This window comes from Sphaeramia orbicularis, chromosome 9 (assembly GCF_902148855.1).
Source record: "Sphaeramia orbicularis chromosome 9, fSphaOr1.1, whole genome shotgun sequence".
Classification (NCBI taxonomy): Eukaryota; Metazoa; Chordata; class Actinopteri; order Kurtiformes; family Apogonidae; genus Sphaeramia; species Sphaeramia orbicularis.
In genome coordinates this window covers 34,573,874-34,634,821 of record NC_043965.1, presented here as the reverse complement: position 1 = coordinate 34,634,821, position 60,948 = coordinate 34,573,874, and the positions used below count along the sequence as shown (strand labels likewise).

Genomic DNA, 60,948 nt, shown 5'->3' with positions numbered 1-60,948 from the left:
TTTTCTCCCTGATGTACTGCTTTCCCATTTTTTCTAAAGCTTTCAACACTGTAAATCTAATAATAAAGCAATGACAGTACTGAGGCTACAGCTTTAATATCAATATGACAGAATTAAGACCTAGAAGGAAGCAGGATCTTGTCCTGCTGTGTCCTGCGTCATTCAAGTATGCACTGATTTTTGGTATGCCCTTTCCTTAGTGGGTTATGTACTGAGATAAAGAATCACAGAGGCTGGGAGGAATCCTTGTATTTTCCTCTTTATTATTTATTCTGCAGCAGGCACACAGAAAGCATGCAGGGCAGAAGCAGGAACACGCTCTGTTCACGGAGGAGGGGGTAATCACACTGATTTGGCTGTATAACAAGACAATGCTTACAAGTGGATGATGACAGGCAGCACTTAAAATGATGCTACCTCTGGAGTCATTACTGCATGTTCTAACTAACTCTACAGGCTACAGTGGATATTTTTATGATGGGCAGCAGGACATCTATGAATAATGATCGATTGATGTAAAAGAGACAAAAAAATCAATTTTACTGTCAGAGTGGACATTTAATTGCAGAGTCGGGAGGTCATGAATATACTTACATATTATACTGTGGTCTGTGGTATGTTGGCTGAATTCCACTCACATAGCTCTTTGAGGTGTTGAATGACTGCTTCTCTCTGCTAGGAGCACCATCCTTGTCCCAGTGGCGTTCCACCTTAAAAAGACGAATATATGTGCCTAACTGGCTCCCTGACATTGACACACCGTGACTCACGCTGCCGTGCTATTTCAGTATGGCTGCTGGCAAGCCCAGTCTTTCTCCCCTCCCTGCTTTGGTCATTTGTTTGCCTCCCCTGCAAGGCTGTTTACTTGTAATTTGGACATCTGTCAAGGTGGTTTGTTTGCTACCCTGTGGTGTGATTAGGCTACCTGTGCCAAATCTAGGAAGATAAATGAGGTTATGACAAGTCTTGGCTGTAAAGACATAGCTGGAATTTGAGTTCTTCTCATGTACCAAGTTCAGGAGGATAATTAAGACAGCATTAGGTGACTAAAGGGGGGATGTGAAAGAGAAGCAAGACGTGCAGCAGATTCAGGTCAGTGGTCACAAACGCACAAATGCTTATTCACACTCTCTTTCCTGCAGTCTTTTATGGTGGTCTTGTGCGGTGCCCCAGTACTGTCTTTTGTGTTCTGCCTTGTCCTGTCGTACAGTCTGTTCAGCACAGCGGTCCACACCAGAAACTCCTCTTACACCTGGGGGAGGATGTGGGGCAATTAACCACCTGCTGGTAATGCTGCCGTACCGCATTGCCTCACACACCCTGACGTTTGCACGATCACTCATGATCACATTCATATTCATATTTGTAAAGGTGGAGTCATTCATGCACACTGAATGACGCCCAGGTACAAAACTGCCAAACACACAGAACACAACAAAAGAGGAAGAATAGGTGCGGATTCCTGATTTGCTTTCTGATCATGTTTCAACCTCTGCGTTACTAATTTGTTCATCTCCTTAATGAACATTATTGGCAGGATAGCATTAACCCAGCACTTAAGTTTTCTAATGGCTACCGTCATGCTCCATGCTCACATTGCATACTGTACACTCTCACACAATCCATACTGAATAATTTCATCGCTCTAACTAACCTTGTTGAAAATGTCCTTATTTAAATTTTTAGACCATCACCCAGATTGAGGTTTTGTTGCCGTAAATAAATTATGCAAACTGAAACCACTAATCTGGAAATGTTCACCTGTCAATGAAGTAGATTACATTTTTTTTGCAGTTTGAGTAAATTATTCACAGCTGATAAGAAAATGTGTAGCGATTGCCAAATATAATTGAAGACATGATTTCTGCAACACATTTAATCATGTAATAAAAGCATTATTTATAACAGGGGCACTGCAGCAGCACACTGCAGTCTGCAGCGCTGCCACTACCTTGGCAGGACGTCACAAATCAACATATGCCTCATTGTGTCTGTCTGTTCTACAGCAACAATGAGACTGTTTTTATGGGTGTGTCTGGAGGGTGTGTCAGTAAAAGGGTGTGAGGGGAATGTAAGGGAAATTTGTAGGCTCTGGGTTATACGATGAGGTAACATATTTGCTTGTTGATTATAAAATGAACAACAGCCAGAGGACTTGTATTAAGAACATAATTGCATCCAAGTACCTTAAAAGCAGAGATTAAACCTGTGATAAAAACGCTAGTTCACACAATGTGGACTTGGTTGTAACTGATTAATACTCTGGCAGATGTGTTGAAAATGGGTGGCAATAGTTCACACAAGCTTTTCTCCAGTAGAAATACAGAAACATTTGTAAAAAAAAAAAAAAAAAAAAAAAAAAAAAACTTTGGTAAGACAGGAAACAATTAACTCTAAGAAATGTTTTGAAGGACAGTTCTATTGAATATTTCTGTGAAAACCTCACACAACATCGTTTACTTTCTTTGATGGGTATTGAATAATACAATTTAAAAGAAGGGAGGAAAAAAAGTCCATGTTTGTAACTTTTCTTATTTAGAATCTTGCTTTTTATTTTCACAATCCCATCCACTTGAAATAAGTCGTAGAGGATGTAAGGGTGGAGTTGAAGAATGTCAGACAAAATACCTGGAAAGTAATTAAAACTACAACGCTGCTTTGAAAAGGTTACATGGGAAGCAGAAGTAATAATTTGCCTCAGCATCAATTACTTGATACAAACAACTTTCCCTGAGAACAGAAACATAGTTGTACTTCCTGTGCGTGGTGTTGAGCGGTAATGAAGCTGTCGAACAACTCGACACATGGCAGGTAATCATTAATCTCTGTCATCAGTTACAGGTATGTGAATAGGAAAGAGAGACACCGAAACAGAAAGAGACATAAAACTCCTTTTTGATTTTTTACTTTTCTTTAGATTTATACTGTTGCAAATAAAAATGGGCACAATCCACAAAAAGGAGCTTCCGGTAGAAGTTTATATTTGAATGTGAAGGACTGTGAATGTTGACAGCACTGGGAGTGGCCAGCAGATGCACTATGGACAGAGAGGGTGGGGACATAGTTACAGCACCTGAGTTTCACCTGAGAACAAAATAAGCTGGATCCACCAGTACTGAAACACTGCCAGGGCTGCAAGGACACACGTTTACTTTGGATTATATTTTCACTTTAAGGTAAAGTTCAACTACTACTATTTTCTCTTAATGTCTTTGTCTGGGTGAACCCAGGTTAATTTCCTTGGTTGTGTATTTTTTATTTTTTATTTTTAAACCTCAGCTTCATTTTCCCATGCCTAATTATTACACTTTCTTTATTTTAAGAGGAAAAAAAAAAAGCGCAATGAAGGTTCCTTTATTTCACCCTTTAAGATAAACAGCTGTGGTGTACAGGAATGGATACCAATCTTACAGCAGAATAATTTTCACTCTGGTTAAATTGAATTAGTGCCACTAAATAAAAATCAAGTCAAACGTAAAGTCAACAGTCACTGAAACTACATTCTCAGTATAATTTTTTTCACTTTTTCTCGCATTTGCTCTCAGGGTTTTAATGGATTTTAGATTTACGAGTGTGAAGCTAAAGGTGGTTCTGCTGTCTCTGCTTTCACTTCAGCTGAACACAGGTGAGTTTTTTTGGTTTTTTTTTTTTATCTTTTTCTTCATCAATAGGGGTTATTTTCATTTTTTAAAAGCAGATTTTCAGTAAAGTTTAAAGAGATCCTGGTGAGCACAAATTATTTGATCACTTAACTCAGTTTTTACTTTTATGAGGGGATTTTATTTTCTTGGCCGCCTGATTTGAATGCATAAGCCTTACTGAGTTCCTCGCTGACAGCCTGATTGTAAAACCACTGCTCAATTACATTGCAGAGGGTCAGTGAGCCATGTACATAATGGGGCTGACTCACAGGCACCCTACATAACACTCATAGCTTTATTCATACCTACTGCTGCTGGTGAGGGTCAAACTGCTGTGTGCATTTGTAAAGTAAGACCCTAAGCGCTTTTATTGTCCTCAGTGGAGAAATTAGTCTTGGGCTTCCATCCAAGCTGCCTTACTTTATATAAGAACAACATAAAAAAAGGGTAAAATTAAATAAAATGCATGCACCAGGGTGAAGCACACAGCTTATATAGATTATGTGCTATAGCTATATTATCCTCATGCTCTTATCATGTTCAACTAAACCCCACAAGAAGTTTAATCCTAGTGTTGCACCACCTCATTAAACATAGGATTTTACTACTTGGTGTTAAGAGGTTTGATTGATCCTGAAAGTTGCAACAGGACTTTCTAGTGGTAAACTGAGAGGAAAGTGTTATTTGAGCCTCTGTGCGGCCGATGAGGAAGTGCACACAATTTGAATATTTGCAACTCTTTGTATCAAGCTTACTGACGGCGAGTAGCTACCTCTCCATATGGAAAACATGTCTTGCCAACAACACAGTACTTCTCCCCATGGGGGGTTCGCAGTGTAAATATTTGGCTTACTAATGTGAGTTTTTTTCAGACTCTGACATACTTTGTTTTTCAGCAGCGCAACTGAAGCGCTGAGGTGTTATATTGAAGTAACAGATGAATGGTGTTAAAGAGGAGTCGGTTTGATATTAAGGTGCTTTAAATTGTTTTATGTGTCGTCTGTGGCAGTAATTACAACATCTCTGGGACTTAAGTTGAAAATGAGCCAATTCTCTAACCTGGCACATGTACAAAAATGTCTGTTAATATGTACTGTCCCTGTGATGTTAAAGTATAAATAAAAATGATATAGTCGATTCATAAACAGGGAAATAATGTGTACAAAGGTTGAAGTTAACAAATGATATTAATGATAAACACAGCTAGGATATTTTTGAAATGTATTGCTGTACAATAATCATCAGTAAGGAGTTCCAACAGTAAACAACGAAGCATCAGCTGTGATGAAACCGTGAGTCAGTGAGGGCGTGTGTCAGTGCGAATGCAACTCCACTTTTAACTGCCACTCGTTAAGAACATTCTTCATATTTGTTCATATTTGCAGCTTTGATCATTTACCAATATATCTCTGACAATTAATGAGCCTCTGGGAGTTTTAAATTAATATGTATCTCATTTTTTTGCCAATATCAACACTTTTACTTTCATTCTAGCTCTAAACCCCTAAATCCTCAGATTGACTTAAGAGGCTAATTAGTCTCAGATCAGCAGTCCTGCTCCACTCTGAAACTGTTTATGAGCACAGGCCCAGAGCTTGAATGCCATTAAGTGGGGAAAAATAGTTATGCATTTGAGAGAGCTAGTTATTCTGTTTTTTTTATATGTTTTCTTTTGGCCAAAGTGATTATTAAAACTGTGGGCTGGAAAAAAAATCATGTTGTGAGACAAATAAATCTACCTTGTCTATTTCACTGCTGATTAGATGTGACAGAGGCGATGCAGATTACATCCACGGGGCCTCAGACCATCCAAAAGGCCCAGGGGGAGACAGTGAATCTGGGATGTACCTATAGCCCCGGCTCCCAAGACACAGGAGAGCTGGACATCGAATGGTCCAACGTCAGCCCTGACATGACACAGAAAGACAAACTGGTAGGTTTGCATGTGGAGACAGGGAGGGGATATTATGTGAAAAACCTGAATGGGAGCTTGAAGGAATTATTTAAACATACACTGGTGAGCATTTCAAACATGCGTCAATAGGGGTTACCTTTTAGCTCGGAGCAAAGTGTGCAGTACGGTGGAAAAACCTGCTTTGAAGTGGTTTCGTCACTCATCACAATCTTGCATCTCAGCTCTTATCATATTCAGGGGGCCAGACTCACAGCTATAGTGACCCCAGCCTCTCAAAAAGGTTGAAGTTCATAACAAACCCCACGCAAGGAGACGCCTCCATCTCTATCTCTGATGTAAGACCCTCAGACACAGCAACCTACCAGTGTAAAGTCAAGAAATCACCTGGTGTGGACATGAGAAAAGTCACCCTAGTGGTAATGGGTGAGGATGAATTCCTTTTTTACCGGTTTTACCTGTTCATTTTGTCTGCTGCCTGTTATTCACTGTTAAATGTTCTCACTGACATGGAATGTGAACGATCTTTTTGTTGCTTGAGTAATACTACTTCAAAATATCTTATAAGGATTAACCAAACAATAAAGCATACCTTTGGAACATTTTTGAACCAGTTGTTTTTTTAGTCACATATTTATTTTTATTCACCAGTTCCACCATCAAGGCCGAAGTGTTGGGTGGAAGGCAGCGAGGAGAAAGGGGGCACTGTCTCCCTTCGCTGCAAATCCTCTCAAGGATCCACTCCTTTGAGTTATTCATGGACAAGAGAGAGTGGAGGAGCAATGCCACCCACTGCAACCCAAGGTAAGGAGGGAACTTTTAGACAGGGCATTTCTATGAGAGGACATGCAGACATTTATATAATACCATTTTTGTGAGTGTTTTATTTTTTCATTAAGACCCACAGACTGGGGAGCTTTTGATAAGGAACCACACAGACAGCTATGTTGGAACGTATGGATGCGTGGTTAAAAATGCTGTAGGCAAAGAGCAGTGCACATATGCGCTGCATGCGTATAACCGTAAGTCATCACTTCTAATTGAACTCTAAACACCTTTATATCTTGGAGGAATGTTATTTTTTACTGCATGGCTTGCGTTTTTCATCTGCTGCAATCTGTAATGAAAGCAATAAACACATTTGTAAGCTTCTTGTTAAACCCAGTATTAACAGCTCTGAGGAGGCACTGCTGTTGTTTGATCTCCGAACACTGTGTACTGTCTTTCAGCTACCAATAAAGTGGGTGTCATTGTCGGGGCAGTGATAGGTGCTCTCCTGCTGCTGCTGCTGCTCCTGCTTCTCATCTGGCTGCTGATCTGCTGCTGCCACAAGCGACGCTATGAAAAGGAGGTCGCAAATGAAATAAGGTGCACTAACAGAACTGACAAGTATTTTTTATATAAATATATTTGAAGTAAGGCTGTAATGGCGTCAGTATACCACAGTCTGATAACATGACAGAATACATTATTATCATTAATAGTAGTATCAGCTGTAGTGGTAGTATTATAAGCATTATCAGTAGTAGTATCATTATTATATTTGTAGTAATAGTAGTAGTTGTAATGTTCTAAAGCAGGGGTGTCAAACTCATTTTAGTTCAGGGGCCACATACAGACCAAAATGATCTGAGGTGGGCCGGACCAATAAAATAATTACAATGAAAAAGTCAAATTACATTATGAAAATGTTTACATCTACAAACCTTCCTTTAAAAATGTGAATAACATAAACAACTTGAAATGTCTTAATATAAATAATTACTTTTTTTCCTTTCTTTCTTTTTTTTTTTTTTTTTTAACTATATTTTTCCACGGCTTCTCATTGACACATGTAGGCCACATTAGAACTTACAGGTCACAGAGGATCTACAAATACATAAAACATTTAATAATGGGCAGAATATTATTGGAATTCCTCTCTCATTCTTCTCTTAAAACATTTCAAGTTTGTCTTATTTGTTGATGTAATTGACATTTTTTGTGAAAGGATAGTTTGTAAACGTAAACATTTTCATGTAATTTTGCTTTTTTACACTAAATAAAGGAGAAAAGTATGGAGTTATGATAATAGTACTTTACTGGTTCAACCCACTTTAGATCATTTTGGTCTGAATGTGGCCCCTGAACTAAAATGAGTGTTAAAATCTCCTGTGTAATTTTTTTTGCATTTCACAAATCAGTCCCAGAGGCAGGATTGGACTCTTTTGCATACCGGGTTTTGCCTGTGAGCCGTATGTTTGACACATGTGATCTAAAGGAATGAAATCAGTGGAAAAACTAATAAGAAATCTGAAAAGAAATTAGGAAGAAAAAAGAATCATAATCTTAAATAAAACTAATATGTCTTAACCACATTTATTCATTATTTATTTATTTACTTATTTATTTAACTCCACATTTACCCTTTCCTAAATGATCTCCATTTATTTTTGTATTATACTCTGCGTTTTACTTTTTTTCAGTGAACATAGATTGTCTTCCTATATTCAGAGTAAATTCAAAGGTTATTGCATAAGAACAAAGAAATCTAGAGTGAGAATGACTTTTTCAGAGGCAAAATATATCATTAACTGAACATGAAAACAAGTATCTACAACCTCTGTCATTTGCTAAACTGTATGGACTTTATTAATGAATCAATGGTGTAGAAGATGACAGTGTTTTTATGTCAAGACAAAATTATGTCCTGTTGCTAAAAAGCTGAGAGACTGCAGTTTATCTCCATTATTTTTCTATATTGATAGGATTAGTGGTCAAAAGATATCCATAGACAGTTTTGATCACCAGCAGCTGTTTAGGTCTTTGAAGCTAAAGAAATAACTTCCTTTCCATATAATGAGAGGAAAAGGGTGCACAAACAGATTTTTATTTTTGTTTTTCAGTAATAAATAACTGTTAGTTTTTCTTCTTCGGTGCATCACTGCAGCTCTAACATGAAGTCGCCTAAACAGATCCCATTAAGTCCTGTGTGAACTGTTTCTCAGGGAGGATGTCACAGCTCCAGAGAGTCGACCTGCCAGCAGAAACTCCAGCCTCCGTTCAGTGATGGGATACCGCACCCACCCGGGGGTGTCATACACGTCTGTGAACGACCAGCTGCCAAGCATTAATGAATCTGGCCACGGTGTCATCTACACAGGAGGGAGTTTGAGGACCTCACAGAGATCCAACGGAGACCAAAAACCACCTCATCTCAGATATGACCCTAAATATGGGTACCCAGTGTAACAACAAGCACCTGACAGACTTCTCATTTCCAAACTCATCACAGGAAAGAAACAAACTTTTTCTCAGTAAAAAACTTGAGTGCAATATTTAAATGAAAAATTGTTCTGTGGTGCAATATAATATATTTAACCAGAGCATAACTGTACAAAAATGCGTGATAATAGTTGATTTCTGGGGAATCTGAACCTGTTGCAGCCCAGACTGACATAACTGACTGGCTTTCTTGATTCACTGCAACACATCTCTGCTACTATAAACAAGTGTATTTATGGAAAAGTAATAGTTTTTATATTGTTATCACACTGATAATATCAGCATCTGTATGTAAACTGTGTACATCATATATTCATATTTCTTTTTTCTGTGATGTATTTGTAGCTTGCTTCTTACATTTTATAAACATTTACAAATAAAATTTGTTGTAAACATGTACAATAAAATATCTTACCTATAATGTAAAAGTTTAATCACACTGATGTGTATTAATTTTTTTTTTTTCTAAAGCACTTTACAACAACCAAAGTGCTGTACAATAGAAGAATAAAGATAAAAGCATCACAAATAAATAGATAATAACAACAATACAGTGCATTTTCCTATTAAAACAAACCACAGTACTAAGTGTCAAAGGCCATTCTGAACAGATAGGTTTGAAGTTTCGCTCTTAAAGTTAATGCATTATTGTTAGTTAGATGATGCCCAGGCCGACAGAACATTATGAAATAATATTCAGAACACAGCTTGCCCCTCTGAGGATGCAGGATATTATCCTTGTGAAGTTTTTGAGTACTTGACATCATAATAAAAGCAGGTATTTAGTATTTCATGCAGTAGTAGGTATGATTAAAATGCTAAATAGAAACAGATAATGGCCGATGTTTTGGATGCGGCTGAGAAAGTCCTTATGTTTGAGGGTTTGAAGGGTGCATTAAAAATGAAATTAGGTGCAGATAATAGTGCATTACCATGGTCAGACAAACAATCTATATGTTTTGATAGCTCACAGATGGAAGCCCAGCTATACTCAGGCGTGAAGCTGAATCAATATAAATTCAAACTTAGCAGCTTATGAGTCAGAATATTGAAAGACAGAGAAGTCAATTTTGTCTCTGATCCTCTTATGTCCATTTGCCTTCTGGAAAATGTTTCATTTACAGAACAAAGCATCGTAAAATTACCTTGGCTCTGTTGTTGTTGTCTGTCCAAGTTTTGCAAAGCCACCAGTAAACCCATTATTAGTGCGGTGGCTAAAAGCGGAGGCTCTAACCCACAGCTGCCACTCTCAGTCGGCAGAGTCAGCACTGTGCCCACGGCCCCACCTCCCTCCATAAGAGCCTGAGTGGGGCACATCCCATCTTCAAAGGGTGTGTGCTGAATTAATAAGAGCTGCCAGAGGTGATGAGAGTTTGGTGGACACTCAATAATAAATTCTACTCAAAGTCCCCTTGAGGGCAGGATCCACCCAGCGTTAATCTGAAAAGGCTGGGCTTTTGTTTAGAAACACTGCAAGTTCTCTAAAGATTCAGAAATAATTCACACTGGCTCTTTCTTTTAGTTTTGTTTTGCTTGAGAGTTTAATCAGCAGTACTGTTGTTTGAGTACTGCCATATATTCACATGTGTATTTCACTATCCCCAGGAAGACATTCTTTGACCTAATGTCATCTGTAACCCCTAACCTTAACCTGAACCCCTGATTTTAACCCAAACTAATATTAACCCATGAAGACCAAGTGCTACTTTTATGTCAGTTTCCAAATGATTTTTTCTCTGTATTTAACCTTTCTTAGGTGACTGATCAACATTTATTACAATATCATCGTTTGTATTTGCATTTTTCACTGAAAATCATGTATTTAATTTCCTATATTTTATTTAGATATTCATAAAAATTCAGAGTAGATGCAATGTTATTATATCAAAACAGAGAAAACAGAATAAAAGGTGACTTTTTCATCAAACATATCAATAACTGAATGCAAGAACAAGTGTCTCCATCCACTGTCATTGATCCAACTCCATGGGTTTTACTGGTGAATCAATGTTGTAGAAGATGATGGTGTTTCCACATTCACTATGGAGCCTCTGAACGTCCAAATGGGTCATATCTGATGGCCATGAAAAGACAACAAATTGCATTTTACACCAATTATTTACATGTATGGACAGGGTTAGTGGATCAACAGGTATTAAACATTTTATATTAGTAGATGTCGGAGGTTGCCAGTGGTTGTCTGGGTCTTCATGGGTTAACCATAAAACCAAGTCTTAATCTTCAGACAGTGAGACTCTCATAGATCATAGTGTGTGTTGAGGTCATAGTGTCCACCAGGATAGAAGCGCCTAACCTTATAACCTAACTTCATCTAAAGAATAAATACAAAAGAGAGACATGACAATTCAATTACAGTGTATTACAGTCTGACACAGAAACAGGTAGTCATCCTCATGACATGGTGCAAGGTCACCACCACCGTAGTAGGAGACAACTACACACTGAGACCTCTGTAAACCTACAGCCTTTTTATACGCTTTTTTATGTCTGTAATCTTAGCATAGTGATTGAGCATGATCTTAAAATAAAATATACTTTATTGATCCCCCAAATACTTTGCATTTAAGTTCTATTAATTCAGTTCAATCATAATTCATGATTATCTTAAGACACTTCAGATCAAGAACTTGAAAAGACTAGATGGAGAAAGAAGAAAACCCAACAAATCTTGCAGGAGGAAGCCAGGAAATCCAGGGAACAAGACTTTACATATATAATATAATATAATATAATATAATATAATATAATATAATATAATATAATATAATATAATATAATATTGTAGCGAGCCACACTGATTGGTTTGTGCCGAGTCATGTGACTCATGTGGTTTGCAGTGTTACTGTGTCATGTGATGGTGTGCTACGTTGCATGTTGAAAATATGCGTTTAAAGTTAGTTCATGTTTTGTGTTGTACAGTTATGGGACTTATGTTGTGCCAATGGGGGGAGAGCAGCTGAGTTGAGTGTGTGGAGGCAATGTTTTAGTTTGACACCATGACTGAAAGGTCTGTGCTGTGGCAATAGAGTATGTGCTGTATGACAACATGTTGAACAAAATGTCATTATCACTATGTTTTCATTGCCATACAATGGGTTGGGGCCAGGGAAGTGCAATCCAGGCTCCCTCTCCTGTGACTTAATCCTGCTTAAGCATCATAATGTAGTTTATATATATATATATAATATAATACAATATGCATATAATATAATACACTATACAGGGTGGGGAAGCAAAATTTACAATGAACATTTAGTTGTTTTTTTTCTCAGCAGGCACAACGTCAATTGTTTTGAGACCAAACATATATTGATGTCATAATCATACCTAACACTATTATCCATACCTTTTCAGAAACTTTTGCCCATATGAGTAATCAGGAAAGCAAACGTCAAAGAGTGTGTGATTTGCTGAATGCACTCGTCACACCAAAGGAGATTTCAAAAATAGTTGGAGTGTCCATAAAGACTGTTTATAATGTAAAGAAGAGAATGACTATGAGCAAAACTATTACCAGAAAGTCGTGAAGATACTATTAAATAAGAATGGGAGAAGTTGTCACCTGAATATTTGAGGAACACTTGCGCAAGTTTCAGGAAGCGTGTGAAGGCAGTTACTGAGAAAGAAGGAGGACACATAGAATAAAAACATTTTCTATTATGTCAATTTTCTTGTGGCAAATAAATTCTCATGACTTTCAATAAACTAATTGGTCATACACTGTCTTTCAATCCCTGCCTCAAAATATTGTAAATTTTGCTTCCCCACCCTGTACATATAATTATAAATGCATACACTATGTGGACAAAAATATTGGGACATGATATCTACAACTGGCAGGACTTCATATTCCCATTGGTTTGATATCACAATGAAAATGTTCATATCAGCGGCTGTTAACAATTATCAAAAATAATATCAAGTTTAAAGGTAGATTTTTCCTCGTAAGTGAGACACTTGTGGTTTATTTTCAGAAGGTGACAAATATTTCAGAAATCTAAAGGTAGATTATTTAACACGATCATAATGATAAAAAAAAAAAAAATGTTGAAATTAAATGTTAGTAAAATGAAGTAAAAAAAACAACAACATTTAAAGCATTTTGTAAGCATATTAGACAAAAATGTAAATAAAATTAAAGGGAAAATAAATTAAAAAACATTCCTGCAATATTTATCTTGATGTAAAAGTACATTTTGACATTTATTATTGTTTTGTAGTGCAGCCCTCTGTGAGCAATAAAGCACCCAAATTTAGTTTGTCCCTATACATTTGTCAATTTGGTAATTATCCTTTTCCCATCTAACCCTTAGCTTAACCTACTTCTAACTCTAAAACCAGGCCTTAACCCTCAAAAGGACCTTACTTATCCCCATAGTCCTCATGGATTAGAGTGTCGTCACATCCCCACCAGCACAAGAGAACAAGGAACAAACGCATAGAATTTCAGGGTTAGTGATGTGTGAACACTTCCAGTTTGCTTTACACTTAGACAAACTGAAAAATGTGAATGCTCATGCATGATTACATACATATATATGTAGTGTGTCTTATTTACTTAATTCAGAACTCTAAAGAAATGCATCCGTGACGGGGACCTGCTGTTTTATGTGCACACACAAGTCTGTCCTTTAATCCAAGCATGAAATGAGGAAATAGGCACAATAATTATTACAGAGAGCATCCTAACACACTCTGGTTCCATTCATAAACTTGTTATAGGGTCAAGTGAATGCAAAGACTCCAAATGTCCTTTAAAATGAAATAGTTGAATATTTAATAATGCTTTGCCCTATTAATGTTCCACAGTCTGGCTTTGGAATGTGTTATGAAATCATCCATTCATTCGATAATAACTATGAATAAGATATTGTGCTATTCTAGGAAACATGTGGATGAGGACCTTGGAAAACCATTTTAATTGCTTTAGCGTATTTGCGGTGAATGCACACTTGTAAATATAAAGCAAGCAAACAAGAAGCCTAATTAAAATAAAGACTGTATTTGAGTCAACAACTTTTTAAAAGTCTATTTACAAAGTTTGTGTCCTCCACAGCACAAACTATAGTGATAAGGTATTGCATTAGCACGGCTGTGGAAGGTGATTCAAAGGTGATTTGCTTTTCTTATCAGGTAATGGGTGTGTTGGTGGCTTTGTGTTTGCAAATCTGTGGCCGAGCTGCAGGAATAACCATTTGCATGCTGAGTCCAGTAGAGTGTGGTCTGTGGACTGGCTGACCTGTCATGGTGCATTGCTCCACATACAGTAAAACCAGCCGGATATTCATGAGTACATACCCTCCCCACCCAGTGTCAATGCAAATATATCACCACAACTACCTGTGGTTATAACCGATGTAAATCATGCCTAACGCTTCTATATAAATTCTTGTCAAGGAACATTGAGATCCGGGCAGTTCACCTTGCTGTGTTCATCCTGCAGACATCTTCAGGCAAGGATTAATGCTGGGATAAACAAAACTAAAGAAGGGATTCTTCAATTGCAGCCAAAGGTATTGAGTTAGACATCATATTGTGATGAGCAAAGAGAATGTTAGAGGAAAGTTTGAGTAGGATTCAGGGTGATAAAAAAAATTCTACTTGTACCCAAAGGATCTTTCCCTCTGAGGTAAAAATGGAATATGTATTCTATTTTGCTTAATCTCACCTTTGTGCCTTGGCTTTACTCTATATATGCCCAGCTATTCTGGACATTTCACATGTATTTTTAACCAGAAAAGTAGGTTTTAATTGAGCCTATTTGGATGTGTTTTATGAATTTCAAAAGCTAAATGTGCGAATCTTTTCCCCAGGCTCTGTGACTGATTCCATTCTGTGCGGGGAATGAAAACTCGTCTGGTTTTGGAGAGTGTGTGCATAATTCTTGCCTTCTTGTCATCTCTTTGAACACAGTAAAAACAAAGCGCTTCAAAACCTACCGCAGACTGCTGAGTGAGTGGTACATAGAAGTCTATTCTCATAAAGAGTTACACTAGGGTTGGGGTACAGATAAACATAATGTTGGGGACAAGTAAATTGACCATCTGGATAATGACTGGTCTGTTTGCCATTACAACTGTGTTCTTTAATCTCTACATCTTCTTGATGAGTTTGTTTAAATACAAACAGACAAAGCAGTGGAGTCCCAGTGAAACCATCATAGCAGCTCTGTCAGTGGCTAATGTGGTGCATCAGCTTATTTGTTACTTCTGGATGACTCTGGATGAGATCGACCGTAACTGCAACATTGTGGAGATGCCGTACAGTATCATCTTACTGTTGATATTCAGCCTCAAGTTCACTATTGTGTGGGACACCAGCTTTCTCACCTTTTACTACAGCATCAAGCTGGTGAACACAACCAATCAGTGCTTCACACAGATCCAGGCTGTCATCATCAAACATGTCACTGTGGTTGTTTGTCTCATCCCCCTGTGTGCCCTGGGAACCTGTGTACCGATGCTTGTGGTGTTTGTGCCTGAGAACCAAACCGAGAACAATCAAGACTGTGGGATGATGACTCCTGACAGCTACACTGGTCGCATTTATGAGGCCATGCTTCTGCTCTTCTCCGATGTGCTGCCAGGGGTGTTCATGGTGAAATGCTGCGTCTCAATCTCTGTCCACCTGGCCATCCATCTCCGCAACATGAAGGCCAGTACCAACGGCGCCCACGGCCCGAAGATGGGTTCCCAACTGAGGGTCATCCAGATGGCGTTGTCCCTTGTTGGCACCTTCCTCTGCTTCCTTGTGGTTGACCTATATGTAAACTACCAGATCGTGGTGCACCATGAGAATGCTGTCGTGCTCGCATTTTTATTCATCTCCATTTTCACCACTGGAACCCCTGTAGTCCTGATCTATGGTAAAAAGTCTCTCTGGAAAGCTCTCTTACATGAATACAACATCTTCCTCGATGTATATCCTTGTTTGTCATGTCTGAAGGTGTCTGAGGAAAAGGACAAACCAAGCACTCCAGCAAAATTAAAAAACTGAAAGGTCATTTTCTTTTGCACTGTGTGACTTCGTGCTAAAATTGGTAGTTGTCTGAACTTATCAAAATAAGTAATTGTTATCCTCTATGCCAGCAAATTCAGTAACAATTTCTGTCCCGCTGTAGCAAATTGGACGACCATCTCTTGCATCCGTAGATCATTTTTACTGTGCTGTAAAGGCGAGGAGAAAATCTGCAGAGCACAGAGGTCAGGCTGCCAGATGACCATTCAAATAATAAGCTCATCAGAGCATACCTATGGGTATAAATATTTAATCTGGACAAATAATAGTCAGCACTGTAAAACAGATCCACCTTCATGGTTGCTTGGACATGATGTAACTCTGTACCCATCTAAAAATGTTAAAAAATACATGTGAATGTGGTGAGAGTACACAGAGCATATTAATAAAACAAGAAAGTGCACACAACCTGATTTTTTTTTTTGTGTGTGTGTGTGTTTTAACACAGAGGTATTAAGAGTTTCTCCTACAGTAAGTCAGCTTTTGCAGATGGTTTTTTCTGTACTTGAAGCGTAGAGGGAAGGTGGGGACAACAGTGAGCCAAATCCAACTCCTGCATCTGTCAGCAGTCAAAACATAAACTCGAAAAAGAAAAGAACTCATAATCGCTGTTTTCTCTTTTGTATCCCTTTGTTGGATATCAATATAGGTGTGTGTCCCTGCACTCGACAGCTCCCTGGTGGGATTGTGTGTGACTGTGTGTGGGTGTGAAGCTGGGCGTTCCTCAAAAGTGCACTCATGCCCGGCAGTAGCCTGAGTAAATAGAGCTTTAAAAAAGTGCAGCAGACCTCTTTGCAATGCTCCACTAGTTCACACCCTCTGGCACCACCTAGTGAGGTTCAAAGCATAGATACAATAGTGCAGCTAATCCCACTCCACACAGACTCGGGATGCCTCCAGCAGCTAAATGGACAGAGTAAAAACGGGCATATTTTCCTTTGATGCATGGGGGTGTTAAGTCATGTGATGGCCTCAGCCTCAATCCCTGCTGTCTTTCTCTATCTTTTGGAAGGAAGTTTGGCTTTAGCACAACGGGCAAGAAGAGCTCAGCACTGGCCCAACAATAACTCAGTAGGAGGCAGTATTACCTATGCAAATAGTTTGGGAAATTATACTCAGGAGTTAGCCACCATATGTGTAGTTCTGTGCTGGAACTCAAGTCCCTCCAACTGTTTTTCATTAAATGCTTTTTCCTTCCTTCAAGGTAATGGAAAATGTGTGTATGTGTGCATAGCAATTCTCAGTTTAACACAGATGCGTCAGTGCTTTGTACTGAAGGGAAGTATGGCTGTAATGTAAATGACAGGCATGAGACGCTCGGGTGATTGATGTTTTGTCATATACAATGAATCAGTGTATATAGGGAAAGAAAATCAGTTGAAGGGAGCTGGGCTTCAGCATGATGGGTAAAAACAAAAACATCAGCTCAATATGATAAAAGCACAGCCTAGTAATGCCTCACAATGAAGCCATATGTAGGTAATTATGTTTAAGAGTCTGCAGCCATATGTGTAGTTCTCTGCAGGAGTTAAAACCCTTCTTTTTCAGTAAGTTTTATTTCTTAACTGCATGTATCGCATTTCTGACACACAGATGCATCATTGCCTAATACTGACATGACTGATGTCTGTCATGAAAAAAAAGAAGGAATGACATTCTTAATGATCCATGTCCTCATATTCTATACAATAAACCAATGTTTCAATCACTTATATTTAACAGTTGAAGTTTCTGCCAAAATTAAAATCCTTCAATCTACTTTTCTGTGAGTGCTGTTTTATTTGCCTGTCACATACTGTTCAGGTGACATTTCAAAAACACACAAAATTCACTTTAAACAAAAGAAGCCTGAAATTTACTTTTAATTAAGTCAAAAATGAAATTAAAACAAAACTATTCCAACAAAATGTATACGCTTCTGTACGTGCGCTGAACAGTTTTGTACAATGAGGCTTTTGAAATGTTCAATGCTTTCCCTTTTTAATAAAAATCTTACAAACAAAAAAGATTAAATAACCCCATTCTCTGCTTCATGACGCATTAACTGAGGATTAATGACCTATTTATTACTGTCAGATAGTTTCTTCTGAAATAGATCCAAACTTGAACTAGAAAATACTGTGAAAGTATAAAATTAACACTATGTAAGGACTGTGTCAGTATTATTCTAACTTTGAAACACATGTGCTATTGCTATACCCTGACTGTAACATACTAACAACTGTTTATGAGTAATGCCCTCATATTCTATACAGCAAAACAATGTAAACATGGAGATTGTTTCCATGGAGACTTTGTAGAGCATCCAGCCCAACATGCAAAGCTGCTGTCTGTGCATGGATAAACATCACTTTAAATAGTCGTTTGCTCCTGAGACTTGCAGAGAGAGTGAGTGATACTCTGTACATCACTATCTGACAGGAAGGAACAGGCCATTAGAAATCCAGATTAGAAAGACAAGCAGCCATCACACAACTCCTATAAACACCTCATAAAGCCCTCCCTGCAGACATCCTCCCCTGATAATACCTCTTTAGCTCGTGCATCGGTGAGCTAAAGAGGTGTCATTTTCTGACACCCTCAGTAATTGTATTTGAAATACATAAATCCTTGGCATCATGCCACTTAGATGATTTGAGACTGAATGTGTAATTTTTCACACTATCAGCAACACCCCAGTGACCATCAATGTTAAGCGGCGAGTTTACAGCGAGGGTGCATAAAGTTATCAGGATGTCGGAAGGATCACAGGGAAAAGATGAAGAGGATGCCTTTCTAAAATAGAATCAACCATATCTTTATTTCTGTTCAGTCAACAAGTCTCTGTTTATAAAAAAAGATCATATAAATGTCTCTTGAGGCATTCACTGATCCTTGTTAGGAAACGAAACTTTGAAAAATAAGTTATAAAACATTTCACAAAGTAAAAATAAAACTTCACTAACAACTCAAGTAAAAATCTAATTTATTATTTTCAAAAGAGTTAACATGCATAGATCTCCAAGAGCACATAAATGTATTGCTTCCTTAAAAGGAACAGAATAAAGTAAAGCAGCGTATTGGTAATCAAGTAAAAAAAAAAAAAAAAAGAAAATTGTACACACTGGCTCTGCAAAATAAAGCAGCAGCAACAATGGATGTGTGTAGGTCTTTCAACCACGTCTTTATTTCTGTTCAGTCAACAGTCTCAGTTTGTTTATATAAAAAAGATCATAAAATATCTCTTGAGGCATTGTTTGTAAAACTTTCTTTGATCCTTATTAGGAAATATACTCTAGAAAAAAGTTAATCCCTTGTCAAACAGTTAAAAATCTAAAAATAAAACTATACTGACAACTCAATAATTCAAAAGAGCTTACATGCATAGATCTAGCGCTCCGAAGGCACATCAATTTATTGCTTCCTTAAAACCAACTTTAACAGTGTACAATAAAGCAGTGTGTGGAAAATGGAGTGAAATAAACCTGCTTACAAGTACAAAAAAAACTTCTGTACATACTGGGCGTGCAAAAGAGTGAATCAATATTTCAATTATTAATATATTTCAATAGTAAGCGATAAAAGGATCTTCTTTGTACCATTCAGCATTTAGGGTTTCAGAACTGAAGAACTACCACTTACATCAACATGATGCAGTCTGGAAGCATCAAATACAGTATTTAGTTCATCTAAGTATCAAAAACACAAAATATTTAACCTCCATCACATTCATTAATGTCATCCAGTGTCTTGGAAATGTGGTTTGCAACATGGGTTTGATCATATATCACTATGAGAAACAAAAGATCTACCTTTCACACTGATACTTACATTCTGTACATTGTATTCCCTGCTCTTGATCGAAGTTTAAAGTAACTAATGCAGCTATTTCCTGTGTAAATATGGAATGCCAGTAAGCCTCGGGAAAGATACGTCATCCAGTGTCACTCCAACACATAAAAATAACATATTACATTGCAGCATTGGTCATTCCTTTTTCCCTGCGAGTGATAGATAAAATGCACCACTTCACCATACGCCACACTTTCCTTTTATGAAAAATGCATTCACTATCATTAAATAAAAACAAATCCAAAGCATAAGAGACCGTACAAACTCATTTTTACATCATAGTACCCACTTACAACAATAACACACATTTTCTTCCTTGAGGCTTAAGAAAAACAAAAGTCAAACTCTGAAAACAATGGAGCGCTTGGAATTAAGAATGACTTGCATCAGAAAGAGTTTTTCCATGTAGATGGTCCTGCATCTGTACCACGATATGAAGCTGCGCTTTCATCACAGCCAACTCAGAAAATGAGTAAAACTGTAAGGCCATTTGTGCAACTGTCGTAAGCATTACTACGGGTTCTGCTCATATGAGGGGAACATTGACTTGCGTGTTTTCGGAGGTGGTGGGGGTGGTTTACTGTCGTTTTTCACTGGTAGTGGAGGACTGAACTGTGGAGAGAGAGATGAGTTCATTTTAGGACTTAAAAAAAATAAAAACAGAATATTTTAACGTTTACATGGCATTAAATATGCATTAGTGAGGGGGTGCTCTTTTCTCTATGCAGATGTACCTCTGAAGGAAACCCGGGGTTGTCAATCTCATGTGGGTGCTTCTTCGGAGGCATGGGTGGGGGGGTCCCTGGGGTGTCAATGGTATTGGCATCATTGTCACTTAGAAGCGATGAATAACCTACCACAGGAGAGAGGAAATAAAAGCTTTGCAAACCACATGTGTTTATGACTGTGTGCGACCTGATTAGGACTACAGACCAGAATGTGCTTAGACGAGCTCAGTACGTATGATATTTTCTCCTTTTCTGTTAGCGAGGCATATTTTTTTTTCTTAAAGATAAAATAAAATGATGACATGCAGTTCAGTGTTTGTCAGAGTGGTGGTTTTTTTTTTGCTACATACTGGAGCTGCGTGGTGTGTGCGGTGTGTGTGGAGAGGCAGGCAGGGGGCTGAGGGGGTTAGATAGGCTGAGCTGAGATGAAGCCCCCTGAAACAACGACAGAGTAAGACGCCGGTCGCCTAATTGTAAACTCTTGGGTCTCTGCTGCTTCTCTGGAGGGTTCTGAAATAAAAAACAGAAGACAAAGACGCACGCTTCCATTTAAAACACTCAAGCATAACAGTCATCCCCAAACCCCAAATGAATCGCAGGAGCATAATATCAGGATGAAATGATCTCAAAGACTCACAAAAGCATGAAAAGTATGGAAATGAAAGTAGCAGAATGTAGATTTAAAACCTTACCTCGTCTGAATCTGACTGTCTCTCAAGTAGGACCTGGGATTTGCTAACACTCCACTCCTTTCTGTTCTTTCTGGCAATCCTGTTGTCTTCCTCTGAGCGGGACAAAACAGAGGCCCTGCGATCGCTGGGACGGGACAACAAGGAACTGCTTGTGAATATCAGAAGCAGAAAAGAGAAGAGATGCAGACAAATACACAATGAGAAAGACAAACAGTGCTTTTTGCTTGAGCGCAGACTTTGATTTGAGCAGGAAAATAAACAAAATCACTGAGTGACAAAAACAGTCCCTGTAGTGATGGCAACACAGGAGCATCATCTACGATAGGAAGAGACGAGGGGAAAAGTAAACAAACGGAGGTGGGAGAGGATGCAGACACTGACTCTTGGGAGGAAATGCAGGAGGGTCCGTCTGAGGATACAGAGCCGCTGGAGAGTCCGGAGGAGGCGTTGGACAGGGTAGAGACAGTGGACATGCGGCGCAGGGTAGAGGACAGGATATAGGGCATCACCACGGAGCCAACACGACTCTTCTTCCTCTCAGTGAGAGAGCAGGGCTGGGACACACAAATGGGATTAAGCATCATCTGGGAATCTTGGCAGAGGAGGAACACAATGACAGGCAAAACAGGGGTTGCTATGGGCTGGCTAAAGGAAGATTTATAGTCCTGCACTAATATAATGTACACTCCCCTTTGAATGAGAAGCATTTGATAGGAAGGCAAGAGGGCCAATAGCTTAAGTTGGCACCTTCTTACATTAAATTGAGTTTGCAGTTGGCAACGCACCAAGGTTATGACGCCATAATGCTTCTCCACTTTCTCGCGAAGGTCTTGGAAGCAAGTAACCAGACGGTTGTGCAAGGGCTTTAGCTGCTCTGTCGTCTTCTCCCCATGGATGCGAATCCCATCTGCCAGAAGTGGGATCTAAAGGCAAAGACGAGTACTTAAGTAGTACAAAATGTGTTTGGCTTTGGGCGCTGTGTCATTGACAATGATGATGCAAGGATTTACCTGCAGGGCGATGAGGTGTTTAAGAACTTCGATGCGCTCGTGATCCTCTGGGTGCTGTTGAATGTATGTGTCTGTAAAGAATGCCTACACGGGATAAAAAATTGGGTAGCATTTTAAACAGCAGTTGATGCTTAAAATATAGCTCTGAGCCACAATGAGCAGGTTTTCACAGTATGACAAAGAGGCCACAGCATCTCCAATATGAATGCAATTTTGTGGCTCATAATAGGCTTAAAATGAGCCACAAATCAAGTGAATGAGCAATTTAATAATAAGGGTTGCACTTGTATGATTTGAATATTTGATCTTTCCTCAGTTGATTACTAGTACAGAATTAGATATTGTCCATGAGTCATAGTTGCACAAGGTAGAAAAGATCTAGGTGTTTCAGACAAAGAATAAAAAGAGAAAAGAGACCGGACATGATGCAAGTTATCTTTTTACTTCCTTTTACATTGAAATTGCATGGTAATTATGCAATTGTACCCACTCACTCAGTGTGAGTCCACAAAATCCCCTGCTCCTGTTACTATGAGATCCTACGGACAATGTTTCATATTCGGCCGTATGTTATTTGAATATAATTGGGCTGAAAAATTACTCAAAGTATTATCAAAATTGCAATAAGACCATGTATAATATCCAAATCTCAGGGGCTGCAATATTCTGATAAAGGTAAAATGTGATGCTACACAGGTCTATGAATGCTTTTCTCCAGATTTAAGGGAACATGATTTTTTTTCCCTGCTACAAATAACAGAAAAAAATATCATTAAATTGCAATAAGTGTAAAAATAATAAGTGTTCAGGCCTAAGAGTATCACTTTTAGGGCTACAACCAACATTCATTTTAACTGTTGATTATTTTCTCAGTGGATCAGTTGCTTGGGTAAAAAAAGTTGAAAACTGTTGATCAGTGTTTTCCAAAGATGAAACAACCCACAGATGTTCAGTTTACTGTCACGGAGGAAGAAACTGCACAACGTTCAGATTCAAGAGACTGGAATCAGAGAATTTTCACTTTAATACTTGTCAAGTTACTAAATAAATTGCTAAGTTGCAGCTCTCATCTGTTCTCAGAGGTCACTTCTAATCATGTCCAGATAACCTGATTATATAATGACTTGTATTTATTTATTGGTGCATCCTGTGAGTAAGGGAAAGGCTCAAACCTTCTCATAGTTGGAGAAGCCGCCCATGACAGCAGGGTCAACGATGCCACTGAGCATCATGGACAGCGGGTTGATGGACAGACTGCGATCACAGGCTTGCTGCTGCACCAGATTACTCAGCTTTTCATTGGCCATCTCCATGGTTTCTATGGCATTTTCCAAGGGACTAATTTCCTCCTGCCATCAGCAGAATGACATGAGTAATATTAACAATCATGTGAATGCAAGTAATACTTAAAAACACAAGTGTTTCTTTGAGCAGTGCAGACGGTGTGCATCATACCACTGAGACAGATTTGACTTCGAACCACTTGAGAATCCCTGGGAAGCGATAGGCTGTAATGTACGTTGTTCTCTCGATCCACATGGTCTGAAGGGCAACATAAATATCCATAAAATATGAATAGTTGACATTTTAATGTCTTTATTAATCTTCAGAGTGAGGTATGAGTACACAAAGGGTTGTTTATATATAAATTGGGAATTTATGGATGTGCGATTACGCATTCAAGTCTGGTGATTTAAAAGTAAATTTGAAAGGTGCTCACAGCAAATTCATTGTCAGGGTCCTTTTCACCTTTCCTGAAGGGCCTTGAATACTGGAACTGGTCCACTTCATTGGTTCTGTAATAGCTGCAAAAGTACAGGGAAGGACAGCAGTGAGTTAGCAATTTGACCAGAGAATTATAAATCGAATGGTATTCACAAGAAAATAAATCAGCCATTAAGTGTTCTCCTCCGCACTTTAATATCTGCTCTGGAACCCCCTTGTCTTTAAACTGTTGCGGCACAGTAAGAACCGGCTTGACAGTAAAACATTGGATGTCTGAAAAGTTCAGCTAAGGATAAGTGTAAAAATACTATAGAAAAGAAAGCAAAGATTTGATTACTGACATTTTATGTTTAAAAAATCTGCAATCACAAAAAATCCTAAAAAAACAGAATTTGTGACTGATTCCTGAAGGATACACTGTCCAGGGGAGTTGCTGATGTTGTCTCCAGGGGGCGCTGTGCTCGTCATGCGGACTGCATTGGGGAACTGAGAGAGCAGCTTTAAGCTGAAATCTTCCAGCCACTCATACTCTTTGCCTCGGTAGATAAACATCTTGTTCTGTAGCAGAAAATTTTAGTGCTTCATACAACAAATACAACTCAATGATCAGGCTCTGTGATGGAGAGGAATTAGTTTATTTACCATAATAAATGTCACCTGGCTGTACTCAGAGTAACTCATCAAAAGCCTGTAACCTTTATCAGTATTTTTGCACATTGGCCAAGAAATGTTTCAAAAAGTTAGCATTGCATAAGCACTTGTGCATGAAGATTTTACTAAGTGTCTGTTTATTGAAATATGCTATAATTTTCTTACCCTGAGGAAAGAAGGGAATCCAAGGCCATAATAACCCACAGCAAAGTACTCAGGCTGTGGCCGCATTGCATGCATTATGTTTTCATAGAACTGGGCTTGCTGTTTCTGTAATAGAGGACAATATGTTGGTGACGACATTTATGGTATTTGTTTGGCATTTATGTTTGTCAATTATTGGTTACAAAATGAAATAATTCATAACACAATGAATTCCAATTATAAAAACAACAACTTTGTCGGCCTCATATTTTGTGATATAATTAAAGTCACATTAGTTGGCTTCCTGGACAGACTATAATAGATTCTTTATGATACATTAAAACTCCCTGAAAATGAGGTGAGTAAACGGGTAAAAACATCTCATCTCCATTTGCTCCTGCTTTTTTTTCAAGCAACTGCACACAGCAGATAGCAGATAATCATCAGAGTAATTTCAAAGGTATTTAATGAGGCAAAAAATAAGACCACCTCAGTTTATGAGGCTGATTTTTTATTTAGTAATTAAATATATTCCAGGAGATATCATATTGTGTGGGAAGGAATTACAATGCACACATTCTCTTACCAGCAGCTGGCTGAGCTCCATGAAGTCAAACATGTGGCTCTCATGCATCTTGGCCAGCTGCTTGCCCAGCTCAATGGCTTTCTCCCACATCTGAAAAGACATGTGCGCCACTAAGTTAAAAGAGGACATAAAACATAAACATGAAAACCCAGGAGCACCAACTAGACGCTGCCATCTGTCTAATGCAGTGAGAGATCTGAATAGACACTACAAAGGCTCCTGTGGCTGGACTGTGAGCTTAAGTAACTTCCTCACGAGTTTCATAATGGTAACTTAAAAGGCTGATTTCACACACTGGTTTGTGTTATTTATGCAGTCGGCAAAGACAAGCACAAATAGTGAGCTCTGGACATCACTTCACATGCAGTCAGTATATTATGCTAATGTTAATGCTCACCTTGCCCTTGTCCAAATAACAAATGATCTCCTGGAAAAGCCTCTCCTTCAGCTCCTGTTGGGTCCATCTATGCTGTCTGTCTCGAGGAATCAGATGAGGAGCGCAGGGTTTGTCAGACCACTGGGGAAGCAAATGTCCATAAATCAACATTGAGGTAAACATTTAGAAGCCCAGTAATATTAGCAAAGGTTAAAGAGCTTGAATGTTTTGTCGTCTGATCTCATTTAAGCTTAAAAACAGACTTCATCTAAGTGTCAGAGACCTCCAGTAGTTCTGCATGTAGCAGCAGCGTGTAGGCTGCCTCAGTGTAGTTCTCACAGTCTAGGTGCAAATCCCGCAGCTTGTACAAGTACCTGGTTACAGAAGAACAACAGTTAGAAGCATTTAACACTTAGGTCCTAGAACCAGACATTGTGTTATCTGTCTCACCGGATGTAAATGTCCTCCCTTTTCTTTTCTTTGTAGAAATTCTGTAACGCACAAAGTCTTGATCACAAATACATTTTTCTAAGCAGCTGCTTCATGTAGAAGTGCAGAGATAGGACTGGGCAGTATACTGACTTAATCTGATCAACTGTGTTTATGAATGTGATGATGATAATGATGATGCAAAATTGACCTTAGTGCTTCCCCTGGAGCCTGCCTATTACTCAATTAAAATTCCACAGGCAACCAGTTTATTTAATATTCTTTATATGCTATGCCAGTTTCTCCAATTGTTGCCAAACAGTGATGCTTTATTTTATTTATCATATTTATTCTTAGCAAATAATGCAAATTGACAGCCTAATAGGTGATAATCTTTTCTCGTTTGTTCATTTACACATAAGAAATTTATTTAGAATCATGTCTTGAGTTAATATTGACAGAAAAAAAGATTTAAAAATGTATTTCTTAATCTCCCATAACATAATTTTGCATAGCCATATCACCCAGCCCTACACTGAGAGTTAACCCTTTGCAAAATAAGAGTCACTGAGCATACCAGCACATTGACGGTGCAGCTCATGCGGTGCTCAGGACTTTCATCATGTGTGATGGTGCGGTAAGCAAGGAGATTCTCCAGCAGACTGCTCAGCAGCAGAGCCAGCTCTTCTCCTGACTGTGACAGGTATCTGTGGCGTCTGCAGTGCTCCAGCAACCTGTGCATACAAACATCCTTAAAACAGACTGCTCTTCAGCTGTAAAGAACTGCTTTTGGTCCTTTCTCTCATGAAGGTCTGTCTTTCCCTCTGATGAGCACATTAAAACCTGATTTCTCAATTGTTAAGGCTCTTTGATGGTGTCTCTGAGGGTTTTCTATTGATTTGAGTGTTCTTACAATTCTAAGAGACCCTCCATCTGGATCCTTGAGGACTTTTTTAAAAACTACAATCTAAAAAGGTCTTTGTATTTCAGAACCAATCCTATGTGAATTCCCTGTTACACAGAATTGAAGGATTTTTGATTGGTATGTTGTACTATTAGAAACAACTTTAAAGAAGTATTCTCTGTTTGATCTGCTCCTCCGCCTTACGTTTTCTCCAGAAGGACTTTGTACTGCTGATCCCCTTGGCCGCCTTCTACCTCTTGATCCAATTTTGTTATCAGTTCGTTCTCAAACTGTAGAGATAAGAGGGGAATTAAAACATACAATCATGCACATCACAAATGTCACATTTAGCCAGGCGTTACTTCATCTGAAACAAACACCAAAATCGTGAACTTCTGAGGAGTTTTTCATGTACCGTTTCAAACGTGCGTGCTGGGCTGAAGTTGTGTTCACACTGCATCATATCAAAGAAGATGGGGATAGTGGCTTTCCTTAGTTCTGGCTCAGGGACCAGCGTGACTTCTAGAATAGGTCCAACCATGGCTGGGATGAACTTCATTTTGTGAGGGCCTAAGGGACAGCAAAACATTATCACACAGAAAAATCGTAGTATGATTTGAGAAGGCAATAAGCTGCATCTTCTTCCTCAAAGAGCAAACAGCAGACAAATCTAATAATGTGGTAAACAAAAACAACAACACACTGTGAAACTGGACAATAAAAAATATTTTCTTGTTATTCCTCTGCTTTACTGGCAGGCACCGAATAAACAATCCCAGAAAAGTTTATTATACTCACAGATGGTGAAAAATACTGACCAAGATTGTACCACATATCTCTGATCTTAAAGCCTGCAGTATTCCTCATGTCACCATATCTGTAAAAAATTAGAATCAAAGTGCTATTAAATTAACTTTTCTGCATTTAAAGAATCTTTTTCATTAATTAAACAAAAAAGATCTTACTTGTTCAGGATCTTATTCCGTTTCTCTTGGGAGAAGGATTCCAGTTGGAGTGCCTTATGAGTGAGGAACGCCACGGTCAAATGAAAGTAGTTATTCCACAGCTGCAAGCAGAGCAGGTTTTCAAATATTAATATCACAATTAGCTTCTCATAACTTTCAATTTTGATCTTCTGTTTCACCAAAAAAAAAAACAGTAACCCCTATGAAGACAAGAGAGGACAAGGACACACCTGCAGTTCAAAATGTGTTTGATCCAGGAAGTACATGTTGAGGACGTCAGAATACTGGTTGATGGCTCTAAGGAAAACCTGCATTTGGACCAGGTTCATGATCATCCAGTCTGCAGGGAACACATTCCCCATGAGGTCCTTAAACATGATGAATGTCTCCATGAGGAAGTCCTGTGGGCGTAAAGAGGGAAGAGGCTTTAATGTCTTTACATGCACAAAAAAGAAACACCCACGTCTAAGTCAAACACAAGAAAATCACTGCAGCGCTGCTACATATCTGGCACACATAATATTCCTCACATCTTAATGGAGGCCCAGTAACATCCTCATTATGCCAGTCCAATCCATTGCAAGAAATGTCTATAATCAATATTCTCTTAAGGAGCAGTAAGTGGCCTGGCTGGTTTAAAGCCTGTTATTGATGAGATGTTTCAGGACAAGACGTAGCCAACAGAGGAAGAACACTTACAATGATATCCTGTCTCGTCTTGAAGGTGCTGATGTAGTGGGCGTAATGCATGTCATCCATCTGCTTCAGGATGGCTGTCATGCAAGCTAGATAGTGACCCTGCCGCAGAGAAGTACAGTATTGTTTACACTCTTTCACAGCGACGCAAAAATCACTGCATTCACAGCACTTATTATTTTTTGTATATTAGCATGTGTTTGTTTAAATAAGTCAGTACATTGTCTTGTTTATGTCCGTGGTGCCTCTTGTCTGATATTTGGTCTTTGGTTTATATTTTTGGTGTCTTATAGGTCCATGTAAGGGCTGGGCATATTCTTATGCATGACACAATAATAAAAATTCATTCGCAAATATTCTTTGCAATATATGCTGTGTTTTTGTTCACAAATTGTTGTTATGCTCTGTTTAACAATTGTTGATGTCAGTGTTATTAATATTGCAATAAACACTGGTGATGCAGTTGTCAGTGACATATTTCAGCGCAATTATCACAGTATGACTTACAATCAGAGGGGAAGATCTGTCCATGTTGATGACAGTGCGATTAACCCTGCGGAGAAGCCGCTCCATTATCAGCTGAACATGCCCTCTGGTTGGACCCTGCAAAGACACAGCAGCCTCAGGTTCAATTACCAACAGGGGAATAGTAAACAGAACACTGCTTGTGTTAAAACCATTCATTCACTGACATTTAAAAAGGCAAATTTTACTTTTCTGTGCCCACTTCATTTGTTTATCTGACAGTGGGGTGATATTGGTACAATCTGTATTTTGTTATTCAAAACTGCAGAGATTTTGGACTTTACAACATGCCCTGAATTCATCTCCATTCTGGTCTTTGTGAAACTCCAACAAACAGGCGCAGTGTATCGGAGTATGAGTATTTCTTAATACAGCATTACCCTGGTACAAACATTTATCTCCCTGTGTGGTGAACAACCTTCAGAGATTTACCTGCCAAATGAAATATATACCCACATGTGGCACTTCACATTTATTTCTGCTGTGTGATAAGCTGTTACGGCTATCCACTTCAGGTTAAAATGTCCAAAGCGTATTACTATTATTGCAATAATGTATATTATTAAATGTATTATTGTCCAGCCCATATCAGTCCTATCAGAAGTTATGGTGACATTCATAAGTTGAAACTGCTAATACTTTTTATACAACATCAGAAAGAAAATATGTAATTTGTTTGTTTTCTACCAACACAAATGCTAACTCCTATGCAAAATCTGCGGGTTGAGACAGCTGTGTTATTTAACTTTTGATAGTTTATTTTGAACTTGGCTATGTAAAAATACCATGACTTGGAATGACACAGAAAAGAACCTAAAAGGGAGATGAAAAACAATTCACAATTTTGATCTTTGATTTACAACACCTAAAAACTTGAAAGAAGCTGAGATGAAAACTCCTCTCCACATGACAAAATGTTTTTTACACATCCACCATCCTTCCCAGCAACTTTCTGCCAATTCAGAGATGTTGAGTTCCTTCACTGTTAATTGTGTTTCCTTGCAGCATGATAAATGCATTGATTATGTAATGCAGCAAAACACAACATGGATAGCATTAGATTCACAACGTGACATAATTGGATTTGTGACTTATTTATAGGAATGTGCTATATATACACAAGGAAGGTGAACTGAACCTCTGTTGTGGCCGTCATAACATTGAAAAATCACATTTCATTTAATTTCATTGTGGAAACAGTTTCCTAATTACTTGGATGAATCATTCTTAGTTTTCATGGGGCAATTTCATCAGTAGAAACAAGGCCAATTAAAGCCGCTCACAGAGACTCCTGTGGATTGTGTCTGGAAACTGTTGCTGCTGTCACATAATTTTTCAACACACCTCTGTTGTGCTCGGCTGGTGACAGAAACCCAGTGCTGAAGGAAATACATAGATCTTCTACTTGAGTAAAAGTAGGAATACAGTCACAAAAATACGAAAGTCCTGCATTCAAAACCTAAAAATTCAAACATATTAGCATGAAATATACTAAATAACTGAAATGTAAGAGTGCAGAATTGCTAGAATACAACCCTCCATATAGTATGATACATTTTTATGTTCATCTATAATGGTAAGGCTCATTTTAAATACTTAATATGATGTTAAGTTCCTTAATCTATGATAATGCACCATAACTTAGCTTTATTTCATATCAATAATATGCATTTGCAAATTACCTATTGAGTAAAGTAACTTGTAACACATTTAGAGCGGTAATAAAAGTATTATATATACTCAGGAAACAACCACAAACTCCAAAACACTCTCTTTAAAAATATTAAAATGTATTTACTGTCACTGCATGGTCAAGTTAGAGTAGCAAAAACTATATTCAACGCATTTCGCCATCAAGCTGCAGGATGCTGGAGGAATTATTAGGATTACCCACTCTCTCTCCTCGCTCCTTATTTGCAACGACTCCAAGCAGAGGATTGTTATTGATGGAAGACTAATACAAAAAGGGTGGTTGGCCCATTTGCTCAGTTTGACTTCCTGACAAGGGCTTGATGCCAAAAAGCAGTGAAGGCATTTTAGAATTTTTTTTAAAAGAGAGTGCCTTAGAGATCATTGCCTTCTGAGTACATAGCATTTGCTCAAATCCAAAGAGCACCTCTAATAAAATAACCTTTTTTGACCCCAAGAAGTGCTCCGTTTCCAACATTTTTTCACTTAAATATTAGATTTGACTGTAAAATGCAGAGGAGTTGATATAAAAAGTCAAATAAAATACTCCAGTACATCAAAATTGTACTTATGTAAATGCCATTGTGGTTTCATTGGTTTTACTTGGATGCTATAATTTGTGATTTGTTGACCCATCTTCAAATTCTTCTATTAATAAGATCTCTGGCTTTGATTGACAGGTCTGTATGACAGCTTGCTTGCTTGCTTGCTGAACTGGACTTTCAGATCTTCTTTGTATTTCATAAAACACATTCTCCCTGACAGACAGTTCGGCTGTAGCTGCGGTTAATGGGTGATAATAATAATAAGACTGTAAAATTACACTGTCATGCAGTGTTTGATGAAGTTTACAGTTTTACCAAGTCTCTAACCTAGCATTTAGCATTAGCTCACCTATGACCCATTATGCTTCGGCAGCTCTGTCCCTCTTCTGCAAATGTGGCCACATCTGGCTTTAAAAAAGGCCACATGGCAACAACCAAATCGCACATTACTGGCTTCAAAACAGCATTACAGAAAACGATGAATTATACAATCCTCTAATTATACTCAGTCTATGCTCAAACGCAGGTGGAATAAACTCAAATGACTCTATATTTCTGGAATCTAGATGAACCCATTTTAATTCATGATGTATCTGTAATTCCTCACCACATCTTTTAGGTCCAGACTGTCCAACACTGTGCTAAGCAACTGGACACAGGCCTCATGGTCGGGTTTACTGGAGTGGTCGTCCAGCTGTCCACTCAGCTGGTCAGTGACAAGCGGCAGAAGCACATCCCGACAATCTATGGCAGCAAGAGAAAGAAAAACAGCATGTAGCCCATTGTATCACTGAGCACTTTCTGATAATGGAGCTGACCTGAGCAAGTTTCATGTAGGTGTGATGCAGAATGGAGTTTTTTTTTCCCTCTTCATCTTGTGTGTAATGTCATTATGTGGTTTTCTAGCCTCGAGGACTCATACCTACCTGGCTGCCTGAAAAGGTCACTCTCCACCATTTTACACATACATCCCAGCTTCTGGCGCACCAGCTGTGAGTCAGGAATGCTCTCAATGAATTTTGCAAGGAGAACACTGGAAAATGAAAGAAAAGAACCATGCAGTGGTTTTGACAACATGAATACTTTTCACATTTCACATCTAATCATTAGTGTAAAGGAGGAGTAATGAGCAGCACACTTAATTTTACAGCTGCAAGAATTGAGAATAACGTCTCCTTCACTCAGAAGTAAATATCATCATTTGCACAGAGTCAGGCAATTATCATTTCTTGCTGTGCAAACTCTCTGGAGAGTTACCTGAGCTCCACGGGATCAAACACAGTCTGGATGTCATTAATGATGCTGGGGAGGTATTTCAATATAGCACCCTGAGAAAGAAAAAGAACAGGTCTCATCAGGCTGACACATGACGATGTTTCTCTGTAAGACTTTGGTAAAACAATCTTCTAGCAGAGCATGTTTTCACCTAAGTGAGACTTCCAACAGTGAAGTCACAATTTATGATGATTTGAATGATGTGAAATAATGTCTGTAATTTTCTTCTTTTTTTTTTTTAATAGTACTTCCGAAGTAATTTACATACAACATTTAAAAATGCCAAAACTAAAAGCTACATTTTTTACTGAATCAAACAAATAGCCTTTTACTTTGCTCTGCAATTTAATGTTTTTTTCATATTCCAGCTCTGGCAAAACCAATATTCTGCCTACTTCATTCACTAAAAGCATTCACTATGTTCTTTCAAACTTACTTTTATCTTCACTCCTTCATCCAGTGGTCGGTCCATGAGAGTGTTGAAAGAGAGAAAAAGGCTACGGATGGAGTTGAAGAAAGCATCCCCATCTTCACTCTTTCCATAGAATCTGTGAATGAATGTCAGACAGTTTCAAAAAACAAGAACCCATAATAACTATAGAAATGGAATCTTTGGTGGCAGCACTTTTGTTACCTCAGATAGAGGACCCGGGACTGAACAATAAACCTGAACAGGTACTTGAGGGCTTTGAGAGCTGCATAGAGCCTCTCAGTCAGGACCGGTTCATCTGCATGGCCCACATAGTAGTTAAGAACCCTGGTTAGCTTCCTGAAAAGTGAATGAGTCAGTCATGAAGGTCTGCCCATAATGTGGGTGGGGGTGGAAAGGAAGAGCAAAAGATGTACTAAAAATAAAAGGCATGAAGAGGTGTAAGTGATCAAAGTGGAAAATACTGAAGGGAGACTCACATGTAAGCCAAGGTGGCACTGAAATGCTTGTTGATGTAGGTTTCCAAGACAGGGTTAAAGTGCTGGAATTTGATGTCGCCAATAAGTGTGATTATAAATACCTGGAAGACAGACAAGAAACCTGGGAAATCAGGACTAGCTGAGGTGCACATTACACAAACATATTTTATATAATGAAATACCTGAGACTGGCAATTTTTATTTTGAGGTTAAAGGTAGTCTGAGTCACAGGAAGCCGTCTGTCGGAGTAAGCCTTGGGCAACTATTTCAGTCAGCATTCACCTCCTCTTCAACTATCAGCATCTTATCCGTTTTCAAAGCCTCAATGTGTGATAGCTACATACTGAGAATGTGAAGATTTGACAAATATTTGGGTTATGCAATAAGACAAGCCTGTTTTGTTTTTTTCTGACATTTTCTTTGGCAGGGATTTAGCCATTTTAATATGAAGGCTTGTCTTCTTATGCAAAATCCCACCAAAATAAGCTTCCTTTGACACTTTCTGCAAATGCACAGTCATTGAACAAGGTAAATTGTGACTAGTTTAAAGCAGTGGTCACCAGCTTAAAGAGTATGGACCATAAAGATATTTGATATTAAAAAAAAAAAAAAACTGTTACAGACTTGATCAGGCATACTGTGAAGTAAAACTATCTGGGTCCTCCAAGTATGCAGGATGCTGTTCACATATACTTACAAAGAGGAAATGGAAAAAAGAGAACTGTACTAGAATTCATTCCTAAGTGGAAGTCATGGCCATTAACTAAAAATTAACTCCAGTGATACTATGCATTCTGCTGTACAGTCGGTTTTTTACCCCTTGACTAAGGGGTATTGTAATTGTTTTGTCGTCTGTCTGTCCATCTGTCTGTCTGTCCATTCAACGACATAATCACATTATCTGAATAATGCATTGAGATATCTGCACCAAATTTATACTGTGGATGCATCTTGGCATGGAGCAGAAGCCTATTGAAAATCAGTCACCTTGACCTACTTTTTATAATATCCGAGTACTTTGAAATATAAATATGTATGTAATACGTTTTACACAAAGACAATCTAATCTAAACTATAGGGCAGTAACTTTAAACAGAATCTTTTTTTATTAAAAGTGCACAGCATGTTACGTTATTCTTCCTGAGTTCACCTCAGACCCTGCACTTTAACCGGTAATCTCTCACCCCAGCTTTTTATTATTTGTCATCATTAACCTTGTGTATTTTTTAAACCTTTTAGCCATTTCCATTCAAGGTAATGCGCACTGACTGATGAACAAAAAATGGAAAAAAAAAAAAAAAAAAAAAAAAAAAGACTGAAGGGTCTCAGATCTCTAAATGTGCCTTAGTGCATTACTCAGTCAGTAAATGACATTCTGCATCCTCAAGGCAAAACTGAAATTCTTTCAGATGGAGCTGGATCTGAACAATCACTCAAAGATGAAAGCATAAACTCTTACCTTTATAAAGATATAATTTCTCAAACAATATTCACGTGTTCACTCACATGCATTTTCTCTACTTTGTTTAATGTCCTTGTCCTTCAGGTTTCTTTTTGAGTACAGATAAAATCATTTAGAACCTCATACAAACATTCTTTTTTTTTCGTTATTGACTTTGCAAATGATGGATTTTTCTTCCTGAAGGGCAAGAGGAGACTCAAAAATCAGACACCTTTTTTTAAACTTTGGCCATTTCAAATCAAAAGACGTTACTTTAAAACTGAGACCATCCATATGTTATTCAGTAAGATGTTTCACTAAGTGCTTTTTGGTAAAAAGGCCACATTTGTATATTTGTATGCAACCATTCAAACCTCAGCTGGTATGGACTGACTTACTAGACCTCTTGCTAATTTAGCTGAATGTCTCTGTTTATGGGTGGCCATGGCTCAGGAGGTAGAGTGGGTCGTTCAATAACTGAAGGGTTTGCGTTCCAAATCCTGCTCTGTCACTTCACCCACCTTGCCTCCAGTGTCACTCACACTGGTGTATAAATGCGTATGAATGTTCAGTGATGGTTGGAGGGGCTGTTTGGCGTGAATTGGCAGTTATGCTTCTGTCAGCCTGTCCCAGTGCAGCTGTGGCTACAAACGTAGTTTACCACCACTAGAGTGAGAATGTAAGAGTGAATGAATAATCGATCAATAATATAAAGCTCTTTGGGTGCCTTGAAAAGCGCTATAGAAATCTAATCCATTATTATAATGATTATTATGATTATTATTATTATCATTATTACTGACGCAAGCTTATTCAGCTCAAGACTCAAAACATTTGCCATACTATTTTACTTACTCTTCTAACAGGACAATACACTGCCTAATACACATTACAAAAAAAAACATGTCTGAGATGAACGAACCAGTGTAACAATAAAGGGAGTGTTCTTATATCCGAGTCTGGAAAATTTATTTAAATACAGTAATGTTATGTATTTTACTGGTGACTCAATAAAAATTAATCTATGACTCTTTTTTGGTTTGACCTTTACTTTGAGAACGGCGGGTTTAAAGAAATATATGGAGCACTTGAAGTTGTTCCACTATTCATGGAAGATAAGGAGTTCATGCTGACTTATATAAGAAATCATCCACTGAAATGAAGGTTTCACCAAAACTAACCAAGGCATTGAACACCAGGGTGTCGTAGGTGTCCTTTTCTGATGTCTCCATCATGATGTTGAACAGAGCATCCAGAGTGTCCTGGAGAAACTGAGTAAAACAGAAACCAAAGTAGAAAAGTGTTATTAAAATGATATTAAAACCATAAACCAAAGTGACATTAGGTATTTAGTGTGGGATTTCTTTTGCAGATGACTCACTTTGACAATCTCCCCTCCTTCTACCTCCATCAGTCGCTGTAGAATCTGATCCAGATCCTCAGGTTTAGAACGCCAGTTCAATAGACCAAGGAGATCCACTAGAAGAAGGTATTAACACATCAGAATACAGATGGTGGAAAAAACACTAGCTCTAATACATTAGCTAAGGTAAGTATGTTAAAGCCTATAAATGTCATTAATATGAATCTAATTAGATCAGCACCAGTCCACGTCAGTGTCATTCATTTCAGAGCTTTCTAAGGTACATGAAAAGATGGAGGCAACATGCACTCATTGGTTAGAGGTGCAGTTTCATTTCCATAAATGACAGGGCCTTTTAATAATCATGGAGCTGGAGATTACAAGATCAGTGAACGTATAAATGGTGCCCTACGGTACCGTTTTGAGTGAGTTTAGTGGAGCAGGTGAGCGTGGCGATCTGGAAGCTGTCTTTAGTGACAGGAATCACTCCAGAGTGGTGGAACGGCTTCCCTGTCTGCTTCTCTTTTTCCTCCACTTCAGCCCAGGTTGCTGGCAAGGTGAGATAAACCTTTGCATCCTCAGCTTTTTTCACGTCAACCTAAGAAATTTATAAGGTAGGCAATGAATCATGAAGCATATTGATCGATGGGGATCTAATTTCATATTTATTGATTGAGAAGAGATTCATGCATAATCCATCTACCTACTGTCAGCTGTTCAAGACATGGGTTTTTGTGTAATTAAATGAAAGCAATAAACAGTTCCTACTTATTGTAAAGATAAGCATAGTGAATTACATTATTTTCTACAAAATACAAAAAAAAGCACATAATCTTGCCAGAGTACCTTATAGACAATAAGTTCATGTCTGCCATCTTTCAGTGTTGTTCCATCTCCTCTCATGAGCCGGACAAAGGCCATTCCAAACGGCTTCTCCGATTTGTCCCGAGCTGAAGGATAAACAAGAGCATATGATAGAGTCACTTTAGCTGTATTTGCATTGGCGACAGGATTACACTTGAGTGTTTGTCATACAAATAAGACACAGTCACTCACAGTCCTGGGAGGATCTGTGTCGAAACGTAACCCTCAAATGACAGCGGCACACGTCTTCAATGGGAATTGTCACCTTGCAAAGAGAAAGGAAAGTCAGGGGAATAATGGAATGGGAGAATACAGGATTATACATATGAAACAACTGCTATCTGTTGGGAGATTTGCATGAGTAGCACATATTCTCCACTGATATCTTTCCCTGGAGATTATTTCATTATACTGAGCTTCTGCAAATCCATCTGAAGAACTAATTTGTGATTGTGCTCCAAGTGAACTTACCTTCACTGTTTCATTCCAACAAGGCTGCTTCACCTGGTAGTAAATAACTGACTTGTACTCTGTGATGCCGTCATAACCTGCTCCTGGAAATATTGCTTTCTGTAAGTGATCGAAGGAAGAAAAGGAATGAGTTTAAATGATGAGAACAAGATCAGTTTGCTCTCTGGTGTGTTGGTAAGATTTATAGCAAAATGGCTAAAACGTGCCAAGAGCCAATTACACAAAGCTACAAAAAAATAGAAAAAACGTCTAGATAATTATTTTTTGCTCTGTGCAACAGTGAATGTTACCTCCATTGGATTGCCTTCATCATCATGGACACTCAGTATAACCTCTACATTTTTTGGGGTCTTCTTTTTACCACGGTCAAACTCTCCCTGCAGCAAGGTTACGTAAATATCATTTCTCACGTTTCCTGGACAAAAGACACATCAGATGATAAGGCGGATGTGCTGAGAATTTATGTACCCTGCTCACGGCTTTGTATGCAATTAAAGTGAACATGACCGTGATGTACTGTATGTAGAACAGTGATCAGCAACAAAGCCTTAAAGTCACCAGGGAGGATGATTTCTGGAAAGCCCATTTTCCTGACGATAGCGGTGCTGCGGTCCACAAAGTGGGGGTAGTCCTTCCTGACCTGGGCAAGATCCCCAGGGAGAAGCTTCAGGGTCACAAACAGCCCTGCCAGCAAACATGCAAAGAAATTCAATGAGGCATACACACAAAGAATAAACCCAGTGGACGCCTCGCACATCATTTATTCCACTCAAAACAAAAAGGTCAATTTGGTATGACCCTCTAAAATCACACGGGACGCACACTGTCTGCGAGCACTTCATTTTACCCTGGCCTTTGTGATTGACCTCCCGTGTGGCGATGACTTTGTTGAAGACAGCAGTGAGCGGCTCATTCTCTCCAATAACTCGGGACGGGATGAGTGGAGACATGATGAGCTGCCTCTGACGGATGTAGGTTTCCATAGCGATCCTGAGAGAGAGGGACGAGAATAAGAAAGAGGCTGAGAAAGAGAAAAATCAGCTGCCAACATCTCTGACAGGTGACAAACAAATGGACAGTGGAGTTTCAAAAGCAGCAGGAAAGTCTTTATGGAGCTCTTGGCAAGGTGCTCCATTATTCCACTCCACACGCCCCCTACCTGAAGTCACTGCCATGAAGCAATGTAACTGAGACTTCTAGCACTGAACTGGGATTTCTAAAGACCGGGCCATTTGTGTGAGCATTTCAGCAGGAAAAAAACTCATCAAAGGGCGATGTCACTAACAGAAAATATCAGTGTTGTGCAGTTGAAACATCTATTTATTCATGATCTTTTTTTTTATTCATTTGTATAATTACCCAGTTCGTGATTATTACTGTAAAACATTCCCACAGTGTTAATTAAATATGACTGCACTTGGCAAGACTAGAAAGCTTAACAAGTTGTTTCTTTTCAGTTAGTAGATTTTTTTTGTTTGAACAGAGCACTGGAATTTCCTCAAAAAGCTGCATATTCAGGAAACAGTTATCTATTCATACTTAAAAGGTGTTATAGGCATCTCTAACTCAACACGTCTTCTGTCAAATTCACTAATAACACCTATGAATGAAAAAACATGGTGTTTGTACACAGTAGAGAAGGGCCTCAAACTGGTTTAATTCATAGAAACTAGCAGAAACAACATTTGTCATTTTTAGAGGTTATGTAAAAATTTAAATGTGACACTGTCAGGACAAGTAAATTCAACTTATTTTGTAATAAGCGCCATGACAACGCGATGAAGATAATACTATAGTTGTTACTAACAGACTAACAGTGTCTGATGTGCAATGAGCAGTTTACTGATGAGCATGAAGACTATACTTCTATAGAGGATAATGGTTGAGAAACAGTGCATCCGTTCATGTGTTTTTTGAGGTGGCAGACTCGGGGAACGTTCACACTACCAGCCCAAGCACTCAATTCTGATTTACTGCTCAGATCCATTTTTTTTGTTTGTTTGTTTGTTTGTTTGGCACTTTACATAATTTTTTATGACGTAGTAAATATCAGTGAAGTTAGAAATGTTCAGAATGTTCGGATCATTTCCTCAAGCAAAAGTTACGCATTTAAAACCTTCATAGCTAAGGTATCTAAGGCTACCTTCAGACTACAGGCAAATGTGGCGCAAATCAGATTTTTTGGCCATATGTGACCTGTATCTGATCTGTTAAAGACAGTCTGAACAGCACAAATCCGATTTCTTCAAATCTGACCCAGGCCACTGTCATATGTGGTCCTAAATCTCATACACATCTGATATTTTGCAATGCGACATCAGTCTGAATGGCCAGGTTGCATTTATCCAACCTTTACATCATTGAAGTGCTACAAACGTCACAATTCTGCGTCCCAGGGGGAGAAGTGGCAGGAAAAACATACTTACTTCCATAAACACACTGCGTGGCTGCATGGTCATTAGCTGGTCGTTAGGACCTCTTTTGCGCATGTGGATCACTTCAGGGTCGCATTCAGTTCATACTCAAAACGGACAGAAGTCGCATTTAATGTGTAATATGAATGAGCACACAAAAAAATTGGGTTTCACCAAAAAATCTGAATTGTGCATTAAGACCTGCTGTCTGAACACAGCCTTAGTATTATGAACCCTTTAAGCACCAAAGCTGCAATATTGTGACAAGTAACATAACTGGATGAAACAGACAGGTTTTTGACATCTTGATATCAAAATTATATATGAAACAAAAATAAAAACTCTAGCACCTAAAGGGTTAACATTCATTGTGCAGTAAAATTATTATATATATTTTTGGATTCATTTTAGTGCTATATTCATGTGTGTGTTTTACATTTTACTGCCATAGATGTTTAAAAATGCTCATTTGCTCTGCTTTACAGTGTCTGACTGATTCCCTCTAATGCAGAGCTGTATGGATCTGAATCTGAAGTGTTGTAAAACTTGCTTGAATTCTGATCTGAATGTTCAGACTGAGGTCAGATCTGTATCTGATGCAAGGCCACATATGGAAGTATCCCAGATCAGAATTAAAAAGATCAGATTCCATGTGATTTGTGCTGTTCACACTGTTATGAAAAGAAAAAATGTGGTTGACATATGGGCATAAAAATCTGATTTTTAAGACATACGATTTGAAAGTCATTCCCTACGGTTAGTTTCCCATCAATATTATTTATTTCCTCCATAAGTTTAGTTTTGGAGAAAAGTGAAGAATTCAAGCTGTCACATGATTTTCATTCAACCTCAGATCAACACATAAAACAGTGAGATATTGTACACCTAAATACTTTTCCATGTCTGTAACTCACCCAGATATAGTCCTGGCATTAGAACTACAGATGAAAGATCACAGTTATGCAAAATACTGCAGATCACCAGAGGCTGCAAGGAATTTTAAGGTAAAATCTGTGAGAAAAAAAGCCTTTTTTTCATTACTGACAAGCTGAAGTGCGACATTATGGTCGAGGTCACTGCTGTCATGGTAACTGTTAGCTTGGCCTCAAAAAACACATGATCCCAACAGAGCCTCATATCAACAGGAACTGCTGACTCCGTCTTTAAGAAACTGTACCAACAAACTATTCAAACAAAATGTGTGCCTTTAAAATAAAACTGCATTTAATATTTTTTAGCTAAATATGTGTATCTTGTATTTTAGTGAAATGTGACAAACTGAGAAGAAACGAACAGAGGTTAAGTCTTGGTTAAAAAAAAAAAAAGAGCTCAGATGTCAAAACTAAGTCAAGTTATTTGGGGTCGTTTCTATCTAGGATGCGAGTGAATCTATTATCATCCACCCACTGTGCAGGTGCTATGAAAACATGGCACTGAAGCCTGTCTTTGAGCAGAGGTAACACTATCAGACTAAGAGTTACAAAAGTTTTCTATTTGTCCTTGAAATGCAACACTGGAAAGCAGAATTACACCTCTGGAAAAAAGATGTGTTAGCACACAACACGTAATTCATGTCCTGTTTCAAGTGTTGTCTATTATTTGTACTCAATAGCACCAGTTATAAAATACAAGTGAGCCTGTTAACAGTATGAGATGTGTGACAACATCAAAAGACTCACTGCTGAAAAGGGATGAAATGCTGTTTGTCCTCATCATCTGTTTTGCCATGGGCGATATCTGTTATGTCCATCACTGCAAAAAGAGAGATATGTGAGCATCAGGGCAGCACAACAGTCAGTTATGAAGAATAATCTAATTTCACAGATGCATTTCAGTTGTCTAGCTACTGGAAAAGCAAATAGGAATCACTTTGTTTTAAAGATTTATAATTTTATTTTATTTAGTCCCTATAGCGTTGGAAAGTTTTTTTTTTATTTGAAGCATGATGTGAACCAGGTGTTGGATGGGACTCACCTGTTGCTTGGCATAACAGAGAGCCACAAGAGTGAGACAGATTGAGTGGGTTTTTCATCTCTAGTTTGCAAATGGGTGAGTTCCACCCAGCTCTTTTCCTAAAGTGTTTTTCCTGGCTAAGAATGATGTGACTTCAGAATGAAACGTTCTTTCTAACTCTGGTTTCAGTCCATTTGCTGGAACACTAGAGGAAACCATTTCTCATCAAATCCACTAATCATCTGGCCAAAAAACAAAAAGACGGTTACTAAACCAATTTCCACCCACTCCTTTGCCAAGGCAATGTGCAGGCATTTTCTAGGTCAAGAAGCAGGTGTTCCCATTTCATTCAGCACATGGATCTTTCATTTTTACACCTCAACAGAACTATTCATGCAACTACTGCCACAGAAAGGAACAGCCGTCTTTCACTGGACTGGCACTGAAGTGTTTAAACAAATATTAGCTCACCCGCCACACCAAATGGTCGTCTCAGTCCACCCGTGTGCTTCTTGCCCTCTTTGAGCTCCATGCTTCCCACTCTAATGATCTGACACACTAGAAAGAGTCGCTGCCTCATCAAGTCACTGCTGCTCAGGTCCTGGACGCAAAGGACAACCACAAAGATGATTTATTATGGCACATTAAGGGCGATAAGGTGCAATACACATTATAGGAAGTGGACTGTACGAATAATTAGCCTGTCATTATGTGCTGGAGCTGCAGGGCAAGATGAAAAGCACCTTTCCCATATTAATATGTGTTTATATTTCTGAATTCTCCTGTGAGTTGAAGAATCCTGAACCTGTGTGTTTTGGAGTCAAGGATAGCAACAACATTTTAACGAATCAGGCTTTACAACATTTCAAACCACCGATTCCAAGCAGCCTGCATGTGGTGGAACACAAGGGCTTGTTTGTAGGGAACTACTGACTGTTTCATTAACATAAAAAAGGAGGAAACATAATTGGTGCAAACGTATTAAACTTTTCAAAGATGTGCCATCCAGGAGCAAATTGTCTTCTTTGTTACAGATTTCAGGCAGCTGTGGATTGTTTAAATCCAAAGCAGGGGGAATACAGTCAGTGTGCTGGGATTCAGTTACCGTGAAGAGTGCTGGCAGGTTGTTGAGTTTTTCAATTTCTTTAGGCATCCCCATACTGTCCCAACGCACCAGGAAGTTCTCACTGCATGAATTTAAATGGGACTCACAGTTAGATATCACAAAATTGGAGGCACAAGGAAAATACAAAAAAACAAGAAATAGTGAATGTTGAAAGCAGTCTTTCATTCATGTCATGTTCATTCATCAAACTTTAAATAACAAAGTCTTTTCACAGAACCATTTTTGACTTATTTTTGGTTAAACAAACCAAAAATTGAGTGCACTGTTTGGGTAAACAGCACATCTCAACAGGACTGACAAAGTGATGTGGTCATTCCTGTTTGTCTGTCTGACTACGTTTACATGCAATATTCTTAACAAGGCATTTACATGGAAAATTAGAATTAACACTTCTCAAATATTTATGCTTACATATAGCTGTACAGTTCCCAGATAATAAATGTTCTCCACAGCCTCTCACTTTCATTCCTTCAACAACCAGATCAATGTTACAAAATTTGGGCATATGCAAAAATTCTCGTTATATTTCTAATTGGATGTGTCTCTACTTTCTACCACCAAAGCGAGCTTTTCCTTTGAGCATCCATCTCTACTATAAAGGATCTTTGTTTCTACTCGGTTGACTGTAAACAATCGGCTGTGTGTCACAACCTGCAGTATAAACCCCATCTGTACTGTCTGCATGTCCAAAGAATCCTCCTAAAACAGGAATAATATCAGCACATGCCATATGCCGTACTTGGAAAGTGCTGCATTCAGAAAACATACTAATTTGGAATATCCAAACAGAATATGCTGTTTACATGACAGCAGCCAAATTCAGAACATCATCACAATTGGAGTAACACCGGAACATTAGTGTGCATGTAAACAAGCCGTCTGTCTGCAGCAGGATTAGACAAAAACTAGTAGATTTATTTTCATCAAGCTTGATGGAAGGACAGGGCATGGACCAAGCACAAACACACCACATTTTGGGTTGATTAAAGAGGGAGAAGCTGAAATTTCTGGCTTTCTTTCTTTCCGTCTTCCTTTAGGCTAACTAGGGAGAGTGCCATACTTACAGACAAATTGGACGTTTGTTACCTTGGAAATGATCAATTAAACTGACTAGGGGCACAAAGTAGTGAAAAGGAAGAAAATATAGATCATAATTTGTAGTTTCTTTCTGGTTTAATATTTCAAAACAATAAGAGTGTGGTTTGAGCCTTAAAAGGAGGCCTTTGCTCTCTGAATGCTATTCTGGTTTCAGCTGTAATTCTTCCATTATGTTAAAAAGCGGGTTTTGTGAAAGTTCCTTTCACCTTATTAAGGAGCATAATGCAAAAAGTTCAGAGGTCAAAAGGAGCAGCAGAGAAGCCCAATGACAGTGAAAGGTTTACACACTCTACACTTTCTCCAATAATATGGTGGGAAAAAAAGTTTGCAATTCATTTCAGTTTTTCAAGGTTTTAATCACTTTAATGATTCATGCTGACACCATTTTTGCCAAGCTCAGAATAAAGACATTATTTTTCTACTTCAGCAAGCAGAAGAAGCAGCAGCACCTTAATAACGCCTGAAACGAGTAGCCTTGCGGCTTTAACAGTTAATTTAAAACACTAATGCTGTTCCATCAGAGCTACGCAGAATAAAGTGACAATAATGCACAGCCCAGCGATAATTATTACTCTACAAGGTCACAGTATCATAATTCCTCAGCTGAGAACAAACTAGTGGTAAAAATATTTCAATTCATTGGAATTCTATTCTATTAAACTCATTCCTAATTCAAATAGTGGTACATTATGATGGAATTAAAACATTTTTGTATTAAATAGTGCACTATTTTTATTTATTTATCCATCAATTTATTCAGAAAAGTTTCATTGAGATATAAAATCTCTTCTTCCAGGGAGCCCTGGTCAAAATAGCAGCAACAAATCATTTCACATACAAACACACTAGGAACAAAAAAGCTATTTGGAAAAGATAGTAAAATAAGAATAAAAGAGAAGCAAAGAAGATACAAATGAGGGGAATTAACCACACCAAAGTGATCCATAATTCACATGATCTACAGATATTATGTAATGCAGCAACAAGATTCTTTCCTAACAGCTTCTAAAATACCTTTGAAGAATTTAAAGGTGGAAGTATTTCAAGTGGCATGATGTTGATCTTGTGTTGGGGCTAGTTGTACAATAGGATAAGAGACTGAAGATGCAAGAAAGACGTAACTTTCCTCCTCTGATTATGAGAAGATTACTGAACAGATTTATACAAAAGATACTGGTGAGTGTGTAGAATTGCATTAGTTGAAAAGCGGAGGACAGTATGATAGACAAAGTCCAGTCTTATTGAGTAAGGATGAAGCTGTATACTTGTAAATCACATCACTATAATCTAGTACAGACACAAAGACTGAACGATTCTACGTCTGCCCTTGAGGAAAACATCTTTGAAGCAATGTAAGAAATCCGTCTTTGGTCTCAGTTTTTTTTTACATTGTCAATATTACTTTAAAGGCTGATACTTGATGTGGATACTGACTTTTTTCTGTTTGCTTGTTTTCTTTGCAATTATTTACTATCCCTGTTGAGCCAAGGAAACAAAGAAATCATTATTATTATTTTTTTTAAAGTTTACTATTTTATAGTCTCTCAACCACTCATCACCATCTTTGAATGAGGACAATTTCTTTTAATATACCTTTAATAAAAACACAACCAATAAACATGGGCCTGTGTCATCTGTGAAATGTCATCTTATTTGCAGATAACCAATGTCAGTCACTAAGGCCGAAATATATGTGCATCACTCGTTTTAAATCAATATTTCATTACCACATATGACTTGTGAGCATCATCAATGTTAATCAATGACCTAAGAAGATCTCTATTGATGTGGAGAAGACATTACTTTTTTGTCGCATAACAAAAAAGCCAAATGTCGGGCATTATTTAGACAGCCCAATGAAGCAAAGCTTACAACAAAGAACAGTGCCACTTTGTGCTAGTTGCTACTAAAACCTCCTCAGTAACCTCAATTTGCTGCATTAATTTAGAAGAAGCTCTAATTTAGAGAAAAGCCCTCAGCACTAACCTGATGAATTCAGACTGGTCAGGGTCATAGAGAGACATGAGCAGCTCAGCATCCTCTCCAATGTTGCATACAAAGTTTTTCAGGTTCATGAGGAGACTATATGTGTGGACTGTGCTGAACAGGGTCTGACGCCTCATTTCCAGGTTTTGTAGACGTGTCTGCAGAAAAATAAGGACTGTAAGCAAATGGCAGTCAATACAGAGAAAAAAAAAATGAGTATCAGATCATCAGAACCTTTTCTTCTTGTATCCTGTCATCGACACTGCGGGATGCGGTCTCGTGGGCACGGAACAGACTGACTGTACTGGTCCGGTCTGGATCCAGTGTGTTTCCTGCTTCATCACGCACCACCAGGTCCAGACCCAGAATCCTGAGAAGCACAGCGGAACAAACAGCTTTAGAGAGTTTATAGAGACAATCTTATGGCCATGACTCAAGCACATAAATTTTTACAATTGTGTTTATGTCAGAAGGCAATTCATTGTGGTACAAAAAGGCAGAAGGGAAGAAGTCATACCGGTTTCCATAATCAATCTTTGCTGTGACTTTCTTTTTGAGCTCTACAAGGTCATCTTTGGGCAGCGTTCCTGACACTATCTGAGATCGATACTCTATGAGACTGTATGCCATCTGCTGAACATTCCTGAACAGGGTGGTCTTGTTCGCCTGTCAGATGAACAGGTATACACATTGCATTATGCATTCTTGAGAGGAATCAAAATATAACAACTTTTTATGAGTCATGAGCAGAGGCGTACAGGAGCGTTTGGCCTAGAAACTGAAAGTGAGATTAAAAAAAGAAAGAAAATGTATACATACCACATAGAGCTTGTGCCATATCTGTGCCCATTCCCTCAGAGTAGCCCCTAGCTCCTGCACAAGGGGTAAATCTGCTGGAATAATTATTTCCTGCTGGCTACCAGCCACAAAAAAGAGAATAAAAAGATATTGGAAATGTGGCTCATCACTCATAGATCATGTCAAATAATTTGCAAAGACTCAAGTGCATTTCTATACATGACAAATAGCTGTGTGTTTTACTTACACAGCCAAGAAGAGCATTACTGAATCTCCACTTATGATAATTACAAGTGCTCTATGTTATTGGCAAATGACAAGGTGGACAGCAAAACCAAACTCAAAGTGGATTATCATCAAGATGATATGTTCACTGATATGTGATCTTACCCTATTCCCTCAACTGTAGCCTCCTTTAAGTGGATATAGGAGGCTGGGAAAATACCCTGAGGAAGTAATGACTTAATATCAGTATAAATACATCACAGCATTGGTTATAGGATAATGAAGTGCTAATGATGCCCATACCTTGTGTGATTTCTTGCGTAGTGTGTATCCCCTATACCAGCCTGAGGAGACAAAGATTAATAACCATATGTGTTAGACAGTAAGGGGGAACTGCTGGATGATAGTACAAGCAGTGAGAAGGACAATGAGCTAGAGTGCAGACTCATTTACATTATTATGCATGGCATACTCCGTGCTGGTTAGTTCAACATCTCATCTAAGTTCCTGTGTCAGCATGCTCAAAGTAGGAAAAAGCAGATGTGTTACGGCTTGTTGTCTGCTCAGGCTCACTCACCTTCCAGTTTCTCAAGTATGTGCACCGTGTCCCCCACCTGTAGGCACAGCTCCTGCTCTCCACTGGGATCATAATTGTAGATTGCTGAAGGACAAAGCAGGGCTGTCTCATTATATGAAACACACACACAACAGTCTGTAAATACTGTTAACACAGAAAGATTTCAGCCGACAGTCTGACGGACGAGTTTTCCTCCTCATGGTCCAGCGGATTAAGAAAAACCCCAAATCCCTTTTCAATCACTCTTTGCACAGAGCAGCAGGGCTGTTTTTTTTTTTTTTTTAAGTTTTGGATCAGGGGCTACAGTTTCTCACTGGGAAACGAAACCAATTCTCCCCCATAGAACTTGAATTAACAAGTATTGAGGATTGTGATCTTTGATTTATTTCTCCTCTTATTGCTCTTTTAACAGCAGAATGTATTTGTGCAACAGGCTTGTGGAGCAGGTCAGAGACAGCAGCCTGTGTTCAGCTCCAGGTTGCTGTCTCTGACCTGCTCCACAGGCAGGCTCAGGAACTCCTTTGTCCCCCTGGCCATCAGAGTGTACAACTCGTCACTGAGTGATCGGGGGGTCTCGGTCTCAGTCATGATCACTTTAGGACTGATCCAATGTGACTGTAGACTGTTCATGCACCTTATGTAGTTTTAGTACAATGGTTTTACATGGCTACTAACTTGCCTGTTCCTGTTTTTGTTTTGTCTGTTTTTTGTCTTCTTCTGTTGTATGTAAAGTTGCTGAATATCTGAATTTCCTTCTGCATTAATAAAGTCTCTATCTATCTATCTATCTATCTATCTATCTATCTATCTATCTATCTATCTATCTATCTATCTATCCATCTATCTATCTGACTCAAACCTCAAAAGCATTTTGATCATTCTTAATTGAAATGGATGCCCTGAGGCTGTGTCTAATGTTCCAGTATGTGGACTGTGGTGGAGCAAGTACATACTGTGTCAGCCGTCGATAGCAAAGTTTACAAAGCGGTTGGCATCACATCCGCTATAAATCTGATATTATCATGTCACTGTGACCTTTAAACATTTGTGACACATAACACATTTTCGTATCTGCTGAGCAACTCACCTGAGAGCCCAGCCCTTCCCTTCATTCATACTCACTTTATTAACCTAACATATTTCCTGCAGGCAACTCCTATCTTTTCTTTTTAACTGGCTAACCAGGACACATGTGGGAGGGATCACACATGAATACCTTGTGCACCCAGAAAGACACACAACACCAAACAGGTATTGCAAAATACAAACTTTAGCAAACACTACTGTAGCAAAGGTCTTTGTCATGACTTGAGGGAGCTGCAATTGCACGCAGCCAGTCATTCTCATACAAAGATAGAGGAACTATGAGCAGAGTTCTGCCCTGACTTGCATGGTGATAATGCTTGTTGCTGGAGGCTAGATTTCACAGCACGCTTCAACTGGCTCAGCTTATCACACCTCAGACTGAATACCAAAACTTGACAAAACACTGAATGTGACTACCCTTCGCGCTCCATGACTTACTCTCCACTGATAGATTTTTCTGGCTTTCCATAACACACATTTGCACAGGCAGACATGTCCATGACAATCAGTTTGTAGCCTGTGACTGTGTGTATCCAGCCCATGAGATGATAAAATACATGATGTGTGGCTTTGACATCAACTGCACAGGTTCATATTAATGACACCTTACTCAAAGATCTAAAAAAAAAAACTGAAAACATTTACTCATAACACTGTAGTGGTATGTGTTTGTTTTAATTTAAAAAATGTTCCTGGCTGACCCACAGAGTATTTGTTTTCAGCAGGAAATGATTTGTGAAGTCCAAACAATACCAAATGAAAGTGTGGTGAAAAAGTGACATCTGCCTCTGGTCATGCCGAGAGTGACAATGGTCCATTCACTAACTTGACACAGTGTCTGTGCCTGGCAACAACATGGCAATATGCCAATAACTGGAACTCAGCTGAGCATGTTGTGATGCCACACTGTCTCAACTAAAGGCAACAGCCTGAGCCTTGGCAGCTGAGAAACTCCAAGATATGCTCGTTTCCTTTTACACATACACTCCTGATCAAAATTTTAAGACCAGTTGAAAACTTGCAAGAATTTACATTTTGCACTGTTGGATCTTAAAAAGGTTCTAAGTAGAGTTTCAAAATCCAAAAAGAAGAAATAGGGATGAGACCAAAAAAAAAAACTGAGTGAGCAATTTATTGAAAACAACAATTAAACTGAAATAGGCTGTTCATCAGCCGATCAAAAGTTTAAGACCACAGCTTTTAAAAGCTAAAATCTGTGCAAAAATGTGGATTCAATGTCATTTTCTGTCATGTATTCACACTATCATAACCTCCTGATGGCAAAGGCAAAAAAGCATTCTCTCATTGAATGTGGTCCGATTGTTGAGCTGCATAAGCAAGGCCTCTGGCAAGGCGCCATCGCTGCTGAGGTTGGACGCAGTAAGACAAACATTTTGTATCCACTGTCTGGAACTGATGTCCATTTTCATTAACTTCCTTTGCCATCCATCCCCAAATGTTCTCAGTTGGATTCAGATCAGGGGAACATGCAGGATGGTCCAAAAAAGTGACGCTATTCCTGTTCTCAGTCCTTTGTCAGGTAGGCATTGTGAACTGCAGCGTTGTCCTGTTTTTAAACCCAGTCATTACCACACAGACGAAGGCCCTCTGTCATAAGGGATGCCCCCTGCAACATCTCCACATAGCCAGCCACCGTTTGATGCTCCTGCACAACCTGAAACTCCATTGTTCCACTGAAGGAAAAAGTATCCCAGATCACGGTGGCTACGCCCCCTCCACTGTACAAAGAAAAAATCACCAGTGGGATCTCCTTGTCATGCTAGTAATCCTGGAAGCCATCAGGAAGGTCACATTTGTTCTCATCAGAGAATCAAACTTTCTTCCACTTTTCAATGCCTCATGTATGGTGCTCTCTTACAAAGTCCAAATGCGCAATTTTGTGTCTGCGTTGAGGAACACGGGGCCTTTAATGACATTTTTTGTTCTTACAGCCCTTCTCTGGCAGATGCCGTCTGATGGTAGTGGGCTGCAATCAGCACCAGTAAAGGCCTTAATTTAGGATGAGGATCGTCCCGTATCTTGATGGACAGCCAATAGGATCCTCCGGCTCAGCGCCGGTGAAATTTTTTTGGGTCCACCTCTTGACTTTTTTGTTCCATAACCCTCAGGATCTTTTCAGAAATTCAAAATGTTTGTCTTAATGCGTCCAACCTTAGCAGCAATGGCACGTTGCCAGAGGCCTTGCTTATGCAGCTCAACAATCCGACCACATTCAAAGCGAGAAAGCTTTTTTTTGCCTTTGCCATCAGGAGGTCATGACAGTGTAAATACCTGGCAGAAAATGACAGTGAATCCACATTTTTGCACAGATTTTGGCTTTTAAAGGCTGTGGTCTTAAATTTCTGATCGGCTGATGAACGGCCTATTTCAGTTTAATTATTGTTTTCAATAAATTGCTTACTCAGTGTTTTTTGTCTAATTCTCATTTCTTCTTTTTGCATTTTGAAACTCTATTTAGAATCTTCTTAAGATCCAACAGTGCAAAATGTGAATTCATGCAATTTTTCAACTGGTCTTAAAATTTTGATCAGGTGTGTATATATATACACAGCCCCCTACTGAGCCTGTATCCTGTAGTAAATTCCACTAAACCTTCTTATTTGGGCAGGTTCAAGTTAACGTGCACAGTAATTTCATATCAGTCAGCCCAATTCAGCCTAAATTGTTTATCATAGAAGTGGATTAGCTAACAATTAAAGAACTCCAAGGCTGAACAGTTTGAGAAGCTGGCACCTCTTCTGGGGTTAAGCAATTCTATGGCAATCTATTGTTCTCTCAATTAAGAGAGTGTGAAACTACTACATGAACAATTAATCCAAATTATTGCTGAGACAAAAAAAAGACTGTAAAAACATGGAAAATAGAACATATAGTAGTCTAGCAACAAATCCTGGAAAGAGAAAATTGCACAGAGACCCACTGAATACTTTCTCAGTCTCAATTAGTAAAGTTTAAATTGAAGAAATTATATGATCAAACTAATGCATGTAACATGCTACCTTGAACATATAGGTCCAATAGGTAACATATTATTATATTAGCATACTGCATCTCTCAACTAACAATAGATAGATGTAATTTTGAGCTGTCCTTGATAAAACATGACAAATCTAGCAATATCTTTTAAAGAAAAAATGAAATACAAAAAATAGTGATCATGTGTTGCAGTGTGAGACCAAACTGTCCAAGAGCATGGGAAAATAAAAGACCAACTCACAGTTAATAAGTATTCAGTTAAAAAAAAATGCATTAATCAATGCAAGGCATACGTTTTGTGTGACTAAAACTACTAAGCTTTCTTTACAAAACTATCATCACAAATTGCCCTGTTTTCCTGAGTCATGGCTGTGTACACTTCCTCCTCCTCCTCAACTTTGGACTATTTCCATACACATAAATACCACTTCTGTGACAGTGCAGTCATTAACTGAGTTTCATTGTTTATGACTGTAGCAACACTGATAGATGATGCACACGGATGTTTTATTGTGCTTTGACATTACACTGTGTCAGTGCCTGAGATTCAGTGGGTGTTGTCATTGCACAGTCTGAGTAGCATCTCTTACCCAAGTTTGTTAGATTTGTGTCGCACAATGTGACTGAAACTTACCAGACTGCAGAAATGATACAGTCTGTAGAAGCCTTTACATATTATTAAAATCATATTTCACTATTGAGTTGGAGCATTTTGATTTATTTCATTAAAAAATCCCTGTAAGAGTATTTTGTTTAAACTGATTAAATGTGGATTTTGTTTTGCCAGGTTAACACACGGTGAATAATGCACTGAAATGTTATGGACAAGAAGAACCAATCAACTCACTATGAAAACAATAAATACAAAATGTATAAAAATATAGCAAAAAGTATAAGCGTTTAGAGAAATTTGACTATATACATGTACAGGATCCAGAGCTAAAAATAAGAAGGTAATCATTAACAAGACCAGCTGTGCAGATACAATGACTAGTAATAATATTAATCCTGCACAAACAAAGTCACATTACAGAGGACTGGGGTGGTAGCACAGATGATAAAGTTACAACACAGACAATAAAGTGGTACAGCGCAAGGACGCAAATGCACACAGCAGACGTGTGTGTATCAGACATGAAATTTAGAGCAGTGTGTTGAAGTCAGGCTGGTGGTAAGGCTGTTTAGAGATATAACTGAACTAAAAATCATAATTTCAAGTCCTACTAATAAAGGACATATACAGTATTTCTAACTAAAGTCATTGAGTCAAAGCAAGTCAATTAATGTTTGTTTTTGAGCCAGAATTCCTTAGCCAGACAGTCTAAAAGCATAAAGGCCTCAGTGGAAAAGCCTTTTACCTTCCATCCTCTGTCTAGACAGCTAGAAACGATCCACAGCTCTTAAACCATGCTTCAGCTAATAAGTCCTTATAGGTTATCCATAAATCACGAGGTTAATTCTGAAGTTCAAAGCTAATAGAACATAAAAGATAAAATGAGACTAGCATGGACTCATTTTTTTTTCTGGTTAAAATTCTGCAGCAACATTTAACAGAAAGAAAGTTACATTTGTGTTATCTAATGGAAAACCCACAAATCGATGTCTCCAGACTGCTAATGAATTAAATGAGGGGTTCTGAAATGAGGTCTGAATCAAACATCATGACTGACCACCCATCAGTTCGATCAAACTGAGACAAGGTCAGCTCTCAATCTCTACATCACATCAGGTTTGACATTGTGAGATAAACAAAGCAGTCACCACTGAGATGCATTAAGAGTGAAATTCTCAACATCTTCAGATTTATTTTGCTCATAAGACACCCACACAGTATGTAACACCTGCAGCACAAACCGCTTTCAGCTGCCCATCTTTTTAAGGGAACATGTAGGGTACTTACTGTATAATACCACCAAATGTGACAGACCTCTTGAAAACCTTTTCACATGAACATGGTTAAATGCAGACATTAAGCTATTCTTCATGATTTAAATGGCTTTAATGGCAATTCCACAAGGAAAATTCAAGGTAATTATAGAAGCCAGTAGTGCAAAAAATTCAAGACATTATATTACTTGTAATTATACAGTATGTACTGTCACATCAAAAAAAAGGAAAAGATGTTCTCCAATTATTCACATGTAGTAATTATGACATTCACTGCCTTTTTAGACCATCTCTGTCAATACTAAGAAAAATACCGCACTGCTGGTGACTAAGTACAAGAAAGAATGTTAAGAATGAATAACACAGGGACAGATCGAGACATGACATTAATGAATCTAAGAACGTTCATTGTTCACCTGCTGATTCCAATGCTTCATCTAACATTGCAACGTGGTGCTCGTCTTCTGGATATGAAAATTAGCACGCTATCCTATTATGATGGAGTCACAAATTCACCATTAAAGATTGCGATAAGCTTCATATTATTAAAATTTCCCTGTTAGCCAACATGATATAACTGATATTATCAGATACCTCGCAATCTTTTCTTTCATCCAAAATGTAGTTGCCTGTATTGTAGCACAGCTTGGGTTGGCTAATCGGATTAAAAACATAAGACCTTGTACAGGGTCTGATGGCATTTTAAGGATTAAGCACAGTATAAGTGACTTCTGCCCCGTTTCTGAGGGAAATGCTGACAAAAACGTTACAGTTTATAGAAATCAAGCAGAGAAACAGTTCTGAATGTCACACTGGAACCTAAAAGGATTAACACAATGCATTCCACAACATCAGCTGCTAAAACAAGGTCATAAAACCAAAAGGGGGAGTTACTGCACTGAAGATTCCTCCTTATCCACCTGAAAATGTTCTGTGTTAACCACAAAGGAGTGCAACACATTTTTAAAACATAATATAAAGCCAGTGAGAAGATCCAGGTTAGGCATCAGTAAACAGCCAAAGTCCTGAGCTGTGATTCACACGTTTTCAAGAGAGAATATACTCCACACACAGACATTCTTCACGTGAACCACATCTGCTGCACACCAGGACACACTGTCTGTAAAAGACACTGTGGCCTTAAGCAGCTTTAGCTTTATGGCCAACCTGCACTGGCTATGAAATCATTACAGTAAACCAGAAAGAGATGTCTCATAGAGCCTACAAATGTGCTGATATGCCTTGAGGGTGTGGAGTGGCTACTAGCTGATAGTAATCGCATAGTTTACATGAACTCAGAGGAATTACAGGAGACAACTTTTACAACAGGCAGATGCAATAAAAAAAAAAGGAACTCAGAAATAGTCATAAAAGCCTGGTGATTACTAAATTCTATTAAATCCCTGAGCAGGCATAGCCAAATGCCACTAACAAATTAAGGTCTATGCAAATGATATTCTGTTATCTCCCAGTGCATACAGTATAGTCACAGCAGTGGCTCCCATGTGCAGCCCTGCAGGAGACCTTGAGGACGCTTTCAGGGACCTTCCAGCACAAAAAAAAAAAAAAAAAAAAAAAAAAAAAATAGGATTCACTTAAGTCCACGGTTACTTCAAAAAAGTCAGCTCTGTGAGATTAAGCACAAGAATGATTGGTATGCTCATTGAAGTCTTGGCTTCTTTCCATTTTCCCTCGCCACCTATTAGGGTCAGCTAATTTCTATTACAACCAAATCCAAACTCTCTGGGACAACAAGGAGGGGTAGCTAAAGCTTATTATGAAGCTTACATATGAGGAGGAGGAGGAAGGTTGGAATAAAAATAAAAGTTTGACAAAGCTAAAATGGGCTACAATATTTACCCGCCCTGTGTTAACAACAACAAACGTATAATTTGTATGTTATTTCCAAACTTCAGTAGGTTTTGTTGAAGTTGCTTTAGTTTCTGGGAGTTTTTACTCGATGAACTTCCCAGTGAAAAACGCACGTAACTTATTTTAAAAACTTACCGACTCCGTACTTCTCTTTTTTAGTGGGTATCCACCGGGTCATTGCTGGGATAATGTAGAGGTGTCTGAATAAATAAATAACTATATACACTTGTTAAACGAGGACGGGCGGTGGACTCCTGCTCGTCCCGAAGTCTACAGTTCCGCCATCATGACTTGTAAACGGGGTGGGGAGAGGAGGGCACACACGGCTGGGAGAGAAGAGAAGGGGATAGGCGTCAACCACACCAGTTTCCCAAACTACTCCCCCCTCAACGCCACACTTTTTTTTTTTTTTTTTTTTTTTTTTTCCATCGAGTGTTGTCTCCAGGAAACGGCTCTTTCATGTTAAACGACTATCTATTAAAACCCAAATGAGACAAATGTAAATTCCGGCAAATTGTAGTGACACTGAACTACTCTTCCCCACGCTTCAAGTAGCACTAATGGTGTCTGCACTTAAGTTTTGCAGCTACTGAAACACAATTTGATAATAGAGGAGAATAATTAATTGCTTGTCGAGTTATAAATCACTGGTGCATTATAAATAAATTATTACCAAGTTTTTTTTTTTAATTTTAATTTAAAACGTGATTGATTTGCCAGCCCCTCGGTTGCTGCACAAACTGACTGATTAAAAGGACAAATACTGAATTCTGTGACCTTTTACACTTTATAGGACACTGTGCAGACTGTGCCATTCAAGCAACCAAACTAATGGTTCAGATAGGACAACGAACAGTGGTCAAAACAACTGAGATAGACCTGTTCTCAATGAGGTAATTGGCTTTAATTTAAATGCCAGTATCACAAATAATGTGTAGCAACCACTGTGGAGCAATTTACAGCTGCTGGCTCTGATCTGGTAGCCCACTTAGCCTTTTGTTTGCCCATCATGTGTCTTTTTCCTGCTCCCACTGGTCAGCCAAATGGTGCTGTCAATAACGTAGAGCCACCAGATGCTTTTGTTGTTCCCTTTGACAGGGTGACATTAATTTTTTTTCCCATTCATTGTGATATGACTGCTTCCAAACAGAACGGGTGGGAATTAAGCCACACAACACAGTGTGATTGAAATGCATGATTGAGGGTTTTCACAAAGAAGAAAGCTTTCACACTTTGGACTATTAAGCCTTTTAGTTTTTTGTGACTACTATCAAGAAAACAACAGTGTCTCCAGGTGATTGTATTTTTGTTGATGCTCCCCTTTTCAACACATAATACCTACTGAGCCATGCATGTATAACTGACATGTTGAGTGTGTAGGTCTTATCCAGCAAAAGGTCCAACCACACTGCATGAAGTCGCTCTGATAACCTGTCGACACAGATTATTACGCAGCCATATGTAGAATTTCTTAGGTTATGACTTGAGCTGTTACAGTGAATTTTTGCAACCCACTTTTCAGCAAGCTGTGGGTACTTTTCTGAGTATTTGAATTATTGTAAGGAGGCATCAAATCTGCTTATGGCCTCTTCACCTCTGAGTCCCCTTTCCTGTGGCAAAATCTTGCACATTTCATATCAAATGTGAAGAGTTGCTTTTGAACTGTCAGAGGTATGAAAAGAAGTAGAAAAAAAAAAAAATCTCATTTTCTAAAAAAGAATACAATATTGCCATCACCTGACTGCTTTGTGCTATTGCATACAAAAGACTTCCTTTCTTTGGCCCTGAAATTCAACTTTACATTGCATTTTATTTTGTTATGGTACTTTAAATAACTGTGAGGTGCACACTTAACTGTTTTGCCTCTTTTCCTGTACGGAATCCTTGTGGTGTGATGTACTGGTGAGGGTGTGTATGCGTATGTCTTGCATTTCTTTGTGACAGTTTGACAAGCGGCGTTGAACTCTTAAGTTCATCTGGAGTTGAAGGCTCCAGAAGCAACGGGCATAGACAGGTAGAGTCTTAACTCCCCTCCTCTTCTAATTTATTTCTCTGAAGTAAGCCTATGAGAACAAACTCACTACATGCAACATTTTAAAAGGAAGTCAAGCACAGGAAGAGATATTGTTTCATCCAGCCATTTGCAGATATGTGTTTTCATTGTAAAAAGGTGTATAAATGCATACTGTGCCATAACAGCTTCTTTCAAATGAAGAAGCATATAAGCCCTGAGAGTGGACTTCAGATGTTGTGGATGAAAACAGATTAAGCCATTGTTTTTTGTCCTTAGGGAAGGGTATGTAGCCTGTTTTTTCTGCCTAAGGGCACACAGTGAATTAACTTTCAGCATCTTAAAATGATTAATATCATTTGTATCTGTATCTACATCATCTTCTTTCACTTTGAAGAGTTTGTGTACCATTTATAAACACAATGGTTTTGTATATTTTGTTTTTCTTGTGATGTACAAAGACAAAGCACACAGTGAATCCGTATGTAGCAAAAGTAGCATATAAATAAAGCTTGACCTGACTTGACTCCACTCTACTGCATAGCCAGCATAGCTAAACTCAATGGACTGTGATTTGTCATGATACAAGCAAGTGTAATACCTAAGAGACTTCTGAGAGCTCTGGACACTGGCTGTAACCCCACTGAGGTGTTCAATTCCCGAGACAAAAGCAGACAAAAAGCCTAATGGATTGATGGGTCTACTGCCAGGGCTGCATGATGCCAGAGGCGAACTGGTCCTCAGCATCCACCTGCCTCCCAGCCTGTAAAATCAGGTAATCGTCCAGTCCTGCAATGCTGCACTATCTGTGCACAAAGACGCAAAATCCTGGGGTTGAAGTTGATTGGAAGTTGTCTTTTTGTGCAGGTTTATCCAAACTTTTGTACCTTATTTCCTGATATTGCATGCTGTACAAAAGATATTTCTCTTGCTCTACAACATTGCACAGGCTTGTCTATTACGATTTCACTGTGCAATGATGCAAGACAAAATATCACCTACAGAACTTTATGCACATTTAGATTACTTAAACAAGATTTTAGTTTGCACTTTGATGTTAAAAAGATACAGACAGTATTCATTTACAGTGGCTTGCCCTTAAGAAAACACATATGCCAGAAAGCATAGTTTGAGTGTATGTGATTACAGAGTCAGACTTCTACAGGTAAGTTAAGGTCAGCACATTTATATCGCCAAATGTAACATCTCATGTCCCAGCTTTGATGCATTGGAAAGGATGTGCTGCAAGGCTCCATCATTTGTCTCAATCTCACACAGGGAAGCATCCTTTGTACCCAGGTAGAAGGTACATGAGACCAACTAAAAGTGTGGCTTTATAAATGTCAGGTGAAGCAAGTATTTTTAGGAGTAAGAGTGTCACATTTTTTAAATTACCTGTCTTTTAGGCCAGTGTGACAGCTTGTTCAGCCTTGTAATTAGGCGATTCTCGGAGATCAGCAGAGGGAGCCACAACTCTTATCTAAGACTTTCCTTTCTGTGTGAAAACAAAGCCAAGCTCTATGACAGCAAAAAAGGGAAACCGCAGCACGACCACCCTTGCTGTCTGGACTGGCACTGGAACAGTCTGTCTGGGAGTGGTGGACACACCTACCTGCAATTAAAAAGCCGTAATCAGGATGACAAATGCTCCTCTCAAGGTGAAAGTAAAATCTTTTCAGTGACTTGGAATACATTAAGCTCCAGTTTGGGAGTCTATACTCACAATATGAACTGAAATATTAATGTATTTCTTCCTTTGCTGGAGCAATTCACTGAAGTGCAATGATATTTTCGCCACAGTTTCTCCCACAGCAGTGCACCTCAATATTATCTTGGTGATAAATTCAGTGGTAACATATAGACTAATGCCCAAAACCATATAACAGCCAGTGTTGCTGCATACTTTAGTTTGTAGATGGAAATATTGTCACCCAGTCCAATCCACTGACCCACTTGAAATATAATATATCAACACTGAAATAGATAGCTAGTAGTTTTTCCTGTGTATAGACAATAAACACTCTGCCATTTTCATCAACCATCTTTCAACAACTGTAACATTGTATTCCTATTTAGACATGATTTCATTTATAAGGCCCAGTATGAGGAGACTATCAAGATGTCAAAAACTTCACACTGAAACCCCCTGGGGTGCACTGATAGTTGTTTTACCCCTTAATAGAAAATAAGTTGCTGCCAATGTCTCCTGCTGCACCTTCAGTTCTTTACTTCTAATCAGAGGGTTGTAAGTTTGGAAGGTCTCTGTGGGCCTCTGTGATGGAACTCCCTCTGACATACTATATGCCCACAAGTGAGAGAGAGGCTTATAAGATTTATATAGCAGTCAGTTCTGTGCCAAAATTTGACAGATGAAACTGGGATAAAACTCAACACATGAAAAAAAACAAAAAAAAAAAACAGCCTTGCTTAGCTATCTATGTTACAGGGGACCACCAAGCCCAGATGTTCAAACACACACACACACAAACACACACACACATACACATGCAAAGCTATGTGCCTACGTGCCTCCCTTTGCTATATGCAAGACAAACAATACATAATACACAAGCAGCAGAGGATGTATCTATACATCACACTGGTAGTTTGTTTGGTGGAGTTCTTTGCAACTACTTCTGCATTCTATTTGCAGAACAGTTTGTTCATTAAAATCTGGCCAATAGTATATCATCATTAAACTTCAGCATTTTAATCAATAAGAAATCATTTACAGTATTGCTATATCTCTGCAAGTGATGAAAGGTATGTCTAAGCAGAGCCAAATTTATTGCAAAGTAGAATTTCAAATGATTAAAGTGAGTGCTCTGCTGGATTGGTTCTACTCTTACTGTAGCAACTGAGAGCAACAGAAGGAGGAAGATAATGTCTAGCTCAGGGCGGGGTAAGCTGAGGACAAGGATAATGGAAAGAGGAGAAGGGGGCTGCGTATAGTTTTGGGCACTTGTTCACAAACACAAAATCATCCAGAACGTCTACCATATGCACAGAAATGGAGTTACATGCTATATGAGCATTAACCAAAGATGCAGTTATACAAAATGTGCACCAGATATAATAAACAGTATCAGTGTAGCTAAATCTGTGTATGAGAAATGAAGATAGAGTGTGTGTATGGAGTTCATTTCTGTGATTATGATTGCATCTCTGCAGATGCCTAAAGGAAGCCCCTGGTATCTCCACCTCTTTGCTGGATTAAAAAAAAACAAAAAAAAAAAACAACCTG

At 38.6% G+C, this 60,948-nt stretch overlaps 3 protein-coding genes across 5 annotated transcripts; 2 read left to right on the top strand and 1 right to left on the bottom strand.

The window, feature by feature from the left end:
- Nucleotides 1–3,063: 3,063 nt before the first annotated feature.
- Nucleotides 3,064–9,255, top strand: vsig8b (V-set and immunoglobulin domain containing 8b). The gene is made up of 8 exons (XM_030142533.1): nt 3,064–3,176; nt 3,546–3,625; nt 5,405–5,574; nt 5,778–5,979; nt 6,205–6,357; nt 6,453–6,575; nt 6,783–6,921; nt 8,541–9,255. The coding sequence occupies exons 2-8, from the start codon at nt 3,553–3,555 to the stop codon at nt 8,782–8,784; spliced, it is 1,104 nt and encodes a 367-aa protein (XP_029998393.1). The 5' UTR covers nt 3,064–3,176; nt 3,546–3,552; the 3' UTR covers nt 8,785–9,255.
- Nucleotides 9,256–14,856: 5,601 nt separating this feature from the next.
- Nucleotides 14,857–15,834, top strand: tas2r202 (taste receptor, type 2, member 202). The gene has a single exon (XM_030144227.1). The coding sequence runs from the start codon at nt 14,857–14,859 to the stop codon at nt 15,832–15,834; it is 978 nt and encodes a 325-aa protein (XP_030000087.1).
- Nucleotides 15,835–18,636: 2,802 nt separating this feature from the next.
- Nucleotides 18,637–56,002, bottom strand: dock5 (dedicator of cytokinesis 5). Of its 3 annotated transcripts, none has more exons than XM_030142729.1 (51): nt 55,829–56,002; nt 47,852–47,935; nt 47,578–47,618; nt 47,440–47,495; nt 47,071–47,167; nt 46,769–46,917; nt 46,486–46,621; nt 46,252–46,409; nt 43,147–43,228; nt 42,513–42,642; nt 41,768–41,840; nt 38,522–38,664; nt 38,233–38,358; nt 37,965–38,089; nt 37,675–37,773; nt 37,396–37,468; nt 37,186–37,289; nt 36,757–36,937; nt 36,358–36,455; nt 36,158–36,247; nt 33,536–33,636; nt 33,261–33,395; nt 33,063–33,174; nt 32,609–32,679; nt 32,278–32,384; nt 31,959–32,095; nt 29,100–29,195; nt 28,596–28,694; nt 28,127–28,297; nt 27,897–27,997; nt 27,750–27,808; nt 27,347–27,501; nt 27,136–27,221; nt 26,605–26,761; nt 26,049–26,089; nt 25,882–25,972; nt 25,620–25,739; nt 25,223–25,312; nt 24,658–24,762; nt 24,258–24,399; nt 24,033–24,114; nt 23,837–23,921; nt 23,572–23,658; nt 23,289–23,465; nt 22,117–22,200; nt 21,892–22,029; nt 21,488–21,660; nt 21,107–21,251; nt 20,765–20,924; nt 20,421–20,539; nt 18,637–20,298 (listed from the first exon to the last, which is right to left on the bottom strand). In XM_030142729.1, the coding sequence occupies exons 1-51, from the start codon at nt 55,869–55,871 to the stop codon at nt 20,200–20,202; spliced, it is 5,613 nt and encodes a 1,870-aa protein (XP_029998589.1). In that variant the 5' UTR covers nt 55,872–56,002; the 3' UTR covers nt 18,637–20,199. The 3 variants fall into 3 exon arrangements, with proteins under 3 accessions (XP_029998589.1, XP_029998590.1, XP_029998592.1); XM_030142730.1 differs by having other exon boundaries at nt 21,107–21,230; XM_030142732.1 differs by lacking the exons at nt 18,637–20,298; nt 20,421–20,539; nt 21,488–21,660 and having other exon boundaries at nt 20,783–20,924.
- Between the last annotated feature and the right edge of the window lie 4,946 nt (nt 56,003–60,948).

Coding starts and splice junctions, on each gene's coding strand:
- tas2r202 (XM_030144227.1), top strand. CDS start 14,857: ATGTTGGGGACAAGTAAATTGACCATCTGGATAATGACTGGTCTGTTT.
- dock5 (XM_030142729.1), bottom strand. CDS start 55,871: ATGACCCGGTGGATACCCACTAAAAAAGAGAAGTACGGAGTCG. Junction 28,695..29,099: donor ACAGATCTTCCCCTCTGATT/GTAAGTCATACT, acceptor TCTCTGCGGCAG/GGTCACTATCTAGCTTGCAT. Junction 27,998..28,126: donor AAACACATTTTGAACTGCAG/GTGTGTCCTTGT, acceptor CTCTGCTTGCAG/CTGTGGAATAACTACTTTCA.
- vsig8b (XM_030142533.1), top strand. CDS start 3,553: ATGGATTTTAGATTTACGAGTGTGAAGCTAAAGGTGGTTCTGCTGTCT. Junction 5,575..5,777: donor TGACACAGAAAGACAAACTG/GTAGGTTTGCAT, acceptor CTTGCATCTCAG/CTCTTATCATATTCAGGGGG. Junction 5,980..6,204: donor AGTCACCCTAGTGGTAATGG/GTGAGGATGAAT, acceptor TTTATTCACCAG/TTCCACCATCAAGGCCGAAG.